The following is a 72089-nucleotide window of genomic DNA, read 5'->3' on the forward strand; positions in this document are numbered from 1 at the left end:
AATTTACAAATGAATAGTAATTTTTATTGATTAAATTGTACGAATTGGTCATGGATAAGTCCAGTTTGATATTTTCCCCTTAAATAGAATTGAAGGAGCTTTCCGTAAAATTTTAGAACACCTCAATATAATTTTTATGGAATTAGTTATGATTTTTCAAAATTGGACTTGAAATCTGAATTTAAACAGTGAATAGTAATCCGAGTAGTTATGTTAAAATTTTAAATCCACAGGCTTATGTCATGACCTACTTGAACCATAATGCTTGCTAATACGCACTTTGAGGGGTTAAAGGTAGGATGTTTCATTCTTAATGCATTGCTAAGTCCAAGTGACATTCTCCTATATGCAAATGTGCCAAAAAGACAGGTGAATGTAGTCTTCTCTTGGTCTTCAAGTGCAATGGGAACCTGAAAATAGCTACTAAAACCATCAATGAAATAATAATGAGATTTACAAGCCAATCTTTCAAGCATTTAGTCTATAAAGGGTAAGGGAAAATGATCATTTCTTGTAGAATCATTAAGTTTCTTATAGTTAATGCAAACACGCCAAGAATTCTATATTTTAGTAAGAATTAACTCATTTTCCTCATTCCTAACCACAGCTATTCCACTTTTCTTAGGAACAACTTGAACTAGACTTGCCTATTCACTATCTGAAATAGGATATATAATACCAGCACTAAGCAGCTTTGTTACTTCCTTTTTAACAACATCAAGTATGAGTGGGTTAAGTCTTCTTTAAGGTTGTCTTATAGGCTTTGCATTTTTATTTAATAAGATCCTATGAGTGCAGATGGAAGCATTAATACTAGGAATATCTGCTAAAGACCACCCAATTGCACTCTTATACCTTTTCAAAATAGCAAGTAATTTAGACTCCTCAAGATTAGTTAAAGAGTTAGAGATTATCACCAAAAGCTTTTCATTTTCGGCTAGAAATGCATATTTCAGTATTGAAGGTAGGGGTTTCAGATCTAATTCAAGGGGTTAGACAACTGAGGGTATCAATATCTTAAGTTCTAAAGTATTGCAATCATTCTCAGGTTGTTTCAAAGCTTCAGCTCCAAAAATTGTAGCCATGTATTCATCCTCATGTGAATAATACTCCCTAATTGGTCCCTGCAATAATGCCTTTAGAAAACTTGTAAATCCATATAACAAACCAAAATTAGATGCAACATAGTCTTAAGGAATTCCAATTTCACAAATAAAGGCAGATTGCAAAAGAGCACTCCCTATTAGAGCTAGTAATATGGGTTGGACCCACGGTTTGAACTCGTCAACTCACCAAAAAAGACAGGCTACCACCTGAAAAATATGAGCCCGCACCACTGAAGCCTAAACCCGTAGCGGGTTAGCCCACAGGTTGGCAAGTTCAACCCCCCTATTTTTTTTTAAATTCTAAAATATTGCAATATGCGAGTATGACTGTGGACTTGGACCAGTGGACCATAGAAAGTATTGAACTATTGAAGATTTGAAGCCCTAATCTCACGGTCTTACTCTCGACTCTCGTCGCCTCTCTACCTCTCGGTCTCTCAGTCCTCAGATTGATAAATTCTCAAACCCAAAGTCCTAAGACTCCCAGCTCAGCATCTCCCAAGTCCCGATTTTGGTGGTTAGCACCATTGCTGCCATTTCCCCCTCACTTGGTCACTCCTTGGGACTCAAAGCTAAGAGCTCAGACCGTCAGACATTCAAAATCAAGATTCAAGAGTGAAGCTGTGAAGACCTCATCGAGTCACCTCACAGAGTCACAGTGCTAGCTAGTCCTCGGCTCCTTACACAATCGCCAGTTGCCACTCGCCTACTCAGTCCTCACTTACCTCATAGAGTCGCGGCCATCGGCCAGTACCTATCCTCAGTCCTCCCTCACCTCCCTGGCTCCTTATGCTGGTGATCGACCCCTGCTTCTCTATTTCTGCCTTTCTGGTTTGGTACTTTGGTAGCTCAATTCTCTTATCTAGTTACCCCATTGATCACTTGTCACACACGGTTCGTCTTCTTGGCTGACCTCCTTTTTTTTTTTATTTAAGTGTGAGCTAATGAGCTAATAGGGCTATAGTTGTGTTGCTTCAGTGCTGGCATTTATTTTTGATATAAGATTCTGAGTAATTGTTGAGTAATTGTGATTTTACTAGTTTGTGAATTTCTTGAATTGTTCAACTTGTTTTTTATAGTTAAATATAATTCTGTTTGTTTGTAATAGAAGTTATAAGATGTCTTCGTCTGGTGTGAATGATAAAGATAAGCATCAAAATGTTAAAACTATTGAAACTAATGTCAATGAAGAAGGAAAAGAGAAAAGGCATGATCCAGAACCTCAATGTTCTGTAGAAGATAATGCAACCAGAAGTAAGAAGGCTAAAAAAAGTTGCACATATGAAGTTTGGAAGTATTTTAATAAATTTGTAGAAGATGGAAAAGAAAAGGCTACATGTAATGGTTATAATAAAATGTATTTGGTTGGTGGTAAGGATTATGGCACTTCTACACTTTGGCATCATGTGGCTTCATGTATATTACTCCCAAGGTATAAGGACGTTGGCACCATGATGTTAGATCAAGTTAGGAAGGTGAGAAGTAGACAGATTGATAATAAGGTGTATCGGGAAATACTTGCTAAGCCTATTGTTGTGCATGATCTTCCCTATTCATTTGTTGACTATGAAGTAATTAGGGAATTACATCAATATTTAAATCCTGATTGGAGGCATCTTACTAGAAACATTGCTGTGGTAGATGTTTAGAATCTTTATTTGAAGGAAAAGGAAATTCTAAAAAAAAAAAGATAGCAAATAGTCCTAGTAGAGTGTGTTTAATTATTGATTATTGGATTGAAATAACATGTGAAGGATATATTTACTTCACTATTCATTTTGTTGATGAGAAATGGAATCTTAATAGCAAGATCCTTGCTTTCACACACTTAGAGCCTCCACACACTAGGACTGAATTGGCTAAGAAGGTGTATGAATTATTGGTAGAATGGGAGATTGAGAATAAAGTGTTTTCTATTACTGTGGACAATGCTTTAGCAAATAATGTTATGCAAAAAAAATATTAAAAGAGAGGTTGAATTTGAATAACACCTTGAAATGAAATGGAGAGCTTTTTCATGTTAGATGTTGTGCTCACATCTTGAATCTCATAGTTCAAGAGGGCTTGAAGGTAGCAAGTGAATTTGTGCACAAAATTAGTGAAAGCATTAGATATGTAAAGGCATCAGAGGCTAGAACAATCAATTTTAAGAGATGTATTGAACAAGTCAGGGGCCTTGATACTTCTAGGGGTGTGATTTTGAAGTTAGATGTTGCAACTAGATTCAATTCCACATTTGAAATGCTTCAAAGTGCGATTAAATATCGTCGTGCATTTGCTAACTTAGCTTTCAATGACACCCATTATCATCGTTGTCTAACAAGTGAAGAGTGGTCTAGAGCTGAGGAGATGTGCAAATTCTTGAGTCCATTTGCAACAATAACGAGCTTAATTTCTGGGTCATCATATCCAACTTCTAACACGTATTTTGTGCAGATCTCAAAAATTGAGTCATTATTAAGAGAACATGTTTTTAATGATGACCTTGTTATTAAAGATATGGCTATAAGGATGGTTTGACAAGTATTGGAATGAATACAATTACAGTGTTATAGTTGCACTTGCAATTATTCTTGATCCCCGAATGAAGTTTAACATTATAAAGTTTACTTATGCACAACTTGATCCCATAAATTATAATGATAAGATTCAAAGCATTAGGATAAAGTTATACTATATTTTCAATGAATATAAAAGTATGGGATAATCATTTTTAGCTTCTACTGGAGGTGGAGGTGAATCAAGTTATAGTAATGTCAATGTCTCGGGACCAACAACTTCTTCTAGCCAATCTACTCATGTTACAGGACTTGCAGATGATAATGATCATTTCTTTCTTGCTTTTGGTGTAAGTTTTAAATATTTGCATTCTTTCAATGTCTTATACATATGTCATTTTGATTAACATTTTATTGATGCTTTATTTAGATTATGTGGGACTATCTTAGTTGCCAGATCAATGATTGTGTAACAATGAAAAAATCTGAGCCTAATTTCTATTTGGAAGAAGCAACACTTAATCCTCGAGTATTTCATAAGTTGAATGTATTGGGGTATTGGAAGACTAACTCAACTCGATTTCCTTGTCTTTCAAAGATGGCGCGTGATATTCTTAGCATACCAATTACTACGGTGGCTAGTGAATCAGTTTAGTGTTGGTTCACGAGTTCTCACAAAGTATTAAAGTTGCCTTCTCCAAGAAAATGTTTAAGCTCTTATCTGCACCTGTAATTGGATTATGGGTTTTCCATCTGGTAATATAATTATATTTATTCATTTATTTGATAGGAATAGTTTGCATTATTTTAATTATTATCATATATTTCTTTCACATTTTTCAATTATTTTTGGTAGATGAACATGAGCAAAAAGAAAGTGCTACTGCTACTACTTTCAACATCAATATTGAACCAGCTTTAAACAATGCTTCAGCTTCAAATATCATCACCATTAGAGACAATTAGATCAAGATGGTCATTTATTGTTGCATGTTGATTTTATTGAAAAAAATCATGTTCAAACTTGTGTTTTATCATGTTTGGAGTTTGGATTTGGACAACCATATATTTTGTTTGTGTTTTGATGTGTTATAATTTTGTTTGAATGTTTATGCTTAGAATACTTTCAATTATTTCTATTGTTTTTTTAATTTTTCATTATTTATAACTAAGTACTAACTGCTAACATATGAAAAAAAAGGAGGATACTCGAAAAAGTGCAGCAACATAATAATTTTGCAAAATCGAGTTTCTTCTAAAGTCAATAAAGCTAGGCCTGAGCATTTGGTTGAGAGGAATTCAGGTAACAAGTCTGAAAAGATTTTTGTTCTATGTTTAGTTTTTTTTTTGGTTGGTAATATAGATATACTTTGAATCTTTGAAATGATGAATTGACTGATCAAGTACTTTAAAATAGACAAAATATGATGCACATCTGTTATGAAGATTTATGAATAAAATTGTATATTCCTTCTCCAAGTATAGAATCATTGATATTCGATACAATATATTTCATATGTTGCCAACAGCCAACCTATATCAAAATTTTAGGGGTCCTTTATTTATTAATGCCATTTCTGAACTAAGGTTTAAAATTTGAGAAGCTTCTTAGGATTCAAATATTGAAATTCGGTGACTTTAATACAATCTGATGTCTGATTAGGGAGAGCCAATTTCTTCAAGGAACTTATGTTTCAACTTCTTGTGCTCAGATACATTCATGGTGGACATAATTCAAGGCAGAGGGCTTGAGTAATTTTGGTCTTCTTGTGTATATTTTGATGTGGGTTTTTCTGTATATGGATACTTTTTTTCTAAGAAACAAAAAAAAGGTAAATTCCAACGAGTTGGTTGGTTAGCCCACCAACCCACCTTGGTGGGTTAGGGTTGGCAGAATACCAACCCCCCAGGAAACGGGCCTTGTGAGCTCACATAGAGCAACCCACGACCCGTTATGGGCCAATACGCAACCTGCAGATTAGCCCGTTTTACTAGCCCTACTCCCTATGCTGCATATTTCAGCAAATTTGATTGGTGTCATAACCAATTTTCTAGAATTATGCTTCGTTGCGCTTTGCATGATTTTCAAGAGCTTTTCAAGTTTTGCACAATTAAAGAAACTAAAATAAAGTGACTTATAAACAAGATTTGAGTATAAGATATGATAAGAATTTGAAGAAAAATCCTCTTGTCCAGAAAGATTAGCCCCTTGCTTCTTGAATTAGAAGCTTGTTAAATGCTTGTTATCATTTTCTTAAGTATGGTTAGATAGTGGTTGCACCGAATATTCAGTCATGAGTGTAGGACTAGTAAGGGTTGTATCATCCATAGCTTTTTCATTCTCCAAATGAGTTGTTCCAGCCTTGCAATCAAAATTTTTGCTCCCTTTACCTTCCTCTTTTTGCACAAAATCTGATTTATTTCCTTGCATTGTTGAAAAATCTACAAGAAACCTCCTTGCAAGTTATTTATCACTTGAAAGTGTGGGATTAACATTAATTAAGGATCTAATGGATGAAACTAAAGATAAATCATCCAAGTAAAAAGCCAGCCACCAATTTTAGAATTAATGCTAGACACATCATCGTGGTGTAAAGAAAAAGAAGACGAAGGAGAATATATAAAGGAGAAAGAAATGAAAGAATCTTTAGTATCATCACTACTATCATGCTCAAAAACAGATTCATACTCATTTTCAAGTGACAAATCAAGCATATTCTGACCCAAAAGAGAATAATCCTCTTGTGGATGTTTCATCATTTTATACGTGTTAAACTGAATTTCTTGACCACCAAATTTTAGTTTTATAATTCCATCTTTCATGCAAATCATGGTATTGGTGGTTCTTAAGAATGGTCTTCCCAAAATAAGTATACTTTCACTTTTGGCCTCATTAATCATGTCTAGAACCAAAAAGTCAGCAAGAAATACAAGGTCTTTTACTTGTACCAAAATGTCTTCTAAGATTCCCTAGGGATTCCTAATAGGCTTATTAGCTAGTTGCACTAAGACACTTGTAGGTTTCATGATTTCAACTTCGAAAGCATAATAAACAGACCTTGGCATCACATTAATAGCAGTAACCAAATCCAACAAAGCTTTAGAGACATGGAACTTATCAATTTGACAAGGAATGGAAAATGCTCCTAGATCTTGGCATTTCACAAGTAATTGAGCCTTAAAAAGAGCTAAAACATTAGGACCAACTTGCACCAATTCATTAGTTTTAAATTTCCTTTCGTTAGTGTAAATGTCTTTTAGGAATTTTGCATAGTTACACCAAATCCACTTGTTTTTGCTTGGAAGCTATTGAAATTATCTGATAGTTGGGTAATAAAGTTAGACAACTTTAAAGCCTTTATTTCCCTTTGTTCAATCCTATTCTCTATAGCAACCATCCTTGCATCAAATGTAGTAGTATGCTTGTCAATTCTATCTATTTTAGATGCCATAGCACTGATATTAGCATTCATGTTGTTCATGCTTTTTAGCAAGAGAGCCATATAATCACTTCTTGAATTACCAGCTTTTTAAGCAATTTAGAGGGAACTATAGGTTGTTCAAAATGTTGATGTTGCTAGAACTTGTTCTGCATAAACCTCTCTTTGTTATTCTCTTCTCCTCCCTATCTAAGATTGGGATGGTCCTTCCATCCCTCATTATAAGTGTTGGAGAAGGTGTTTCTCTATTGATATTGATTTGATCTTTATTGGTATATGACTGCTACTTCTTCAAACTGAGAAGAGCAAGATTTAGTCCAATGCATCATGGAACCACAAAAGTCACAAGAGGGAGCTACCAAGGCTTGTGATGTTCTAGTGGCACCACATTGTTTACTTGACAAGAGCTGCTCTATCCTAGTCATTCTCTTGTCTATTTTTTTTATAAGGCATCAATTTGAGAGTTAAAGTTACTAGAGCTTGACCTTAAGATCTCATTAACAGATTGAGGATCCCTTGTGCTAAATTGTTGGTTATTGTTAGCCATCTTCTCTAATAATTCCCAAGCATTATGAGGAGTCAGATCAAGCAGTAAACTATGAGTTGCAGCATCTATTGTGTTCTTGTGGTGAGATAGCAAGCCCTCATAAAAATACTAGACCTGATTAGACTTGCTGATTTGATAGTTTGGACATTTAGAAAGCATGGCCAGAAATCTAGTCCAATACTCATACAAGGTCTCTTTGCTATCTTGTTAAACTCCATAGATGGCTTTCCTCAATTTAGATGTTCTTGATGTTTTCCAGAAAGGCCTTCTTAAGTTGCTCCCATATAAGTATTGTGAAATATTGAGGGAGACTTTGCAACCATTCTTTAGCATTTCTCTCTAATGTGAAATGAAAGGCTTTTCTTAATACATCCTCTAATTAAGCTCCATGAGGCTTCAAAGAAGAGCAAGCAAAATACATGTTTCGAAAGTGTCTATATGGATCATTATAATATCCCGACTGTTAGGCCTAGAAGTATCAGAAGTAGCCTGAATTGTATAGGTTACTAGACCTCTTTTAGCAGAAGTCCCGAAAATGAGAAAGGAAGTCAAAGCAGTTTCAGGGACTAAACTGCAAAGTAAAAAAGTTGTTAAGGGGCAAATGTGTAAGTAACGTTGAGAATCTAGGAGAGTCTCAAGAGCCTAAAAAGAGAAAAGAGGCTAGATACAGGCCAAAGGTTAAGTTAGAAACCTCAAAGAGATGGTTTTATGAGGATAAGTCCAAGCAGGGACTAAATCGTAAATTCAGAAAGTTACGGCTAATAGGGGTAAAAATGGAAAGTATATAGAAAATTCCAAGAAAACCCCAGAAATAATATTCTAAGACTCTTTTATAAAGAGAAATGACAAAAATACCCCTAAGGCAACTTAAATGGAATTTATAAAATTATGGCTGGGAAAATATACACCGCTTGAGGTAATTATTCAAAATAGCAAGAGATCTAAAAAATATACACAAAAATAAGGTTAAATAGTTAAAAAGTTGTACTAATTTTATAAATTAGTATCGCTCCTAGAAGGCCAGTAGAATGGCTTTAATAAAATATAAGGCCAATTGTGCTGATAAAAGGACATTTTAAAGAATGATTTTTAAGTGGGGCCTATAGAATGAGTCATAGCTTGAGAAAATTCATAGATTTTCTCTAAAGGTAAAAGGAATTTTTAGAGCAAATAGAATAATTTTTAGAGCTCCAGAAAGCTAAAAAAACCCCAAAAAAACAAGAGCCAAGTAAATAAAGAAAATTATCTAAGGAAAAGACAAAAATAACGATGACTCATTAATGCACCATGTGAGGTAATTATTACACATGTGAAGACATTAAAAAGGAGAGAAGAGGTAGTAGAATAAGACAAAAGTGATGTGACAATTATTTCAGTCCTCCAAAAGATTAGAATTAAGAAAATGGACCGATAAAGTGTACTGATAAAGTATAAAAGTACACTTGCTTTTTACTTGGCCTATATTACGCCACTTGTCAAGCTCCCTATGGAGAGGATTTTGACTTTTGATTCTCTTGTATTTTATTAAATTTAGATTTAATTTAGTAAATGAAAAAGGTTTAAGAAAGCATAAGAGCTTGACACCTCATTATTGTTATTTTAGTGAACTTGGAGGGCATTTAGCTATGGCTTGGCTTATAAATAGAACCCCTCCCCACTTTATTTTTGGCCAAGATGAGTTTAAGAGGGGAAACTCTTGTCATTTTGATTCTTGAAGCATAATTAAGAGGAGGACACCTACTTTGATAAACCAAGCTTGGATCCAAGGTTAGTGGGTTGTTCTACCTTGCTCTTTGCTTTGATTTCTTGGTTGAAATAGTTGGAAAATGTTGTCTCCCCTTAGGAGAGGTGCTGGTCAAAATATGTTAGGAATAGGGGAGGATGATTTTGATGTTAGACTTAATTGAAACACAACGATTAAAGGTTGTTTCAAGTGGTATTGTGTTAATATTTGAAAGATTGCATGTTATGGAATCCAAGTGTGCTATTCGTCCAGATCTATTTATGCCTCTTAGGATGTGATTTTGATGATTCTAAGGCTTTTAATAGTTTTAAAATGAAAATTTGTGTAGGGTAAACCCAAAGTACAAGCTTTGGAAGCATTAGAATCAAAGTTGAAATTTTTGGATTTTAAAAGCCCCTATTCGGCCAGCACTGGTTTGTGGGGAAGGAGTTGGATTTTCACAAATCCAAGCTCATATTTGGATTCCTTGGGCAAAATTATGTAGGATTGGCCTAAGGAAACAATGGTTACAAAGCTAGAATATTAATTCAAAAGTTAAGAGAAAAGGTTAAGTTCAAGAGAGTTAGTCTTGAACATTATATAATCTCTTGGTCCTAATGGATTGTATGATTAATATAGTTATGTTTAGGACCTTGAAACATCCAAGAGGGTGTTTGATGATGTTGACTGAAAGCCTTTATGGTTTGGAAGTTAAGGGAGTTAAAGGAAAAGCAGGAGGAAAGCTTAAAGTATAAGGTAGTGAACTTACCTTTTTATGTGCTTGATGTGGTATGCTTATGTGTTGGTTTGTATTTGTTGATTATATGATATTGTGATGTGATGATTGTTACTGAAAATACTGTTTTTAATATGTTCTCATGGCTATGCATTTTTATACTAAGCATAAAGTATAATGGCATGTCACTAGTTAACCTAAGTTTATGGAAAACTACATACCATATATTAGCATCCATCTTGAGCATGTATGTGCTAATGTTTGCTACCAAGATTCTTCTTGAATCTCACCCCTCCCTTAACAAACCATAGTAGGTCAAATGATAAGGAGAGAGCATGCATGAAGAAGGGCAAGACGATGGAAGCAAAGAAAGTGGAGAATTTACATGCATTTCAATGTGAGGATTGAAGTCACTAGTAATGTAATTAATTATAGACATGTCAAGTATGAAATGTGATGTAATGTTTGATTTATGATGTTAATGGCATGTAACTCAAAGTATAAGAATAAATGGAAAACCACAAGGATAGCTGATGCATGCTTGAATTAAAGGAGAATTAAAAGTAAGAGGCTAATGAAAGATAAAACGTAGGTCTTGGAGTAGTAAGATTGTAGGTGTATTTTCACCTAGTAAATGATGGAAGCTGATCACTAAATTTAGTGATCATATAATACACATCCCAAGCTTTAAAATAAGAGGTAAATCACCTCAATTAGATGTGTATACTAAGAGATACGAATTTCCAAAGTTGAGACAAGAAGTCTGGAAGTTCCAAAATTTACCAAATGAATAGTAAAATTCAATGAATGAACTGTACAAATTGGTCAAGTATAAGTCTAGTTTCATATTTTTCTGCTATAGAGAATTGAAAGATCTTCAAGTAGAATATTAGATCACCTCAATATGATTTTTATAGAATTAGTTATGAATTTTTGAAGTTGGACCCTGTGATCTGGAATTTAAATAATGAATAGTGACCCAAATAATTGTGTTGAAATTTTCAATCCATGGGTTTGTTTCATGATTTGCTTGAACCGTAATGCTTATGAATGCGTACTCTGAGGAGTTAAAGGACATTACCATCATCCCCTGTAAGACCAAGAAATCTTACTAAGGTATTAGGGGGTGTTTGGGTAGAAGCAAAACTATGGTTTTAAAAGTCATTTTATAGTATGCAAAGTAAATATATGGAGGAGTTTGCCTTGATTTGTAAAAAAGTGCCTTTGAAAAGCACTTGTAGCATAACCCAAACAGCCCTTTAATCAACGTGTGCTCAAGATCAAAATCAGCTTTAAAATTATAAAAACCACTTAGATCACCATTTACACTTGAATTGTTAATTTCCCTAATACTCTTATTCTCTTCATCTCTGTTCAATTGAGGATTGGCATTATAAAGAACATTCTTAGCTTGTCTTTCATTTTGAGGCCTATTTCTAGCATTACCTCTCTTATTTTGAGTATTGTTATTATTATTCTGATCCATCATAAAATGGTTATCAACAAACCCCCTAAAGTGGATTCAAACTCAGAGGAAGAACAAGATTCAACTTGAGGAAAGGGTTCACTTGATTTAAATTGCTTACTAGAGTCAGTTATTTGTTTGGTTTTCTTGATTTGCTTAAGAGTTCTATTAATCTCCTAATCTAAAGAAAATAGGCTTTTATCTTGGGAATAGGACACAAGAGGAAAAGACTAAAGAAATAAGTGCCAAAAGAAAAGTAATAGTGTCAATTGAAATTCAAAAAGCTAAAAGGGAAGGATGTGAAATCCACTATAGCCCTTTTGTAAATCACCCACAACACCTATTCTAGACAGCACTTTTATGGAGCACTGTGGTGCTTGGTGAAATGTGCTGCAATGCTTGTTATTGAATGCCTTCTGTTAGGGACACTGTGATGCTTTAGGTAATTTGCTGTGGTAGTTGAGGAAATCCACTGCAGTGCTTGTTCCAGAAAAGTGAATTCTTAGCAACTTGAAGCCATTCTCACACCACCAACACTACAATTTGAACCTTTGATACAATGGTATTAGTTTTCCTACTATAAATAGACCCCAAAAGCATAAAAACAATCAAATATCATCAGATTTAATGGAAAACCAATTAATAGAAGAGGTTGCTGCAGCAAGGACCAAGGATTCAAGCAATTCACAATTGACCAGATAATCTCAAATCCTTAACAACCTATCAAAACACACTTCACAGCACAATTCATTTGGAAATTGCAATTTGAGATTAGTGTTGGATTAGTTAGAATAACAACAACAAAAACCTCTGATTTCCTAACACTAAGCTAGATAGATTTCAACACAAATTTAGTAGCAACTTTCCCAATGTAAAGTCTTCAAAGAGACTTAGAACTCAAAGCATTTTAGCACCAAAATCACAGGACTCAGCCACAATAAGCACAAATCAACTTGTAATTTAAAATGCAAATGAAAGTTCAGACAAGAGATGGTAGTTCCCATAGCAATTTATTTTCCCTTCCTTGTTCAACTTGTAATTTGGAGTCTTTTAGAGTCAATTTAAAAGGATAGATTCAACCACTGCTCAAATCTCTCTAATCATAGATCAAGAACAACTAATTCACTAGACTAATTGTTCTATTCTATAGAAAAAGAAAATTAATTGACAAGAACACTTGAGAAGCAAATCTAAATTCTCTAACGATGACTAATAAATCCATATTTTTATATGTATTTTCATGTCAAGTCTTGACAGTTTTATGCATTTCTTTGGCCAAAATCATCATTATTATGCTTAAGTGTGTGTGAAGTTCCTTGTGAAAAATAAGTGCTTAATTGTTGAATAAATGCATAAATTCTTGATTGAATTTACTTCTTTCAATTCCTTATTATTAGATGACAAATATTATCTTTGAGCTATTTTATTTGTCCAGGAATTTTGAAGGAATTTGAAACATCCTTCCTTTAACCCCTTAGAGTATGTACTCGTAAGCGTTATGGTTCAAGCGGATCTTAACACAAGCCCGTGGATTTAAAATTTCAACATAATTACTTGGGTTACTATTCATTTGGTAAAATCGGAAACTTTCAGATTCTGTGCCTCAATTTTGGAAATTTGTATCTCCCTGGGTACACATCCAATTGAGGTGTTCTATCTATCATTTTAAAGCTTGGGATATGCACAACATGTCTGCCAAACTTCATGGTTTAACTAGGTCAAACTGGAGTTGGATGTTGACTGCTCCAACACCTACATTTTATTCATTAAATAATTCTTACTTTAATTCTCCCCTCATTCGAACACACAACAACTAGCCTTATAGATTCCCATTCATTCATATGCCTTTCCATTCATGCCATAAACATTCTAAACAAATACATTACATCATTGGCATTCATATACATAATTTACACAATAGGAGAATTATACATCAACCAATAGCTTCAATCATTAACATGAATAATTCTCCACTTGCTTCTCCTTTCTTCTCATGCTCTCCTTTATGCAATCATTGTCCATCATACTTGACCTAAATGGTGGGATGCCTCAAGGTCCTAATCACAGCCACAAGGGTCACATTACTCATTAGGACCAAGAATTACACAATATGGAAGACTTATGTCCTTAAACTTAATCCCTTTTTCCTTAATTTATAATGTAGTGTTCTAGCTTTGTAAAAATTGTTCTCTTAGGCCAATCCTACACAATTTTACCTACAAAATCCAAATATGAGCTTAGATTCATCAAAATCTAACTCCTTCCCTTGGTTCTAGGCAGAAACCAAAATCTGCCACTTAATTTCCAGTTTTGATTTCAATGCTTCCAACTTCATTCTTTCATCTTATCCCTACACAATTTTTCATTTTAAACACATTGGAAGCATCAAAATCATCAAAATCACATCCTAGGCACAAGAACCAGGTCTGGCTGAAATATTTCCTTAAGTTACACAATCATGAAATTCAACCAATTTAAGCATAAACACACTTGATTCGTGTTTCTTTCAAGCCTTTAAACATTATTCTAACATCAATTTCATCCTCCCTCACACTTAACAATTTCGTGTAGCACCTCCCCTAAGGGTTTCATGTCACACCTTACTTATATAATACCTTAGCATTCATTTAGAACCATTCCAGACCACTTTGGATGGTCTTAAGCTTAAAAATTTCAATTTGGACGTTAATTTTCAGAAAATTACTGTTCACTGTCCAGTTTTTAGATTACATGTCCAACTTTGAAAAATCATAACTAATTCTAGAAAAATCATATGGAGGTGTTCCAAAATTCTACGGAAAGCTCTTTCAATGCTCTTTAAGGGAAAAATATTCAACTGAACTCACCCTCACTGAAAACATACAGTTTATTGGATTAAAATTACTATTCATTTGGTAAAATCTAGACTTTCCAGATTCTGCACCTTGACTTCAAAAATTCATATCTCATTGTATACACACCCAAATGATGTGATTTACCACTCATTTTAAAGCTTGGGATATGTATTATAAGTGTACCAAATTCTGTAGCTTAACTCATTCATATGATAGGTCGAACTAAAGCTTGAAATTAACTGCTTCAGGACCTACGTTTTATCCCTTAATATCTCTTTACTTTAATTCTTTTTATTTCTTTGGCATACCTAACATGGGCTTGCTTTTTCCTATTCATGATCATATACTTTCATTCATGCCATAAACATCCTAAGCACATACATTGAATTGATGGCATTCATAACATAACTTACAACATAGGAGAATTATACATTGAATAATAACATCAATCATTAGCATTAATAATTCTCCACTTCTTCTCCTTGCTTCTCATGCCCTTAGTGCCCATCATTGATTTGACCTAAATGGTTGGTTAGGGAGGGGGTGAGATTCGGGGGAATCTCAGTAGCAAACACTACCACATACATGCACAAGATGGATGCTAGTGTATGGTATGTAGTTTTTCATAAATTTAAGTTAACTAGTGACATGCCATCATGCTTTATGCTTGGTATAAAAATGCATGGCCATGGGAACATATTAAAAGCATCATTTCCAGAAACAATCATCATGTCACAACATCATTCAAACAACAAATACAAACCAACACATAAGCATACCATGTCAAGCACATAAAGGGTAAGTTCACTACCTTGCACCTCAAGCTTTCCTCTTACTTTTCCTTTGACTCCCTTGACTTTCCAACCATGTGGGCATTCGGTCAACATCACTAAACATCCTCTTGGATGTTTCAAAGGTCCTAAACATAACCATAATGATGACACAATCCATTAGGACCATTAGATTACATAAAGTTCAAGATTAGCTTTCTTGAACCTCAACCCCTTTCTCTTAGTCTTAGGGTTTTCTTTCTAACTTTTCTAATATAAATCTTATCATTTTACATCCTTATGATCTATTTCCTATCAATTAGGACCACTTTAGATGGCTTTAGATTCAAGAATATCAAATCTGGAAATTTTGGTTCGCGGGTACTGTTCATGCAGAATCTCCAGAATTTTTGCTCAACTTTAAAAATTCATAAGTAAATCTAGAAAACTCCAAATTGAGTGCTTCCAAGTCTCACTGAAATCTAATTAAGTTAAATTTAAAGGAAAAATAGTTTCAGAAACCAATTCTACTCAGAACAGTACCAAAATTGTACAGAACTCGACAATCTCCCAAAAGTTCAACACTGTTTCCAGATTTCAAACCCTAACTTTGAAAAATCACCATAAATCGTACACATATCCAAATAAAGTGTTCTACCCATGGATTTAAAGCTCATAGAGTGTACTTTAAGCATGCCAAATTTCAGAACCAGATATGAACAGTAACTAATTCGAAAAAGCTATCAAATCAGCACGTAATTCTTCCAATTTTCACATAGATCCACTTGGATCTACCATACTTTGAGGTGTTCTAGCAAGATCTAACAACCAAACTCCCTTCCCTACTCATCAACCATTTTGACCAGCCATCAAAAGGGAGAGAAGACAGATTTTTCAACCTTAAAAGAGAAGGAAAACAAGACAAGAACACATCTAGAACCAAGATCTCACCTTGAATCCTTGATTGATGACCAAAGTTGATAGCTTTTCTTTGGTTCTCCTTCAAAACCCTCTCTTTTCCCTCTTCCTCTCACTTGGATGAAATTCCATCAGCAATTAGGGGGAGAAGAAGCTCATTAATGTGTACAAAATATCCCACCAACCATCATTAATGTTATGCCAAGTGTCATTAGCCTACTTAATCTTAATCATCTCTCTTAATTAACTTAAATCATAATGTAATTAAATTCCAAAGTCAATATCCTCTCCATTAGTAGCTTGACACTTGGAAAGCTTTAATTACCATCCATTAAAGGCTTGACAAGTGGCGACTTGTGGCCCAAGTAAAGTGCAAGACTCTGATTAATACTTTATCGGTGCACTTTTACTCCGGGTTTAACTTCTTTTCTATAATTACAGTGCTCTGGCCTCTGTAATTATTTTCTGTTAGATCCATAAATTCTCTTTAATTCTAGAGAGTATCTATGAATTTTCTTAGCCCATAACACTTCCTTTAAACCTTGCATAAAAATTCATTTACCAAAATGCCCTTTTATCGGCAAAACCGGCTCTTTAATTTCTTAAAGCCACTCTACTGGCCTTTTGGTTGTGGGACTAATTTTATAAATTAGTACAACCTTTCAACCATTTAACCTCATTTTTGTATACATTTTTCAGGTCTCTTGCTATTTTAAATAATTACCTCAAACGGTATACTTTTTACCGGTCACAACCTCATAAATTCCATTTAAGCTGCCTCAGGGGTATTTTCATCTTTTCTCTTCATAGAAGAGTCTTAGAATATTATTTCCCATTTTCTAGGATTTTCTTGGAATTTTCTGTACACTCTTCCATTTTTGCCCTTGCTGGTCATAACTTTTTGAATTTACGGTTTTACCCCTGCTTAAGCCTAACCTCATAGAACCATCTCTTTGAGGCTTCTAACTTATCCATTGGCCTGTATCTAGCCTCTTTTCTCTTTTTGGGCCTTCGAGACTTTACTGGATCCTCTAACCTTAATTATACTGAAGCCCCTAAAAAACTTTTATTTTGCAGTTTAGTCCCTGAAACTGCTTTAACTTCCTTTTTCATCTTCAGGACTTCTGCTCACAGGGGTCTGGTAACCTATTTAATTTAGGCTATTTTTGGAACTTCTAGGCCTAAAAGTCTGGATGTTACATTTCAAGCTCCCAAAAATCATTAAAATCCATAACCTAGCTCAATAACAACAAGAATAGTGAAAACTACATCAAAAACCAAGAACATACTTTGCTTTAGAGCTTGATCTTGCATGAGACCACTTGGCCTTTCTTTCTCCCTCTTCTTTCTCTCTCTAGAAACCATTTTTCCAGAGTTTCTCCAGGGTTTCCATGAGCTTGGACGAAATCAAAGGGAGGGGAGGGGGTATTTATAGAAAATAAGACTAAATCTGGGCCGTTGATCTTAAAAATGTGTGGCTTGATCTGGACCGTCCATTTTCTCTTGTACACATGTCTTGCATCCGACCGTACACGTGTCTTGCATTCAGCCGTACACGTAATACCTTATTTTCCCATCAAACCGTACACTTGTCTCTTCCATTTTCCTTCATCATGAAGACATTAAAATAGGGAGAAAATTAATATAAATTCCTGCAAAATACAACCCTTAGGTATTCTTCTACCTATCTTGCCATTCTGCACCGTATAGGGTACTTTTTCGGGTCCTGACTTACCTGGGACCACTGGGACATGTTCTGGTACCATTTTGTCTCCTCAAATAAATTCACATGGCATTATATAACATGCCCAAAGATAGAGTGATGCTCTTTCCTTGTTCTTCCATTAAAATAATTAAAATAATTAATAATATTTATTTTGAAGTGATCTTGATCAAATTCTTTCTACCGGTCCACAACTCCGAGAATCTATCGCCAGGTACCAATACTATTTATTCATCAGAGAGAATTCCTCTAATTTTTCTTAAGTCAAAAGTCAACCTCTAGACATTTGACTTTGACTTTCCTCGGATAGTATGTAAATAGGCTTTAAATTCCATTAAAGCCAATCTCTTCACTTTCTGGGGACGGAATTATTTTTAAAACATGTGATAATTCCTCAAGTATTTCCCCCCCATTTTCTTCCAATTATCTGAGGTCTCCCTATACTTTAAATAATTCATTTTCAATAATATTGAAAATCAGTCAAAACCTGAGAATTCCACAAATTCCTTCTAGGAGTATTTTCATCATTTTTAGCCTCATACAGGCCTTTGAATTTTATTCTTATTTTTGTGGAATTTTTCTGAAGTATTCGGGCCTTAGCCTATCATTTCCCATTTTCTGGGATTTTTCTAAGATTTTCAGGCATAATTTCCATTTTTGCTCTTATTAGCCCAAAACTTTGTGAAATTACAGTTTTGCCCTTGGGTGGCTTAACCTCAAAATTCACCTAATTGAGGCCTTCAGCATAACTATTGGCCTACATTCATCTCTATTTCTTATTCTTTGGCCTCGAGACTTCTTCTGAATCTCTAACTTTCTCTTTTCTCAGTCCCAGAAAGCTTTCTCTTTGCAATTTAGTCCTTAGGAATCCTTTTTTCCTTCTAGGGAATCTCTGGGACTCCTGCCATGAGGAGTTTAGTAGCCTCCCAATTCAGCCTAATTTCAGTACTTCTAGGCCCAAAATCCAAGATGTGATAGAATTAATCATCAAAAGTCAGAAAAAGAATGAAAAGAAAAGTATTTATGTTCAGGGGTTGAGAGTTGGAAGAGTGATGCAAAAACGTACAGCTATGGTGCTGGAATTTTGAGGGCCAAAAGACAGAGTTTAAGGGCTAGAATGTAGCCCAAAAAACACACAGCTTTTGTGTGTTGGAAGGGATTAATGAAACACTAAGTTTTAGGCTGAAAAAGAGCCCAAAAAACGCATAGAATATGGACAATTGAAGCTTTCGTTATGCTGTGCGTTTTTGGGAGCTGAAATATGCTGAAAGTTGGAGCCAAAACCAATTTGAATTTGACGTTCTTCTTCCTCATATTCTGCACGTCTTTAGAACTCCAATTCTGCACTTTGGGAGCTTCATCCAGCTGGCATTTCACCTTGGAAAATCCGTTCAAACACCCCCAGATTAGAGGGGATTTAAGTCCAGAACCATTCTACACTTAAAAACACTTCTTCTCCTTCATTTTTCCCTCTCTCACGTTCATTCTCTCTCCTCCATTTTTATGGTGCGTTTTTTGTACGTTTTTCACATTTCCTCCACCATTTTCGCATCTTCTCTTGAATCTGCCATGGAAGGACATCCATTAAAGCTTGAAGTGAAGATTTCGTCCATGTGTGGCTAGATTTCTCATTCTTCTCTCACAGTGGCAATGGCTAGAGCTTGGAGCAACCCAGGGGAGTTTTCAATCAATTAAATGTCTTCTTCATTGCTTAGTAATTCTTAGGTCTCAAGAATGCTATTTGATGTTTAGATGGATTGTTTTGGATTATATTTGTGTTAGAGGTTTAATTGTGTATCTTTGGAATTTCAAGATTTGTGTTTGGCACATTGAGCTTCATATCTTCAATTCTTTGTAATTGACTTGGTATAGCTTTTGCTTTGGAATTATTGAGACTATCTAATGGCAATTTAAGGTGGCTTAATTGTTAGATTCCTTCTATGTGTCTAATGTAATTCTTGATTCCAATTTGCTAGTTATGCTTAATCAACTTAATTATGGTTAATTCATATTCAAGGTGGCTAGGTATGTGTTAATTCATGTAGGCCTAGGCTAAGAGGTAGCTCTTATTGTTTTAATTACTAGCTAACTCCCAAATCATTTGAAGTGAGGAAAGCCTAAGTCATTGTGAGAGAAGAACATTCATATCATTGTTAAATTCTTGTGTTTCATTTCTGTCATTCAGTTAAATCAACCATTTCATTTTATTCTAAAAGATAAAATTCACAAACAAGTCATTTAAATTCATTTAGAATTAGATAAAACAAAACCCCCTAAATTTTTTAACTTTACATATAGTTTACTTAGGTAATCATTGCATTTTGGCTCCCTAAAGTGATACGACCCGGATTGTGCCACTTTATTGCATATTCTATTGATAAAAAACTGATTCCAGATTTTAGATCCTAACTTTCTAAAAATCATATAATTCATGAACATATCCAAATTAAATGTTCCACCTATAGATTTAAGTCTTAGAGTATGTACTTTAATCATGCTAAATTTCAGAAGCAGATATGAATAGAAACTTAATCAAAATATAGTTCCAATGTCATAGCTTTTTAGGGTCTACAACATCCATGCCCATATTAATTACATTTTCAAAAGCTAAAGAAGTTTCACAAATATGTATCATTCTTTCATCATTTTCTTCTTTCTCCCTGATGATTCGGCCCCTAGGAAATGCTTTTGATTTGGAAGGAGTGAGATTTCATTCAAATCCCAATAGCAAGATAATCAATAATAACATCAAGCATGCATTATCATCAAGCATTTCAACATTTGCTATTATGGGAGAACCAATTCTACCACATATGCGAAGCAACTCTAACATGAAATAGCCAAGACATTTTAAAGCAAGGAGTAGCCATGTGTTCAACATAATCAGTCATCATAGTTCAACTACATAATAACAAGCCACAAGGCATAACAATCAATGCAATATTAATATTAAAGTTAATTAAATCTTACTACCTTGATCTAAGTCCACCTTTGCTCTTTGGTCTTGATCCTTTCCACCACCAATGCCAAACCATAACATCACATTACAAAGGGGTAGCCACATTATAACTCAAACTACAACAAGACTTTTTGACAATTCTCAAGTAAACCCTTAACCCTTAATTCTTGAATTTTGGAGCTTTGTTTCCATTAACCTAAAAATTATCCTTTTGGATCAATTCTATATAAATTTTTATGTAGAATCCAAATATGAGCTTGGATTAATGAAAATAAAATTCCTTCCCTTCCAAACAAATTTTGCTGAGAGTAGGATTTAAAAATCCTGCTTTTTTAACTTTAATTCTAATGCTTCCAAAGCTTGTTCCTTAGCAAAATTTTCCATTTTAAACCTAATGGAAGCATCAAAACTCACAAAATCACATCCTATGGTGCATTTCCAGATCTAGCCAAATAGTACCTTCAATTTCCATAAGATGCAATTTTTCCAATTTTAATGTAACACCACTAAAATCAAGCTACAATCAATGACTTTAACCTAGGTTTAACATCAAAATCATCCTTCTTATACCTTACTTTTAGAACAACTTAGAGTTCAATTAGAACCATTTTAGACCAAATTGGATGGTCTTGAGTTCAAAAATCTCATTTAGGATGTTACTTTTTAGAAATTTACTGTTCATATGGTAAGTTCTAGATTTCTAGTCCAAATTCAAAAAATCATAACTTAATCTACAAAAATTGAAATGGAGTAGTTCAAAATTTTGTGGAAAGCTCTTTAAAATCTGTTTCAAGAAAAAATGATATTGTGTACCAATTCCTTTTGAGAGAGTACTAGATTGTTGAGAAAGTTACTATTGTTACTTTGGTAAAAATCTTTTTTTCAGATTTTGAATCTTAACTTTGAAAATTCACCAAAAATCGCACAGTTGTCCATTTTTAACGTGCTACATATCAAACTAAAGCTCAGATGTGATCTTTAAGTATAGCATCTCAAAGTATATCCCAAATTTCATGGTAAAATTCATTCAGGAATTTAATCAAAATGCAGCTCAAAGTCAACGTCCTACTTAGGGTTATAGCATCACAACATTCATAATTTACATAATCAAAAGTCAAATGATTTTTATGGTTTAACGCCATAATCACTCTTGAATCTGTAGCTTCCTTTTAAATGATTCAGCTCCTAAAATGTTAGATTATTTTGGGAGGGTGAGATTTCAATGAAATCCTAGTAGCAAGAATAATCAACCATAACATCAACATGCATCATCATTAAAGCATTACAAACCTTAGCTACCATAGGAGAACTAATCATCTTATAAATAGGCAACCTCAACATGCAAGGCCATAGCAACAAATGCAAGGAACAACCACATCACAATCATCATAGTTGAACCATATGATAGCAAGCATTCATGCCATAATAAACAATGCAAGGTTAATATTAGTAGTTAATTAAATCCCACTACCTTACTCCAATAGCTCTTTGGTTCTTTGATCTTCTTCCTCTCCTCCACATATATCAAATCCTAATATCACAATCCTAACAATATTGCAAACCAAACCATATAAAATCAATAGCAAAACTCAAGTAACCCCTTAGCCCTTAAAGCTTTAATCTTTGTTCTTTAATTTTTGAGCTTTTTTTTCCCTAAACCCTAAAAATTATTTCTTGGCTCATTCCTACATGATTTTTTATATAGATTCCAAATATGTACTTGGATTTAAGAAAAGAAATCTCCTTCCTCAAGATCCAAACTAACCAAACACTTAGGGTTCCTTGTCCAAAAATCACAACTTTGATTTTAATGCTTCCAACACTTGTTCTTTAGGTTTATCCTACACCGTTTTCCATTTTAAACATAATGGAAATATCAAAACTTTGAAAATCTCATCCTAGGTTACAGCTTTCATCTAGCCCGAACAGTCCCTCTTGAAAACCAACCAAAAAATCTTTCAAAAACAACACCAAACCCCTTGAAACTACCATGATTTAAAGTATTCTAACTATGTTTAACAACAAAACTCCATTTCCTAACCATTAACTAATTCAGCCAGCACACTTAAGGGGGAAAACTAGAATTTTAAACCATTAAACTCAAGAGAATCAAGATACAAACATCATAGTATCATCCACTAACCTTAACTCTAAGCTTACTTGATCAAAGATGATTGCTTTCTCCTTGCTTGAACTCAAGAATATGGATGACAAGAACACTTCTTCACTTTGGCTGAAATGCAATCTGAATGTAGGGGAGGAAGAGTTCTCTTTAATGCTCAAAATATCCCAACCACCATATTTAATAGTATGTCATGTGTCACCTCCCTAATTAGTCTTGAATCTCTCTCTTAATTAACTTAATGCCAAATGAAATTAATTTTCAAAAGTCAAAATTCTCTCCATTTAAGACTTGACACTTGGCAACTTTAATTACTATCTATTAGGGGTTTTACAAGTGGCAAATTGTGGGCCAAGTAATATGCAAGATTCTACTTCTTGCTTTATCGGTGCACTTTTACTCCGAGTTTAATTTCTTTTCTATAATTACAGTACTTTGGCCTCTGTAATTATTTTCTGTCAGATTCATAATTTATTTTTCTCATTTTTCTCTTCCCAAAATGTCATCTTGGGCTTAAACTCGAATTCCCATTAATTATATAAAAAAGAAAACTATTATCCTTCTCACTATTGATTTTTCCACTCCTCAAAAGAATCAGAAAAAACCTTGGATATTTGTGCGTCTCTTTTTAATCCCATAATCTCTTATAATTTTTTAAAATATCATAGGAATTTTATTCTCCTTAAAAATATTAATGTGAAATTTCCAAATAAAAGACCTTAAATTAGCCTAAATCACCCTTAATTTCCTTTGTAATTTTTCTAAGGGTAATTTGGTCATAAAACCAATTATATAACCTCATACAATTCTCAAGGAATATTATCCTTATTTTTTTCTTAATTTTCTGAGGCTTGAAAATATTTTTTCATAATTATTTTTTACCAATTTTCCTTAATTAGTCAAACTTTCATAATTAACTTGGAAAATCATAATAATTATTTTCCACTAAAAATCTTGTATTTCTCCTTATTGTTTTTGGCCCTCAATTGTTTAGGAATATCCTTATTCCTAATTGCCATATTACTGGATGTGACAATCCTCCCTCAAGCAAGACTAAATTCGGCCAGCACCTCCCATTAGAGAAACCAACATCTTTCAACCATAAAACTCAAGAAAACATAGCACAAGACAAGATAGAACCTTAAAATAACCTTGTCTCCAAGCTTATGTAACCAAAATAGGTAGTTTCTTCTTGCTTGATCTTCAAGAAAATATTTTGCAAGAGTTTCCTCTTGTTGGACGAAAATGTGTGTTTGTGTGTGGGAGTGAGATGACTATTTATAAGCCAAGTCTTAATTACTTCCACCAAGTTCACACTAATTACATGCTTATGTGTCAAAACCTTATGCCATCTTACCTTAATTATCATGATTTATTTAATTCCAAACTAAATTGAATTTACAAAGTCAAAATCCTCTCCACTCCTAGCTTGACAAGTGGCATATTGCTAGCCAAGTAAAAGACAATAGTGTACTTTATGCTTTAACAGTACACTTTACACTAAAATAAATTCCTATCCCATCATTACAGTATCCTAGGCACCTTAATTATTTTTTGTCAGATCCATAATACATTCTTATTATTTTTCTCTTCCAAAAATGCTCTCTTGTTTTACCATCACAATTTTTTTATTAATTGTAAAGAAAAAACTAATTTATTTACCATAATAATTTCTCTATTCAAGAAGACATTTCTGGAGTTTTGAACTCTTGAAAGGCTTCTTTCTACTTTATAATCTCTTATTAATTCTAGAGAAATCTTGTGAATTTTTTTGGGATTTAATTATCCTAAAAAGTATTTATTTGGAATTTTCCAACCCCAATTAGCATAATTGGCCCTTAAATTCTTGTATAATTTTACTAGGGGTAGTTTTGATATAAAACCACTTCTATAATGTCATATAATTCCCAAGTCACATTAACACTATTTTTCTTTAATTTTTTGAGGCTCTGAAATATTTTTAATAATTAATTTTTGACCAATTTTCCTTAATTAGTCAATCCTCCATAATTACTGAAAATTCAATAATAATTATTTTCTATCATATTTATAACTTTTGAATCTAGTATACTGTCCATAGAGCTTTACTCTTTTTCATAATTATCTAATAATTTTTGAGAATTTTCAATATATTTTCCTAAATTACATAAACTTGCCCGTAACTTTTGAAAGTCACACTTTTACCCCAACACTAACCTAACTTTAAGAATTGTGTCATCCCATTTCTTCCTACTATTATAGCCCTTAAGTACCTGGAAAACATCCCTACTCTTATTTACCAAATTACTAGATGTGACAGAGAGTGATTTGGGACGAGTGCACGATTCTTGTATTAAATATGGAAATTTCATTGTTTGCCATGGCGCTTTCGCATATCCACCTTAGTGCATAGCTAAAACAGTGTCATTTAAATTAGTAATGTTATGCTCCTTATTAAACTAAATCTATCGTGGCACTTCTGAATATTCTCCGCTGTGCCTAGTACCGAGAGTCATGTTGTGGAAACGCCGCAGCGCTTTAGGAAATGTGTTATGGCTCCTAAGACAAAATGGCCCAAAATGCTAGTAAAGCTTCCTATGATTTATACCAAACAAAAAATCAAAAGTACACACATATAGAATCACACAAAATATGCAAAAACACATATAAAACCTCACAATTCCATTCACCAACTCTCATGCACAATATAAATGACAAAAGCCTTGTTAGAGTCTCTAAGCTCTTGATATTTGGCATTAAAGTTTTGCTTAATCTCATCTATCAATTTCTTTAGGCATTTAGTGAGTTTAAAGATCTGGGATTGAAGGGTTTGATAGTTTTGATCCATTTGGGATTCAATATGACAAATTCGAGGTTTAAAGGAATTGGGTTCTAGCTCAAAGGCTGTGTCTATCTAGGATTTCACAAATGGTCATGCAAAGGACAAGCAACAAAATAAGAAGAAGTAATAAACAATCAAACAAGGGAACCTACAATTGAATTAAAAGGAAACACAATAATATTTTTTTCTCTTTCTTTCTTTTTCTTTCTTTTTTCCTCTTTTTTTCCTTGTTTTCCTCTTTTTTTAGCTATAAATTAAAAGCTAACAAATAAAAGCTAGCAAATAATTACCCTGATAAATTGCAGCAAACAGTAAAACAACAACAACAATAATTAACAATAATAAAGCAGCAGCAACAATTATGAGTGGTAACCTCCACAATATGCTAGACGTATCTTAAAGAGGCCAATAAAGAAAATTTACCCCACTAGTGCTCTTATGATTCTCCTCAGTTTCCAGAAAGCCTAAGTTGAAGAATGGGTTATTATAGGGTTGAAAGTGTAATTTTTGTAGAGAGATTGGGTATTTGACTGTAATATTCTCTAAAAGTATGGTCCAAATGTGTAATTTTTGTGAAAACTCATTATGCATAGTACAGCCACGTTGGCACATGATCTTATGCATAAAAACTTTTGTTAGCAGCAGTATCATCCAAGAGGGGGTGAATTGGGTGAGTTATAAAAAATTTAACAAAATTGAAGCAGTGAAATTAATAAAAACAGAGAGCTTTAAGTTAGAAAGATTTCACTACAGATCAAAGACACCAGATTTATACTAGTTCAGTCTTAACCACTTGACTTATGTCCAGTCCTCAGAACATCTCTGAGATTTCCATTATGATCCAAGATTAAACAGGCTCTTGGCTCCTCAGTATAGCAATTGATTTTCTCAATTACTCCCCCTTACTACCCGTAAGGTTACAATTGCTACTACAATAAAGACTTTTTACTTCTGTTTTGCATGACTTTTTACGTCTGTTTTGCAGGGGACATGAAAAGAAGGGACATAAAAAGTACCCCCTTTTTACTTCTGTTATGAACAGACGTTAATTCACGTCTGTTAGAAAAAACAGACGTGAATTCACGTCTGTTTTTTCAAACAGAAGTAAAAAATCGATTTTTTACTTCTGTTTCGCTGAACAGACGTGAATGTCCTCTGTTTTTTTTAAAAAAAAGATTCAATTCGTATATACTACTTTCCCTACAGCCACACAATAGCCATAATAGCCACTTTCCAGCAAGTTGAAATAGTATGAACTAGTCAATATTTTCAGCCAAGATATATCAACATCATAACTTCATCTATATAGAGACATTAATTAACTAACTAGTCAAAAAAGAAGAACAAATTACAAAAGTCAATATTGATCCTATTGTCTCTAAACATAAACTTGATCAATCCCTGGACCACAATTCTTGAAGCAGTTGCTGTGCCAAAAGGTCTCGGATGAAGTTAATGTTATCAATAGTATATGAACAATCATTATCAAAAATCTGTAAATTGACAAATGAACAAATTTAAACATAGGAAGAAAATAAAATAAGTAACAATTCAATTTAAAAATTCAACTATTACAAAACTAAAATTATATTTACTTACCTCATCAAATTTTGTGATACATCCGCTCTCAATAATCTCAAACATATAACGGATAATGTAGTATCCGCACTCTGTTGGCTCTTGTTGCTTAGCACACTGCAAATCACAAGGAAATGATAATCCAAATTCATATATAAAATAACTGTCATCAATGAAAGAACTTCAATTTAAAGTACTCACACTAGGATATACCCAAGTTGTTGAGCCATTTTTGCTGGAACGCTTCCCACCAGTTATATAATAAGTCTTTAAAGCCCTATAAGCAAATGAAAGCACAAGTTAAATAATTTATATTGAAAACAAAATTATTGATCTACATTAAGGTACTTACGTGTTGAAAATGCCCCTCATCTCACTGCTTGGACGACGACCCAAGGGATCAAACCAGTAGATGACATTGTCAATGGGACAAGAAACACACAAACTCCAATGACAACTGCATCATAGAGTAAGACTTATACATTACTGGATATCACAATAATTCTTAACAAATTAAGTATGTATAAATAAATATAATTAAGCTACTTGCCCTTCAATAATTGGTGCCAAATAACAAGGTAATTTAGTGTCTCCAATCGTATTGCCCACATATCTGATTCTCCTATCTAGTGGGCTGTACTTCTTCTGGACACTTGCAGGGCATAAATATCCATACAAATTTCTCTTCTCCATTGATGACATGCATTTGTTATGGAAGAAGCTATCATTGAATTGAAATAAGATAATTATTAGTATGTGAAAGTAAGAAATGAGAAATTTAAGTTAGAAATGAACAAGTAAACTTACATGATTGCTAATTAAACCCATGCTATGTCCAACTCCTTCAAGGATAAGAAATCCCTGATGTCTTTGTTGTCAAGTCCAAAGAAATATGATTTTTCTTCACCCACAATCCCTACAGGCATCTTTATGTCGACCTTGTTAATTGTTTTATATTCCTCATATAATTGTGCCAAGCAGGGATATCTATTAACATCTTCCTGGTCCTAATGAAATATCAAATAAACATAATAAGTATTAGAAGTATTATGTTAAAAAAATGCACACAATATAGAATAACATTTTCTTACCATCACAGGTATTATCTCCTCATCAACAAGGTATCTAGGCCAAAGAATGAAAGTTCCAATTGCCTGACCTAACTTCACAACTTCAGCAGTCGGGAATGGCACATCCGCACCTGTCTCTCCCTCTCGAACAGTGGTAACTGTAACCCTCACTTGGTCCTCTTGAATATGTTGGTGATGGATAGTGCTCCCTTGATTGTAGAGGAGAGCGTCAGCAACAACATGCATCCTTGGGACCTCTAAACGAAGACAACAAGGTTGTCCAAAGTCCGGCATGGGACTACTAGGATCATGCTCTCCCAATGCCCCCGGTGGATTACAACTGTCTTTAGTGCTAGGAAAGACGGGGGAATCCTAAATGAGAGAAATGCAATTATTAAATTAAATAAAAAACGTTGGTAAAACTCAACATCAATTTAAGTGAAATTGATTACAAACCTGGGTGTGCATTGTTGTTGAACTATCCCAATTTGCATGCTAGAGACCATAGATTTCATCTCATCACGAAGCTCAGCCATAAGCTCTTTTCGAAATGACTGGCGTAACTGGGCCTCAATCTTGACCTCTAGCTCAGATTGGAGCTCATCACGAACTTGGTCTCGAAGTTTAGCTATCATCTCATCAGTGGGCTGACTTCGTAGAGAAGCTTGTGAAGTTTGTCCAAAATATTGGGTAAGACCAACTGTCCTCCCTTCTCCTCTAACGCGTCCGGGGTGATCAGGCTTCCCAATCGCTGTCGCTAAAATATCCATCCTTCCACTCGGACTAAATGAACCTTCACTGCTTTGCTCTTCAAGTACCTCCTATAACATTTTAAGTATGATAAAAAATTAATGACAGTATAAATGAAAATTAATGATAAAATATAAGGAATATTACCATAAGTTAAAGTTATTTGAATTATACAACTTACAATTTTTTTAGCAATCTCAGCAACTGCTGGATTAATATATTGACCCTTCTTTATCCTTGCTTCCTTCCATTTTCTATGACGTGGAGGAGGAGGTGGGGTCTGAACAACGATACTAGGATCAGATTTTGCAGCTTCCTACATCGCCTTAAAGTCATTCTGCATGATCCTCTCCTCAAGCATCTTGTAACCTCCACGGGATAAATAGTGCGGATATAAATTTTTAGCTTGCCTTTCTTTATTCATCGCACTTAATTCCTGTGGAAAAGAAAACAAAGTAAATTGAGTAAGTGAAGTAAATTAAATCAAAATTAAATGTTTTATAAGGCAATGTACCTGAAATTTAGGATCATGTCGTGATGCCACAAACCTCCTCCAATCATCTGGATCAAGGAAGGAGTATTTTTCTCACGGATCATCATCTTTCTTAGGCCCTCGCATATACTGGCTCGTGAGTGTGTGCTTAAAATCTTTCCAGCGCTGACGAACTTACTGCAACAAATGCTTTTTCATTTGCTCAGTACGAGGGATGTCATACGTTTGCTGCAAAGAAAAATATATATGTTTGAGTTAAAGATCTTAGTTATAACTATATTTACAATAAAACAAATGAAATAAAATTAGAAAGTGACATACCAAAATATATTCCCAAATCCTATCCCTCGTCTCCTTAGAAATTGACTTCCAATTAGGCCATAGAATATTAACTTTGCTTCGGGCAACGGAGCCTATATAGCTAATGAATCTGTCCTTCTCATATTGGCATCAAAATCCACATGCCTCTTCTGAATACGACCATGACGTACTGCTAACTTTGGTAGCCTTGTACTACCTCTAACCTTCCTTCCTTCCTGCTGATTGACATCATCGATGTCATAATCCTCCTCCATATCTCTCTCACAACCCTCCTCCATATTGGCATCAAAATCCTCCTCCATGTGCCTGTTGAAAAACCAAAATTAGATAAATAAGTAAATTATAGTGAATTGTATTAATATATAAATAATATCAAGTACATTGCTATGAAATAAATGAAAGAAAATAACACAAGGTACGTTGCAAAATTACATTACTTAATCTGACTTTATGCATTGTCCCATATCCCTTCACAATGATCATCTCTTGCAGCATATTCATCATTATCTACCAATTCTACTTCATTTGGTCTAGGCGAATTTGAAGCAAAAGGTGGTGTCTCATCAAGATTCATGGTAGGATCACTGTCCTTCTGCTTTTTACTTTGAAGGACAATAGACAATTTTTTATTTGCTGGATCAGTAACATAAAATACTTGTTTTGCCTGGCTTGCTAAAATGAAGGGCTCATCTGCATAACCAACCCTGCCAAGATCAACTAATGTAAATCCAAATTGTTGATCTATTTCAATACTATTGTTGTTGACCCATTTACATTTGAAGATAGGAATCTTAAAATTGGTGTAGTTTACCTCCCATATCTCTTCAATAACTCCATAATAAGCCATAGATGCCAATTTGGGGTTTTTATCTTTCGAACTCGAAAAATGCATCGTTTCAGCAACCACTATTACCCTACTATTTTGCACAGTACTTTTGTCATCTTGAGCTTTTGTGTAGAAGGAATATCCATTTATGTCGTATCCACTCCAAGTGATAACTTCAAAACAAGGACCCCAAGCTAACCATTTTATTGTATCAGATACATTGGCCTCTCTCAAAACTTTTTCACTGAACCATGTTATAAATGTTTTGTTATGCTCATTAGCTATCTGCATATCACTTTTCCTTGGATACTTTTCTTTTAAACTTTTTTTGTGATCATCTAAATACGACTGCACTTCTTCCATATTATTCAATATGTATAAGTGCGCTTGTAACACTTCTTCATGACCCATACTCTTTACCTTCAGCCCCCTGATTCCTTTACTTGTACCGTTTTCATGCCGAGATGGTGTCTTAGCGATAGATAGATATGTTTTGCAAAATTCCATAGCCTCTTCCGCTACATACCTTTCAACAATTGATGCTTCAGGTTGATAATGATTTTTAGAATAATCCTTTAAGACTTTCATGTACCTCTCAAATGGATACATCTATCTTAGAAAAATAGGACCGTAAAGCCTTATCTCCCTCACTAAATGAATGATCAAATGCACCATGATATAAAAAAATGCTGGGGGAAAGTGCATTTCTAGTTGAGACAAGATAACATAACCCTCTTTTTCCAATTCGTCCAATTTCTCTATGTCAATGACTTTGCTACAAATAGCATTGAAGAAGATACATAATCTAGTTATAGTGCTCCTCACATCATCTCTCATTGTGCCTCGAATAGCTACGGGTAATAGTTGTTGCATCAGTACATGATAATCATGAGACTTCATTCCCACTAACTTCAAATCGTGCATTGAGACAAGCCTTTTCACATTAGAAGAATACCCCTGGGGCACCCTGATGTCATGCAAACACCGACACAAGCTTGTTTTTTTTGACTTTAGACAATGTGTGGGCCGCAGGTTCCATATAAGCCCGCTTACCACCCTCTCTCAATTATGGATGTAAGCGCTCTTGAATGCCCATTTCAGCCAGATCAAGTCCTGCATTAATTCTGTCTTTAGTTTTTCCAGGTATGTGCAGAAGAGTACTGATAAGACTATCACACACATTTTTTCCCACATGCATCACATCGATACTGTGTCTTACATCAAGACTGCGCCAATATGGAAGATCAAAGAAAATAGACCTCTTCTTCCATATGTTTTTCTCACTTGCAGCTTTTTGAGCCTTACCGAAAATGACATTGATTCTTTCAACTCGCTGGTAAACTTCCTCTCCAGTTAATGCCTTTGGAGCTATGCCATGCTCTGGTGAGCCATTAAAAACCTTTTTCAATCTCCGGTATGGGTGGAACCGATCAAGAAACCTCCTGTGACCGAGGTAAACTGTCTTCCTTCCGTGCTTAAGTTGGTGGAAGTATGTGTCTGCTTCACATATAGGACATGCTTTATGCCCCTTCACACTATATCCTGATAGATTTCCATATGCAGGAAAGTCATTTATCGTTGTAAAGATCATGGCACGCAACTTAAAGGACTCCTGCTTGTATGCATCAAACACATCCATGCCTTCTTCCCACAACATCTTCAAATCTTCAATTAAAGGTGCCAAGTAGATATTGATATTGTTTCCTGGTTGTTTCGGTCCTGAAATCATCATAGAAAGCATCATGTACTTGCGCTTCATACATAACCAGGGAGGTAGGTTGTAAATCACCAACAGTACTGGCCATGCACTATGTGTGCTATTAAGAGTACCGTAAGGGTTGATTCCATCTGTACAAAGCCCAAGGCAAAGATTTCTTGGTTCAAGACCAAATTCTGGAAACATTTCATCTATTTTCTGCCATTGAGGAGAATCAGCAGGGTGCCAAAGATATCTTCCATCTGATATTCTCTCATCAAAATGCCATCTTAACTTCTTCGCTTCTGTTGCATTAGCAAATAAGCGCTTAAATCGTGGTATTATCGGAAGATACCATAACACCTTCAAAGGTTGCCCTTTACTTGTCTCATCACCATCATAGTTACCAGCACAGTCCATGTTCTTTTTCACCTTGTATCGTGAAGTTTTACATTTTGGGCACTCACGTAGACCAGCATACTCTTTTCTGTATAATACACAGTCATTAGGACAAGTGTGTATCTTTTCATAGCCCATACCCATCCGAGACAAGATTTTCTTTGCCTCATACACACGATTTGGAAGTACGTTATCAATTGGAAGCATATCACTAATCAATTGAAGCAACTCTGTGAAACTTTTGTCAATCCACCCATTATTTGCTTTTAAACTGAACAATTTCAATACAGCTGTCAATCATGTATACTTAGAACACCCAGGGTACAAAGGCATCTCTGCATCACTCTTCAAGTTATCATTTGCATGTGATCGCACAAAGAACTCTACTCCTACATCACGAATCATATCGCTCATTCTATCATTTACATCATCCATAACTTCCTCTTCTTCGAGTATTGAACTTGTTCCTACTTCACCATGCCATATCCATCTTGTATATCAAAGATTTATACCATCACAAAGCAGGTGATCTCTAATATCATTAACACTTAGTCGCCTCTCATTTAAACACTTGACACAGGGACAAAAATACATTCCGTTACTGCTAGGAGCATTCTGTTTAGCAAATTCAATAAATCGTTCTACTCCGTTCTCATATTTATCACTTGTTCTCAAAGCATTCATCCAACTATGATCCATTCCATTACTACCTAAGGAATTATAAACAATTTAATTCCATTCAGCACAGTCCCAATAAACATTAACCAAATTCAAAACTAATTATATCAATTGAATCCGATTCATTCCAATTACAACATAAATCATGCCAATTCCAAGCAAATGATTTCGAACTTCAAATCTATTACCCAATCAATATAAACAAATTTTAACTTATCTAAATGCAATTTTTTCATTAATCATTTAATGTATACCCAATCCTTAATCTAAATTCAATACATATAGCAAACTATCTAATGCAGTCCCTCTTAGGCATTTTGACAAACACCTTGTATGCATTATTTTTCTAGCAAGATTAACAAGGTTTGAAATCTTTAAAATTTCTACCCAAATCAATATATACAAATTTAAAACTATCTAAACACAATTCTTCAGTAAAAATTTAAATAGCAACCTCAGAAACCAATTCAAAACTCCTCAAGCTACTCAAACCCACGCACAACACACTAAACCCACAATGCAACGGTTGAATAAACTTACCTTCACTGTTCGGGCGTGCCTTCGAATCAACGGACTACAGTGCGTGTCAGCTTCACGGCTTCAATGGCGAGATAGCTGCGAGCTGGAGGTTCTTCGCAGTACACGCAGATCTTCACGGCTTCAACGGCGAGCTGCTGCAACACGGCTACTACAGAATGCGTGACGCAATGGAGGGAGGGCTACGGCCTTGAAGAGCTGAAGAGGAGAGACCAAAATACTGAGTAGCTCACGGCTACTTCACGGACAAGAGGAAAATAAGAGGGAGAGATCGAAAATGAAACTTGGGCGCGAGAAAGCTGCGAGCTGGAGGTTCTTCGCGCGCGGTACATGCAGATTTGATAGTACTGATGCGAGCATAGGATGCAGCTGGGCAAATTTTTTTTAAAAATAAAGCCCCTTCACGTCTATTTACAAAAACCAGACGTGAAGTAACGTCTGTTATGGAGAAACAGACGTGAATTCATGTCTGTTCACACAAACAGACGTGAATTCACGTTTGGTTTTTGTAAACAGACGTGAGTTCACGTCTGTTTTGTTTAAAACAGACATGAAGTCTCTTCTGGTTTTGAAAACAGACATAAATGAGGGAGGTAAATGACACATTTTGCTGTAGTGAATCCCTCTTAAGAGTCTACACTCTTGAGTTATTCTTAGAAAGTGAGTAAAAGAAGGTGTATCAGTCTCTCTCAAAGAGTAAATGACTATGAAACACTGAAGCTCGGTAAAGAACAGAGTATTAAATGCAATAGTAAATATTTCAGCAGAGGGTAGCTCACGTATTCAATTCCTCATTCAATGCTTCTTCACACCTTTTATAGTTGGACAAGTTTAATAACTGTTAGACCAAAGAGCTTCTAATCATTAGAAGTTTAGTTGCGTGTTTTCCCTGTTACAACGGCATTCGCCATTAATGCTTCTGACACGGTAGGTTAAGAGCTACTAGATATCCGTTAAGTATCTGTTGAGCTTCGTATTCTGTAACAATACTTGAAACTAATAAGCTTTTCCTTTAGAATGAAACTCATGAAGAAAACTAGTCAAGTGATAATAATATACATTCATGTGGCAGTTAGAAAGGGAATCAATTAATCAACAGATACTTTAAACATAAACTGAACATCCTTAATCGAAGTCATGATCGATAACTGGTTGATCAATTAAGTTATCAATTAATTAAAGTGAAAGATTTTGAGACAAATAAGTATATTTATCAATCAAGTTATGGATTAACTAATGATCTATCAAGTGATTGATAAATGAAAAGACTAACTTCAGAAAGATTATGTAGAGAAAAGGTTCAAGGTCACCTGTGATTTTGAATCCCTTAAAATAGAAAATTAAGATAAACAGGAAGGCTGAGAAAAGCTTGAAGAGAAATATTCAGAAGTTTTTAAATCTCACCATAGCTTTTTGTTATTGAAAGAATTGCATCATTGATCGAATAAGTGATCAAAAAATGTTTGATTGATCAAGTTATCGATAAAGCTAAGCAGAACAGAAGTTGATTTTCAAAGGGCACAAAACATATGATGATTGAGTAAGTGATCGATTAAGGATTGATCGATCAAGTGATTGATAAAAATATAGTCGAGACACTTAGTTCTAAAAAGCTAGGAAAATGTTTGATCGATCATGTTATGTGAAAACAGAATATTCAGAAGATTGGATGATTGATCATTTCATCGATAAATCAATGATCGATCAAGTAATCGTAGAAAACTTAAAACAATTTAATCCGATGTAAAGGTGATGATCGATCATTTGATCAATAAACCACTGATCAATCAAGTGCTCGATAAAGAACTTGTCGAAACACTTAAACATTAAAAAAGATATCGATAAACAGGTAAGTTATTATGTAATGACAGAACAAGTTATTGATAAAGCTCTGATTGATAAAGTGATCAATAAATGGTGATTAAAACAAAATACAACGTGAGTAGGAAGCTTTACTATTTATCTGTCTTCTCATCGATGTCTTATTTATCAATCATGTGATCGATAAAAAATTACCAAAATTGTGTCCCATTATCTGTCAGTTGTTCGATCATTAGATTATCAATCAATTGATCGATAATTTTCTGCATAGTTGTATATTAAATAGTGTTAATGATGATTGATCAACACATACAATTTGAATTATCTATCAAGTTATCAATTAACATTTCTACTAAGTTACTTGTTTACACAAGAATTTATCTGTCATGTAATCGATAAACCCTTGATCGATTAGGTGATTGGTCAACTTACTAAAACACATATTACTCAATTTGTTATCATCAAAACCTTAAATCTAACATTCTCCCACTTTTTGATTATGACAAAACATAGGTGTAAGATTGATCATATTGCATCAGATAAAAATGTAAAATAGATCAGGAATTCAACAGAAGCTCACAATAGATAACAGTATTCATCAATAAATGTCAAAAAATTAGTAGAAATACACAACTATATCATTTAAGAACTGTCAGAATTCAAATTGTGTAAGTGTAACAGAATTACATGAAACCATAACAGAAATATCAAAAACCAAACAGAAAACATGATAAAGCACAGAAAAACTAAACAGATTCCTTCTTCCCTTTTTTGTCAGTATCAGAAGGTGGGGAAGAAGTTGAGACAGGAGGCAAGGCAATGGAAATAGGAAGAGGGGGAAGCTGAGAGAGTAGAGAAACAACTTGAGAGATGGGTGGAAGAGTCAAAGAAGGAAGAGACTGAGGAACTGTGATAATGGCTAAGGTAGCGAGAGGAGGAGTGGGAGAGGTAGAAGGAACAGAGGGTAAAGGAGCAGTAGGAGAGGTGGAGATAGGAGAAGATGGTGGTTCAGGATAAGGGTAAGGAGGAGAGGGTGGATGTGACAGAAGATCCTCAAAGCTGAAGGAGGTGCTTGGTACAAAGAAATTATTACAGAGAGAGGCTACCATTCCCTTCAATTCTCTGATTTCCTTTTCAATAAGGTCAAACCTCTGAAAAACCTCTTTTTCCAAGACAGCCATTGCTTGACGATGAAGATCCAGGATTGTGTAGAGGCCCTCAAACTTCTTATCAGATATCTACCCATATTCCTTCGCAGTGGTATACAACCTTTGCTCAAACTCTTGTAATTCAGCTTGGAACAAATTTTTGATGGCGTTCCCATAGAATGTTGGAGCAAAGGTATGAGATGGTTCTATAGATGACTCAGTCTCATCTTGGGGTCTAGAGGTGCTAGTTGCTTCTCTTTATCTTTCTAAGCTAGCTTTTGTAAAGGTCTAAGGGGCACAGAGATTTTCATCTTATTCAGTTGATTTATTCCAAAAGAGGGTACCTTCACTTTGATCTCTTCAGGCTCCATAGGTGCAATATTGTTCACTTGAAGTAGATAGGTAGCTAGCTGAGGATAGGGGATAGGAGTTGACTTAGACTTGTTGAGTACAAAGTCCTTCATCTCATTATAGATCAAGGCTCCTATATTTATCTTCTCTCCACTGATTATTCTTGCTAGCAGAAGGTAGTCATCTTGATTGAGGTGAGAGAAGCTTCCGGATTTATTGATCATGCTTCTTGAATAGATGTAGTGAATTATTTTGTAATAATCACACATCTATTTAGGGGGAAAATTGAGCTCACCAAGAAAATTGTCACTCTATATTAGAATCTTGTAAGCCTTGATATTATTCATTTCTCCTCCCCCTCACATGATCTTTTGTCCCCAATAACTCATTTAGCTTAGCAGGAGTAAAAGTAATAGTTCTGCCCCTGAGGTGTGTTTAGAGATAATTACTCTCGAGATTATCCTGCTCATCATATTCCTCACAGGATTCCATATTGCAATAGAATAACTTGACTACTTCAAGGCAATATTCTCTCCCAATACTTAACCAGTTTGAGTAATATTTCAAAGGATCATCCAAATTTAGTCTAATCTTTTCGTTGGTTTTTAGACTTTTGAAGTTCACAAATACTACGAGACAAAATTTTCTAGTTGTAAAGTCAGCCTTAATTTTGCCTGGTTGACATCTCTATCGAGGTTTCCCACCAAAAGCTTAGATTCAAAAGTGATACCTTGAGTAGATTGAGATACCCCTTCAATGGTTCTCCATTTCTTATGCCTTGATTGCTGAGGTACTGGAATGTTTAAGGCCACATCCACAGCTTTCTGAACTGAGACCTCCTTATCAGATTCGGTCTCTGATTCCTCTATCACCACTAGCAACTTTAACTTGGATCGTGGAGACCTCCTTTGTGGTTGTTCAATGCTTCCGACTTGACTTTCTTTAATCTTGAGCACTCCTTTCTTTTTTGAGGAATCATCTCAAACCTTGGGTCTGTATCATTTCTTTGTAGCTGTCTGACCCTTTTCTTTCGACTGTACAGGCCTCTCGGAGCTTTCTTCTTGGTTATTACCCACCTATTTAACTCTTACTATTTTGCATTTTGCAGAAGAAATTTGAGTAAATGTTTAGTGATTTGAGAGTTTGAGTGGTTAGGCAAAGGTTGAAAGGGCCTAGGGAGTGATTTCGAGTGGAAAGGAACAAGTAATTTAATGGAACAGTGAATTTTGGACCGTTGCGTAAAAATAAGGGAAAAGTTTTATTGAGCTAGGGTTTTGAAAACTAAGAGGGTTTTTCAAAATCTAAACATTATAAACACTAAATTTATCGATCAAGTTATCAATCAATGGGTGATCGATCACGTGTTTGATAAATAAGAAGAACACACAAGAACACTAAAGATAATTATCGATCAAGTTATCGAACAATGAATTATTGATCACGCTATTGATAAATGTTAATTAAAAAGTCTACCTGATCTAGTTTATCGATCATTTGATCGATAAATCAACCTTTCCTTATAGCATGATTATCGATGTCTTCATCGATCATTCCATACTCTGTTTGTCTCTGTTTTTGTATGAAAAAATAGAGCTTCCTGCAAAACAAATTTCTATACACTCCCATGCTTATGTTAGTCTTTTAATCATCAAAACTTTAAATCTAAATACTCAAATTAGAGAGATAATGTGAGATTTCTTACAGCTCATTGGGATTTACCATTCCTAATTCTCTTCTAAAGTAATTGAACTTCTGTTGATCAAGAGGCTTCGTGAAAATGTCTGCTATTTGATATTCAGTGGGGATGAATTCTACTTGTACATCTTTTTTTTGAACATGGGCCTGAATGAAGTGATACCAAACATCAATATACTTAGTTCGAGCATGAAGAACTAGATTCTTGGACAGACTAATTGTGCTCATGTTGTCACATAGAATTAGAATTTCCTTCAAGTTGATTCCTAAATCTTGTAGTTGCTACTTTAAACATAGAATATGGGCACAACAGCTGGCAGTGACAATATATTCTGATTCTGTGGAGGATATTGCCATAGTATTATGTTTTTTGCTTGACTATGAGACAAGACATCCTCCCAAGAATTGACATTATCCACTAGTACTCTTTCTGTCTGTCTTATAACCTCTATGATCAGCATCTGAGTATCCCATTAGATATTTTTCTCCTTTCTTTGGATACCAGATTCCTAAATTTTGTGTTCTGACAAGATATCTGAGAATTCTCTTAACGACTTCTTCATGTGATTCCTTGGGGGCTGATTAGTATCTTGCACACATTCCCACACTGAATTGAATATCTGGTTTGCTTGCTGTTAGGTAGAGTAATGACCCTATCATTCCTCTATACTTGGTTAGATTCATGTCCTTGCCCTTCTCATCTGTGTCAAGTAAGATGGTTGAGCTCATATGAGTCTTCACACTTTTAGCATTTTCTAATCCATATTTCTTTAGTAACTCCTTGAGATACTTTATCTGGGATATGAATATGCCATTTCTCTTCTGCTTGATTTGCAATCCCAGAAAGAAGTTCAATTCTCCTATCATTGATATCTCAAACTCACCCTGTATTAACTTGGCAAACTCTTGACGGAGATCCTCATTAGTAGCTCTAAATATAATATCATCCATGTAAATTTGAACAATTAAAAGTTCTTTTCTACTTCTTTTGATGAAAAGCGTAACGTCCTCTTTGTCTCTTTCAAAACCTTTTTCTATCAAGAAATTACTAAGTCGTTCGTACCAAGCTCTAGGAGCTTTTTTTAAACCATATAAAGTCTTTTTCAGTTTGTAAACATGATCAGGGAAATTGGAATCTTCAAAACCAGGAGGCTACTCGATAAAAACTTCTTCCAAAATATAACTGTTTAAAAGTGCACTTTTAACATCTATTTGATATAATTTGAAATCTTTTATGCAAGCAAAGGCTAAAAGTACTCAGATGGCTTCCAATCTAGCTGCTAGAGCATATGTTTCCTTATAATCAATACCTTCCTCCTGATTATAGCCTTTAGCTACTCGTCTGGCTTTATTCCTGACTATTTGTGCAGATTCATCGAGCTTATTTTTGAATACTCATTTGGTGCCTATGACTGGATGGTCATTAGGTCTGGGTACCAACTCCCAAACTTGATTTCTTTCAAATTGGTTTAGCTCTTCCTACATTGCTACTATCCAAAATTCATTGAATAGAGCCTCGTCAACATTGGTTGGTTCAATATATGAAATAAATATAGAGAAACGTACTTTATTGAACACTTGTCTTCAGGTTTTAACCCCTTCATTGACTTCACCAACAACTTGTTCCAAAGGATGATTTCTATTATGTCTCAATGCTTTAGGCTGTTCTAAATTTTCTTGAGAAAGAGATTCATTTGAATCATCCTTATTTTTTAAAGATCTTCTGAAAGTACTTTGTTTGAAGATTTATTCAAATTAAATTTTTCAAAATTTTGAATGGTCTCAGTAACATCATCTAGAGGTTTTGAAATCGACTTATTTTCAGTAAACACAACATGTATTGACTCTTCAATAGTGAATGTACATTTGTTAAAAACTCTATAAGCTTTACTATGATTAGAGCAATCGAGAAATAAACCTTCATCAGCTTTAAGATCGAATTTACCAAGATTTTCTTTGTTGTTGTTGTGAATGTAGCACTTACTCTCAAAGATCTTTAGATGAGCCAGGTTAGGCTTTCTTCTTTTGTATAGTTTTTATGGAGTTTTCTCGAGCAATGTTCTGATGTAAGCTCTATTAGAAATATAGCAATCCGTGCTCATTGCTTCAGCCCAAAACACTTGTGAAATCCCTTTCTCATTTAGTATTGCTCTTGCCATTTTTGTGAGCACTTTGTTCTTTCTTTCCACAAATCCATTTTGTTGAGGAGTTCTCGGTGCTAAGAAGTTGTGATCAATTCCATACTCATCATAATAGTCTGTGAATTTGTTATTCTCGAATTCTCCTCTATGGTCAGACCTGATTGACACAATAGAAATACTTTTCTCATTTTGGACCTCTTTAGCAAAAATAATGAATGCATTAAATGTCTCATCTTTAGAGGAAAGAAACAAAGTCCAAGTGAATGTCGAATAGTCATCAACTATTACAAGAGTATACAGGTCTCCATCAAAACTTTTGACTCTTGACGGACTAACTAAATCCATATGAAGCATTTGGAGTGGCCTTTCAGTTGAGACTGTCTTCTTTGACTTAAATGAGGACTTTGTTTGTTTACCCTTTTGACAAGCATCACAAATAATATCATGTTCATATTGAATTTTAGGTAAGCTAATAACCAAGTCCCTTTTTGTTAATTTTGAAACTTGATTCATGTTAACATGTGCAAGATGTTTATGCCAAAGCCAACTTTCCTCCTTTTTGCTAATAAAATAGTTTTCAGAAAGTTTTGAATCAATTTGAATAGTATGACAGTTACCGTCCATTGGAGCTCTTAGCTTTACGTTCAATTCTTCCTTCTTTAGTGGTAAGTCATCTTTGCTAATCACTAGGCATTCCTCTTAATTGAAGATCACCCAGTTGTTTTTGTGAGTACTTTGACTAACACTGAGCAGATTTTGACACAAGCTTTCTACATAGTACACATCTTCAACCTTCATCCCTTTGTCACTTCCTATTTCTTTGATTCCAGTAATTCTTCCAGATTGATTAATTGCCACCGAAGCCCACTTTGTCTCCTTCTCTTGGTTTGAGTGATGTGAACTTCTCGGTATCACCTGTCATATGTCTGGAGCATCCACTGTCGATGTACCATTTGTTTGTTCTGGATGCTTTGAAACATACTCGCAACAGCATAATCATGTTTTAGGTACCCATACCTTCTTGGGTCTTTTTTGGTTAGTATGGATTGTCCTAGGAACATAAATACCTTTGGGCACCCATTTTAATGTCTTATAGGTTTCTTTCTTCTTGTGGTAGCAAGAAGAAGTTATGTGACCTTTACGGTTGCAATAGGAACATAATGCAAAAGGATTAGAGGAATGAACAACATTTCTAAAAAAGGTAAAATATGACCGACCACCACTCTTCTTCTTTCCTTTCATCTTATCTTGAATAGGATCATATCCTATTCTGGTTTTATCCATTGAGCACCATTGGGCTCCCAGAATTACTTTGAGCATTTCACTGTCCTTGGTGATTTTTTTTAATGTTTTTGTGAGCTCCTCGACTTTCTGCTTGTTCTACTTACATTTTATGCATATTTGAGGTGTGGTGTCTGTTTGCTTTACTTGCTGTTCCTCTAAAAGCTTTATCTTTTTCTTGGAGCTTATCAACTCCTTTGCAATTCTTACTAATTTTGAATGTAATGCATTGTATTCAGATTGTAATTCATCATAAGAGGGTTCAGGAGTGATTACCTCATCTGTCTCTGAGTCTTTCTCTTCTTGAGCCACGAGACAAATGTTCATTGTTTCTTCATCATCGCTCTCTTCTTCCTTTGAGGAACTATCTCCCCAGATTGATATCACAAAGGCCTTCTTCTTTCTGAACTTTTCTTTTTTCTTGTCCTTATCTTTCATCTTGGACAATTGTGGACACTCTGCTTTGATATGTCTCGGCTTTGTACATTCAAAGCAAATGATTGGATCCTTGGGCTCATTTTGAGATGTAGAGGCTTTATATTTTGATTGAAACATCCTTCCTACTTTGTTCCTATAGAATTTCTTGAACCTTCTGACTATAAGGCCTATTTCATCATCTTCTAAGTCCTCTTCGTCATCATTCTCACTTTCTTGAGTTCTGAGAGTGATGCCTTTGCGATTTTTCTTGTTCGTCTCCTTTTTATGTTTCTACTTGCTCTCATACTCTGCTAGACTTCTGAATAGTGCTACAACAGAGCCAATTGATTCTCCCTTCATTTCCTCAATGGCTGTTACTTTTGGCTCCTATTCCTTTGTGAGACTGCTTAAGATTTTCCTCACTTGATCTTCCTGACTATACTTCTTTCTGAGTGCAATGAGGTGATTTATGAGATGCGAGAATCTAACTTCTATGTCTCAGATGCTCTCTCCATCTTTTATTATGAACGGTTTGAATTCTGTGGTGAGAGCGTTGATTTTGCTCTGTTTTACGCTGGTTGTTCCCTCGTGAACAATCTCCAGTGCCTCCCACATTTCATTTGCAGTTTCCAAACTAGAAACTCAGAAATACTCTTTTTGGCTAAGTGCACAGGTCAATATGTTGATAGCTATATCATTCAATGTCAATAACCTCTTGTCTTCTTCATCGAACTCCCTTGAACTCTTACGAACTTGTTGACCATCTTTGGTTTTCATTGGAATATAGTTGTCGTGTTCGATCACATCCCATAAACCATACTCAGTAGTGTTAGATTTAAGGTTTTGATGATAACAAATTGAGTAATATGTGTTTTAGTACGTTGATCGATCAAGGGTTTATCGATCACATGATAGATAAAATTCTTGTGTAAACAAATAACTTAACAAAAATATTAATCGATAACTTGATAGATAAATCAATTTGTATGTGTTGATCGATCATTGTTAACACTGTTTTGTATAGAAATCTGCAGAAAATTATCGATCAATTGATCGATAATTTAATGATCGAACAACTGACAGATAATGGGACACAATTTATGGTAAGTGTTTATCGATCACATGATTGATAAATAAGTCATCAATGAGAAGATAGGTAAATGATAAAGCTTCCTACTCTCATTGTATTTTGTTTTAATCACCATTTATCGATCATTACCTTTTCACTAATTAAAATATTTTAAGTTTTCTTTGATCACTTGATTGATCATTGATTTATTGATGAAATGATCGATCATTCAATCTTTTGAATATACTGTTTTTTAGATAACGTGATCGATCAAACATTTTCCTGGCATTTCAAAACTAAGTTTCTCAACTATATTTTTATCAATTACTTGATCAATCAATCCTTAATCGATCACTTACTCGATCATAATAGGCTTTGTGGCCTTTGTGAAAATCTTTGTTAAACCTCTTTATCGATCAAATTTTCTATCATCCATTTGTCTATAAAATGTTCAATCAATGCTCTTTGAAACTAACTTCTAACTTGATTAGCTTTATCGATGACTTGATCGATCAAACATTTTTTGATCAATTATCCAATTAATGATCTAGTTCTTTCAATAACAAGAAGCTACGATGACATTTAAGAAACTTCTAAATATTTCTCTTTAAGATTTTCTCAGGCTTACTGTTTATCTTAATTCTCTATTTAAGGGATTTAAAATCATAGGTGACCCTGAGCCTTTCTCTAGATGATCTTTCTCAAGTCACTCTTTTCATTTATTGATCACTTGATAGATCATGAGTTAATCCATAGCTTGATTGATAAATATAGTTATCTGTTTCAAAATCTTTCATCTTAATTAATCGATAATGTAATCGATAAACCAGTTATCAATCATGACTTCAATCAAGGATGTTCAATTTATAGTTATTAGATCTTATGTTTGATTGATTCCCTTCTCATCTACCATATGAATATTATTATCATTTGATCAGTTATCTTCTTGAATTTCATTCTGAAAGAAAAACTTATTAGATTGAAGTATTGATACAGAATACAAAGCAAACTCAATGGTTATTTAAGTAGCCTGTAACATACCGTGTCAGAAGCATTAATGGCAAATACTGTTGCAACTGGGAAAACACACAACCAAACTCTCAATGGCTAGAAGCTCTTCCGTCTAACAGTTATTAAACTTCTCCAATTATAAAAGGTGTGAAGAAGCATTGAATGTGGGATATTGAATACGTGAACTACCTTTTGCAAATAATCTTATTGTTGCATTCAATACTCTGTTTTCTCTTTTACCAAGCTTTAGTGTTTCATAGTCATTTACTCTATGAGAGAGACTAATACACCATCTTTAATCACTTTCTGAGTGTAACTCAAGAGTGGGATTGTAACCTTACAGGTAGTAAAGGGGAGTGATTGAGAAAATCAATTGCTGTACTGAGGCGCCAAGAGCCCCATTAATCTTAGATCATAGTGGAAATCTCAGAGGTGTTCTGTGTACTGGATGTAGGTTAAGTGGTTAAGACTGAACTAGTATAAATCCTGTGTCTACACTCTATAGTGAAATCTTTCTAACCCAATACTTTCTGTTTTTATTTATTTATTTCACTATTTCAATATACTTAAATTTTTATAACTCACCCAATTTACTCCCCTCTTAGGTGAGACTACCACTAACGAGTAGCTTTGATGAAAATCTTGATCCTCATCTTCCAGAAGGTGTAGTTTTCTTCCTTAAAGCCAAGTGGCTTTGATGTTGAACATCCTTCAGGTAGCACACTGTCTCTAAAACCTGCCATAGATCTCTCTTTGGACTATTAAGTCTTTACTGAAGAGGCCTACTCTGATACAAAATGTTAGTGGCAGCCTCACCTAAGAGGGGGGTGAATTGGGTGAGTTATAAAAAAATTTAACCAAATTGAAATAGTAAAATTATTAAAAATAGAGAGCTTTGAGTTAGAAAGATTTCACCGTAGATCAAAGATACCGGATTTATACTTCAGTCTTAACCACTTGACCTATATCCAGTCCTCAGAATACCTCTGAGATTTCTACTATGATCCAAGATTAAACGGGCTCTTGGAGTGTCAGTATAGCAATTGATTTTCTCAATCACTCTGTCACATCCAGCATTATGATAATTAGAAACAAGAAATGTTCTCAAATTATTGAGGATTAAAAATAATTACAGTAGTTTTCAAGCCAATCATAGGAATTTGACTAAATAAGGAAAAATTGGTCAAAATTTAAATAAGGAAAAATATTTCCAAGCCTTGGAAAATTAAGGAAAAATGAGGATGATATCCTTTGAGAGTTATATGAAATTATAAAGTTGGTTTTATGACCAAATTACCCTTAGAGAAATTATAAGAGAATTTAAGGGTTATTTAGGCTAATTAAGGGATTTTATTTGGAAAATTCCAAATAAATGTTTTTAAGGGGAATAAAATTTTGAGAAAATTCCTATGAGATTCCAAAGAATTATAAGGAATTATGAAATTAAATGGAGACCCTCAAGTATCCAAGATTTTTCCAAATAATGATGAAAAGTGGAAAAATCCCTAAAGAGAAGGAAATTAATTTTCCTCTTTATTTAAATATTAGGAAATTAATTTTGAGACAAAGAGGGCGATTAGGGAAGATAAAAATGAGGAGACTAAATTAAGGATCTGATAGAAAATAATTACAGAGGCTAGGTTACTGTAATTATAGAAAAGAAGTTAAACTCAGAGCCTAAAGTATACTGATAAAGCAAGATTGGTGTGGTGTCTTGCAAATCCAAGGGATCATATTGAGCCATGTGTCAAGCTCTTGAAGGAGAAGATTTGAATTTGCCAAGTGTCATTCCTCAAATGGAGAGGATCTTGACTTTAGTAATTAATTTCATTTGGAATTTTGTTAATTATGAAAGAGGAATCAAGATTTAGTAGGGTAATGACACTTAGACTATCATTAAAAAAGGTGGTTGGGATATTTTGAAGCATTAATCAAGCTCTTCTCTCCCCTAATTTCAGATGGTAGTTCGGCCAAGGGAGGAATTAAGAGGAAAAGAGAGAGCTTGAGAGAAAAACAAGAAGAAGCAAGCACCTTTGATCATCTAAGCAAGGTTTCAAGGTTAGATCTTGGTCCTAGAAGTGTTCTTGCTTTGGTTTCTTTCTCTTTTATGGTTAAAAATCTGTCTCCTCCCTCTCTTGATGTTGATCGAACTAATTAACAAAAAGGGGAAATGAGTTTGGTTCATCATACTTGTTAAAATACAACAAAACAAGTTAGATCCTAGTGCTTGCAAGAAACTATAGGTTGTTTTAAAGCATTTTTCATGGTTGTTTTCTTGAGTGATCATTTCGGCCAAGTGAAGAACTGAACCCTAGGATGAGCTTTTCAATGTTTTAAGGCTTTCATGATGCTTAAAATGAGGAATGGTGTAGGGTAAACTAAAAGGAACAAGTGTTAGAAGCTTAAAAGCAAAGTTGTGATTTTTGGTTCATGATTCCTTGTGGTTTGGTCAGGTTGTGGCTGGAAGAAGTAATTTTATTTTCATAAATCTAAGCCCATTTTTGGAATCTACATGAAAATCCATGTAGGAACAAGTCAAGAAGTGATTTTTAGGGTTAAAGAGAACCAAGTTCAAAAATAGTGAACAAAGGAGGGAGCTTTATGGTTCAAGAATAATTTTGATTTATGTTCTTGCTTTTTCAACGTTGAATAATGATTCTTGCTGCCCTTTTTGATGGATTGCATTGTTAGAGTTTGATATTTGTAAAGGAAAATAGGAGAAGGAAGAAAAGCTAAAGCTTTTGGAGCAAGGTAGTGAGTTAAACCTAGCTACTACCACTAACTAGCATTATTGATTATTGTATGGTTAATTGCTATCATTGTGGTTGAGCTTTCTTGATTGTTATGTGGCTACTCTTTATAGTATCTTGCTTTGGCCTTTGTATGTTTGAGTTTGCCAAATGATAAGAATACTAGTTCACCAATAGTAGCTAATGTGATCATGTATAATAATGATGCTTGCTTGGTGCTATAGTTGGTTAATTTGCTACTGGGCTTTTCAAAAATCTTATCCCCCAAAAATAATGTAACATTTTAGGGCTTGAATCCTCCAAGGGAAAGCTGCAGATTGAAGGCTAATTTGTGGGGTTTAGCCACAAAAATTCGTGAACTCATTTTGGTTATGTATATACTATACTAACAGTGCTGGAAGCACACTGACACTGACTGGTTCACGCAACTTTTTGATTATTCTCCCAAACGTGTTTAATCATGAAATTTTTTTATGCTGAAAGATAATGTCCTGAGCTTCAATTTGATAGCTAATACATTAAAAATGGCCCAGTATACGATTTATAATGATTTTTCAAAGTTAATGGTCAGAATCTGGGAATCAGGGTTTTTGGCAAATGGACAGTGTTGCTTTTTCTCAAAAACCTGACGCTTTCTCATAAGGAATTGGACAATGAGATTATTTTTCCTTGAAAGAGGACTAAAATAGCTTTAATTATAATTTTGAATCACCCCAATTAGATTTTTGTAGAATAAGTTATGAATTTTTTAAGTTGGGCCAGAAAAACTGGATTTTTACTCGATGAACAGTAAAAATCCTAAATTTAGCGTTTTTATGGTAAAAAGTGAGCTCAAGACCATCCAATGTGGTCTAAAATGATTTTGAAAGGAACCTAAGTCAATATAATAGTAAGGTGTGACACACTCCCCCTTACTACCCGTAAGGTTACAATCCCTCTCAAGAGTCCACACTCTTGAGTTACTCTCAAAAAGTGGTAAAGAAGGTGTATCAGTCTTTCTCATATAGTAAATGAATATGAAACACCAAAACTTGGTAAAAAGCAGAGTATTGAATGCAACAATAAATATTTCAATAAAAGGTAGCTCACGCATTCAATTCCTCATTTAATGCTTCTTCTTGCCTTTTATAGTTGAAGAAGTTTAATAACTGTTAGACCAAAGAGCTTCTAGCCGTTAAAAGTTCAGTTTTGTGTTTTCCTAGTTGCAACAGTATTTGCCATTAATGCTTCTAACACGGTAGGTTAAGGGCTACTAGATATCCGTTGAGTATCCGTTGAGCTTTGTATTCTGAACAATACTTGAAACTAATAAGTTTTTCCTTCATAATGAAACTTATGAAGATAATTGGTCAAGTGATAATAATATATATTCACGTGGCAGCTGGAAAAGGAATCAATTAATCACCAGATATTTTAAACATAAATTGAACATCCTTGATCGAAGTCATGATCGATAACCGGTTGATCAACTAAGTTATCGCTTAATTAAAGTGAAAGATTTTGAGACAAATAAGTATATTTATCGATCAAGTTATGGATTGACTAATGAGTTTTTCAATGTTTTGATGCTTCCTTTGTGTTTAAAATGGGAAATGGTGTAGGATAAACCTAAAGAACAAATGTTGGAAGCATTAAAGCCAAAGTTGTAATCCATAAAAAATGAACCCTATGGTTCGGCCAAGCTAAAACTAGAAGAGGGAGTTTTATTTTCTTAAATCTAAGTAGATATTTGGAATCTAAATGAAAAATCATGTAGGTATGAGCCAAGAGGGAATTTTTAGGGTTTATGGAAAACAAACTCTAAAATTTAAAGAACAAAGGTGGAGGCTTTAAGGGATAAGGGTTATCCTTAAGTTGTGTTTTTGTTTTTCCATGGTTTGGTTAGTGATTCTTGCTGTCCTTTTTGTGAATTGCCATGGCAGGGTTTGGTATTTGTGGAGGCAAGAAAGAAGAATAAGAAAATCAAAGAGCATTGGATCAAGGTAGTGGGATTTAATTAGCTATTAATGTTAACTTTGCATTGTTATTTATGGCATGAATGCTTGCTATTATATGGTTAAACTATGATGTTTGTGATATGGTTGCTCCTTGCATTTGTTGCCACGGCTTTAAATGTTGAGGTTGCCTATTTATAAGAAAATTAGTTCTTCTATGATAGCTAATGTTGAAATGCTTTATAATGATGCATGTTGATGTTTTGGTTGATTGATCTTGCTACTAGGATTTCATTGAAATCTCATTCCCTAAATACAATCTAACATTTTAGGACCTGAAACTTCTAAGGGCAAGTTGCATATTAAAGGTTAAATTATGGTGTCAAACCATAAAGATTCATGGACTTTTGGTTATGTAAATATTTAGCTTGGGTAGTGCTGTAAACCTATTGACACCACCAACTTTAAGCAATGTTTTGATTAAGTTCCTGAACGCTTTTAACCACAAAATTTGGCATGATTATAGATCACATTCTGGGCTTCATTTTGATAGCTAACATGTTAAAAATGGCCAACTATATGATTTTTATTGAGTTTTCAAAATTAAGGTCCAGAATCTGGAAAAAGAGTTTTTACTAAAAGAACAGAGGTGACTTTCACAACAACCTGACACTTTTTCAAATGGAATTGGTTCAAAGATTATTTTTCCTTGAAAGACCATTCAAAGAGCTTTTTATATAATTTTGAGCCACTCCATTTTGATTTTTCAAGATTAAGTTATGAATTTTTAAAATTAGGCCAAAAAACTAGATTTTTACCTGATGAACAGTAAATATCCAAAAATCAATGTTTTTTATGATAAAAGTGAGCCTAAGACCATCTAATGTGGTCTAAAATAGTTTTAATTGAACCCTCAGTTGATACACTAGTAAGGTGTAACAGATATATTCATCGTGCAAAAATGCAAAAACTAGAATCTGGCTTTAAGTTTCAGATTTTGATTCTAGGGAAAGACACCACGAGCCAACCGTAATGCTCCGTCCAGAACACCCCCATTTTTCGTCTCTTAGGGTTCTTCAAGGGTTCTTGAGGTCCTTCCACTGATTCCTACTGATTTTCATTCCATTTTCACCCCATTCCATCACTTTACTGCATTATCCATCATTCATCTTTATCTTCTGTGGCTGGTGCTGCGATTTCAGAGGCTGGAGGAGCTGTTTATGAAGCTATGAGCGGCTAGAAAGTGTTTACCTAAGGAGTTTTGATGGATGCCTGAGATTGGGACTTAATTTGGGGAGTTTATTTATCCTTTTCCATTAGTCTAACTCGCATTTCAGTGTTTCTTAGTTAAAATCTTTGTTTTGTTTGTTAGCTCCAAATCTCATAGCTATAATCTTGTCATTTTGGATTGGATTTTGAGAGAGTTTATGCTTTGGTATTTGTGTTGTAATGAGGATGCTACATTTAGTCATGTGAATATTGGATGATATTCAATCTAATGTTGGTTTTAATTAAATGTAGTCCCTTGCTAGCATAATTGGTTATTATATTCAAGTTGTCAATACCATTGTATTAACTTCATCAAGTAAGCATTCATGAGGGTGGTTAGTTTTGTTATGAGTCTTTAGGTCAAAGATTTCATTAACACACTAATTTACTTAAATTTAGAAGGTTTTTTAAGCTAGCTAAGATTGGTTTTCAATTAAACTCCCACTATATTTTGAAGTGATGAAGATTTTAATCAATTCTCCAAGGGGCACCTTTATTAACTGAGTTCACAAACTATCCATTTTCTTGCTTTCTTCCATTACTTTCTCAATTCACTAAAAAAGGACTAAAAAGACTTTACTTCTTTCACATTTTGATTTTATTGCAACTTAATTTCAGTCTTACCAAACCCCCCAATTTTACTTTTCAATATGATTTTGTCACTTAAATTACATAAGATCAAATCAAGCTCATCGCAGTAAACTCGACTCGGATTGCACCACTATAGTGCGTTCCTATATGGAATTAAATTGCTTTTGACACCCTGGCAATGAGGGTGATCACTAGCCAACAGATAAATGATGCAACTTTTGAACTGAAACCAAATTACGGACTAGAATGTCATTTTCAAAATACCCTATCAATATTAAACAAAGAAAATTATGAAAAATAAAATAAAGGATAAAAAATAATATTGAAGGCCTAAAAGATTAAAATAGTGTGAAAATAATTTATTTTGAAATTTTCTATATTTTCTTGGACTAATTAAGGAAAAATTGGTCAATTTAAATTATTTAAAATACTAGGGGCCTCAATAGTTTACCAAAAAATTAGAAAAATTATTTGAGAGGTTATTATGAATTTTAAAATTATTCCTAACCTCTAGAGATGCATAGGTTAGCTTTAAATTATTTAAAGCTGGAATTATATTGTTAAAATGCTGATTTCGGAAAAATTTAATTAAAGAAGTTATAGAGTAAATTAAAATCTGAAAAAGTTATGGGAACTTATCCTCATCAAAAAGAAGCTATTGGCACAAGGAAATAAATTTTTGGAGATAGTGAATTTAACAAGATCCAAGAAAAATTCAATCGATATCATGAAATTATATAGTAGAATTACCATAAGCTTGGCAGGGTTAAATTTTTTTCCCATTCTTCTAACCTAAATGACACCATTTGAGAAGGGTGAGGACCTAGATGGAATAATACAATTTATTGAAGGGTAGAATTGGAAGATTAGAATTATGAATAAAATATGTAGATTTTTTACACATGGGAGCTTATGTGTCCTATGAGGTGGCTTCTTTATTTAATTAACAGGACACCTAAGAGGACACGTGGCGCATGGAAAGGAAAAAAGAGAAGAGATGAGGCCATGTGTCCTAGGGTGAAAATCAAGGGTTAAACAAGTTATCACATAGTAAGTTTAAGACAAGTTCTATATATACTATCTCCTCTCCTCTTGGGTCATTTTTTTCTAGCCAATTTGAGAGCTTGGGAAGCAGAAGGTTTCGGGCAAGAAGGAGAAGAGAAAGAACAAGGCAAAAACAAGATGATTCAGGCGTTTAATCAAGGTGAAAGCATGACTATCCCATCCAGAGCTTGATTTTCTATGGATTGATGGTTTTAGACTTGGTTTTTGCTGGAGTTTGATGGTTGAAAACCCTAAGTGTTGGTACTACACAAAATGCTTCTTGATGGTTTATGATTGATATTAAGTTGATAGATGGATTAAAGGATAGGAAATAGTTGTTTGATGATAATTAAACCTTATTGTTTGAAAGATATCAATTTGTGCACTCTTGGGTTACTATTTGGCCAAGGGAAATATGTTGTCCTAGGGTTTGATTTTTGTTGTTTTGACACTTCCAATGAGTTTAGAAGGTGGATTTGTGTATAGATATGTGGAGAACATTTGTTTAGAAGCATTAAAATTGAAAATGGAATTTTGGAACCTAAGGGAACTTCTCGGCCAAACTGAATAAGAAGGGAAGGAATTGGATTTTGATAAATCTAAGTTCAAATATGGATTCTACACCAAAAATTATGTAAAAAAAAAACCTGTGGAATTATGTTAAAAAGGATGATGCTTAAACCCTAAATTAAAGGTTAAAGAGTTAGGGTTTTAGAAAGAATTATGTAACGGAATGGTGTTATTGATTTGGAATGCCATTATTCTTGTCGTTTGATAGGCATTCTTGTTGAACAAGTGGGAGCTAAAAAACAAGGACAAGATGTCATGTAATTCAAGTAGTCAAGAGGTGTAACATCCCAACTTTAGGGCCTAGAAGTACTAAAATTAGCCTAAATTGAATAGGCTACTAGACTCCTTTTAGCAGAAGTCCCAAAATATAAGAAAGGAAGTCAAAGCAGTTTCACTGACTAAACTGCAAAGTAAGAAAGTTGTTAAAAGGCAAACGTGTAAGTAACATTGAGATTCTATGAGAGTCTCAAGGGCCTAGAAAGAGAAAAGAGACTAAATATAGGCCAAAGGTTAAGTTAGAGGCCTCAAATAGGTGTTTTATGATGTTAAGTCTAGGTAAGGACTAAACCGTAAATTTAGAAAGTTACGGCCAATAGGGGTAAAAATGAAAAGTATATAGAAAATTTTTAGGAAAATCCTAGAAATTGGTAAATAATATCCTAAGATTCTTTTATGAAGAGAATTGACAAAAATACCCCTGAGGCAGCTTAAATGGAATTTATAAGATTATGGCAGGTATAATTAATTAAAATAGTAAGAGACCACAAAAATGTATGTAAAAATGAGGTAAATAGTTAAAAGGTTGTACTAATTTATAAAATTAATCTCACTCCTAGAAGGCCAGTGGAATGGCTTGAATAAAATATAAAGCCGATTATGCCAATAAAAGGACATTTTAAAGAATGATTTTTAAGTGGGGCCTACAGGATGAGTAATGGCTTGAGAAAATTCATAGATTATCTCCAAAGGTAGAAGGAATTTTTGGAGCAGATAGAATAATTTTTAGAGCTCCAGAAAGCTAGGAAGAAATTCTAACAAATAAGAGCTTAGTAAATAAAGGAAAATATCTAAGAAAAAAACAAAAGCCATTATGGCTCATTAATGCACCATGTGAGGTAACTATGACACATGTGAAGGCATTAAAGAGGAGAGAACAGGTAGTAGAATGAGACAAAAGTGATGTGATAAATATTTCAATCCTTTAGGAGTTCGGATTGAGAAAAGGGACAGGTAAAGTATACACTTGTGCCACTTGTCAAGCCAAAAATAGAGAGGATTTTGACTTTGAAATTCAATTTCATTTGGATTTATTTTAAGGATGAAAATTAGTTTAAGAAGGCATAAAATGTTGACACTTAAGCATTGTAAATAGTAGGAACTTGGAGGGCATAATGGTCTATTCAAGGCATAAGCTTTGGCTATAAATACCCTACCTTGGAAGAGCATTTGTAGAGGGAAAAGTCTGTCAAAAATTAGAGAAAAATATAGGGGGTGAAGGCCAAGAAGAAGGAACAAGATAGATTTAAGTTTCAAGATCAAGGTATGTGGTGATTCTAGCACTTGTCTTGATGCCTATTTCAATTAAGTTACTGTTTGTATCTGATTCTAAAATTTGGCATGATTAAAGTACACTCTCTAAGCTTTAAATCCATAGGTAGAAAAAATTCATTTGGATATGTGTATGATTTATGGTGATTTTTTAAAATTAGGGTTTAAAATCTGAAAACAATTTTGATCATTGGAGTAGTAGGAAAGTTCCATACCATTCTTGTACTATTTCAAATAGAATTGGTTCCTAAAACTATTTTTCATTTAAAGATAACTTAAGGAGCTTTCAGTAGGACTTGAAACTACTCAATTTTGATTTTTTTGGAATTAATTACGAATTTTCAAAGTTGAGTAAAAATTCTATAATTTCTGTGTGAACAGTACCTGCGAAGCAAGAAATTCCAGATTTGATCTTCTTGAATCTAAGGCTATCTAAAGTGGTCCTAATTTACAAGAAATGGACCTTAAGGATGGTAAATGATGAGATTTATGTTGGAAAAGCTAGGAAAAAAACCCTAAAATCAAGAAAAAGGACTGAGGTTTAAGTGATTTCTTGGTCATAATGAGTTATGTGAACCTTATGGCTCTGTTTAGAACTTTAGAACATCCAAGAGGATATTTTGATGATGTTGACCAAAATCTTTCATGGTTGGAAAGTCAAGGGAGTCAAAGGAAAAGTAAAAGGAAAGCTTATGGTATAAGGTAGTGAACTTACTTATTGTGATTGCTTGATGTTGTATGCTTGTGTATTACCATGTTGATCGGACTAGAGCAAGTCTAGACACTTAGAAGCATAGAAATCAATCTTGAACTGAAGAAGAAATGAGGTCACAATTAGTAGAAGTCTGGTTGCGACTCGAGTGAACCAAAAGTAACACTAAACACCAGGAGACTGAGGTCGTGATAAGACACAAGTCAAGTCGTGAGTTGAAGAAGTGAGATCGCAACTTGAGAAACTGAGGTTGCGACTTCAAGTCACAAAGAGCTGTTTTCACAAAATCTTTGAAAAAATCACTAAGTTTTCCAACAAATGCTATGCAAACTATTCACAAAATTCAAAACCTTCAGGCAAGTGGCTAAACACTCAGGATCAAGTTTAAATGAATGCAAAATGCTATGCAAGAGTACAAATGCAAAAGTATAGTAAAACAAGATATTTGTTTCTATTTCTCAATAATTTCTATGCTATGAAATGCAAAGTTAAAGTTCAAAAACTAAAACTTAATGAGAATCAACCCAAATCATAATGGTATTGAAAACCAATTACTAGGGAACCAATTTCTTGGCTCCTTAGTAATGGCGCTATTGATCAGACCGGATTGTCGCCTTCCGGGTCGTCAAGAAAGTGATTGCACCATAAAAATACAATATAGGATGCAACCAGTCATTCTTCTTGAGGAGCTCATTATCGAAAATCCTAGTCTAGATTGGTTATCAAAAACATTGTTAATTTGTGTAAAGAAAGAGGGGTTTTGAAAGAGAAGTGTAAAATGGATAAAATGTAAAACAGTAAATCTTTTTGTTCTTTTAACTAAATGAAGGAATGATTTGGATTAAGTGGCAAAGTATAATGAAATAGACTCTTGATGATGAAGATTTAGCTATCACTGCTCTTAAATTGATTGGGACTTTTGAAATCTCTAAGTTTGAAAGAAATCCCAAGTAATCACTTGGGTCTAATATTTTAATTACTGAAAACTCACTTTAATCAAAGTCAATTAACACCTTTTAAAACATTGTTGAAGCCACTTAGAGTGTAAATGAATGGATGATAAAAATGCTCTCATATTGCTAATCAACAATCACAGAATACCAAGTAAACAAATTAATTATCATATATCACTAATCGAGGCCGGAATGTCGCCTTCTGAGTTGTCAAAAATTGTGATTGCACCAAATAATGTAGTATAAAGCACAACCAATCATTCTTCTTGAGGAGCGCTTCATTGGAAAACAACCTAGTCTAAATTGGTAATAAAAAAACATGATGACTTGGGTGAAGCAAAAGAGGGATTTTCAACTATTTAAAGTGGTGCAATAAATGAAAGGTGCAGAGAATTAAATGTTTTTAGTATTTTAATTGAATGAAGAAATGTTTTGGATTAAAAGGAAATTATAGTGAAATAGTCTCTTTAAAATGATTTGAGATTTTTAGAAAATCTCTAAGTCTGCAGAAAACCCCAAGTAATCACTTGGGTCTAATGTCTTAATTAATGAAAACTCACTTTAATCAAAGTTAATTAACATCTCTCAAAACATTCCTAGAAACCACTTAGAGTGCAGATAAACGGATAATGCAAATGTCCTCAGAAAGTCAATCGACAATCATTGAATACCAAGCATACAGATTAATCACCAATGATCATTGATAATTAAATGAACACAGGGATTTAAACTGATATATATATAAATCAACATTAACAACATTCAATCCAAAAACATTCAATAGTCTAAACAAAAGATTTACAATCATAAATCAAGTCTGAAACAGATGCAGAAATCCCTAAATCTAGAAATCTCTAACATAGAATCAAACACAAGTTTAGATAGATAACTCCCTATTAGGTCCTTGAGCTCAAGCTTCGTCCTCTCTCACCAAGAGGCTAAGGGTTTAGCCTCTCATGCCTTCAAACCGATTGTAATTGCTCTAGGAATGAATAGCCATGGTTGATGCTAAAAATGGGGTTAGAAAAATAGAGAAAAAGGAGGTTGAAATGGTTTAATCGATTTAGAAATGCAGAAAATGATGAAGAGATAAAGAAAAATGGAGGTTTTGAGTATAGGATAAATGGAGGCTTGAGAGAGAATGGAGGAGGCTACTATTCTTGCAAATCTGCAAAATGGAGGACTTTCTTTTCGTGGTGGCTGCCCCCTTAGGTATAGAAGCTTAGAAACCTGTCCAAAACACACAGCTTCACTTAATGAACTCAGGTCACAACCTCAGGGGTGTCAGGTTGTGACTTAGGGGGCTCAGGTCGCAACCTTAGGACTTTCGTATCACAACCTGAGAAGACAGAGAGCTTTCATCTTGACTCAGGTCCAAAACACATAGTTTCATTAAAAGGGCATCCAGGTCACAACCTCAGCAGTCCATGTTGTGACCTGGGGAGGCAGAACACTCTAAACTCTTGTGTTTTGGTCCTCGCAACCTTGTGGCTCCATCAACGCTCCATCTTCGGCCTTGGATTCTTCTCTAATTGCCTGAAAATCACGACAAAGAGCTTTGGAAAGACTAATTGATTACAAATCAAGGCAATTACAATTAAGGAGAGAAAAATTGACCCTTTTTACCCCTTAAACAGCAGAATGCAATGCATGCCTCAATGCAATCAAATGGATATAAATGCATGCATAATGAGGGTAAAAGTGTTACAAAACATTAGAAAACACTTGAGAAAACCATATAAAGATTGGGTTCTAACAATCACTAACAATCAAATGACCACAAGGATTTAAAACTGATATATTCATATAGATAATTCAAAATCTAAATAGCATCCAATCCAAATTCATCGCAATAGTCTAAACACACGATTTACAAATCATAAATTAATTCTTATATAAGTGCAGAAATCTCTAAATCTAGAAATATTCAACACAAATTTAAGCACAGGTTTAGACTAAGAAACTCCCCTATTAGGTCTTTGAGCTCAAGTGTTGTCTCCCATCACCAAAAGGCTAATGGTTTAGCCTCTCATGTCCTTAAATATATCACAATCACTCCAGGTATGATCAACCATGAGTAATGCTAAAAAAAGGTTGGAAAAATGGAGAAGAAGGTGGTGAGAGTGGTTTAATCGGTTCAGAATTGCAGAAAACAGTAAAGAAGTGAGAAAAAATGAAGGTTTTAGATATGGGATCAATAAAGACTTGAGAGAAAATAGTAGAGGCTTCTATCCTTACAAATCTGCAGGATGGAGACCCTTTGGTTCAGGGTGGCTGCTTCCCTTAACTCTGATTGCAAAATAATCTACTCCAAAATGCACAGCTCTACTAAACACATTCAGGCCATGACTTTAGAAATTGATGTCATGACCTCAGAAAGTCAGGTCGCGACCTCATGAAGTCAGGTCGTAACCTAAGAACACAGAGGCATAATCAATCTTGACTTGGCTCCAAAACATGCAACTTCACTTAAAAAGCATCCAGGTCACAACCTCAGTAGTCCAAGTCATGACCTAAAGTCACAAAAACACCCCAGTCTTGCATTTTAACTCTTATGAATTTGTGGCTCCATCAATACTTCATCCTGGGTCTTAAATCCTCCTTTAAATGCCTGAAAACAACAGTAACAAGCTTTATAAAGATTAAACTGATCAAAGATAAAGACAGTTTTAGTTTGGATGAGATAGACGACCCTTTTTACCCTTAAATAGCACAATGCAATACATGAATAGATAAAATCAAAAGGATATAAATGCATGCATAATGAAGGGAAAACTATTGCAAAACATCAGGAAAACACTTAAGAAAACCATGTAAATATTGGGTTTTATCATATGTACATGATGTTTAAATGTTGTTATGACATGTTTTGGCTACTGTTATTGCTATTTATGATGAGTAGATTATGTAGCCATGCATCAAGAAGGTAGCTCTAAGCATCCTAATATGTCACTAACTAATAAGAGAATAAGTAAGTTGCATATAATGCATAGCATCCATCTAGCAGGATTAATGTCACACTCTAAGTTTTTGGCCTAAGAATACATGGATTAGCCTAAGATAGGTAGGCTACTAAATCCCTATGAGCAGGAGTCCTAGAAATGTAAAAAGAATGTTGAAGGGTTTCAGGGACTAAACTATAAATAGAGAAAGTTCTAGGGACTAAAATGTAAAGCAAGTTAGATGCTCCAGTGAAGTCTCAAGGCCCAGAAATGAGAAAAGAGGTTAGTTCAGACCAAAGGTTATGATAGAGGCCGTAATAGGGTGATTTATGAGGTTTATTTGACCAAGGGCAAAACCGTAATTTTGGAAAGTTTCGGGTCAGAATGGGTAAAAATGGAAGTAATACCCAAAAATTCTAGAAAATTCCAAATATTAGAAAATGACATTTTAAGACTTGTATATGAGAAAAAATGATGAAAATGCCCTTGAGTTGACTTAAAAGGAATTTATAAGTTTATGGCTCAGTTTGAGATGTAGAGGTAGATTTAATTGTTTGAGTCATAAGAAAACCTTAGAAAATTATAGTAAAATGGGGATGTATGATCTAAGAGGTTATAGAATTTATAAAATTAGTCTCAATCCTAGAAGGCCAGCAGAATGGCTTTAACATTTTTTTAAGGCCAAAACTGCAGTTTATGGGTTTGTTATGGGAAATTTAAAAAGAAATACTTATGGTCTGAGTTATGATCTGAGAAAATTTATAGATTTTCTATAGAATTAAACAAATTTTATGGTATAAATAGATGAATTTTTGGAGTTCAGGATTGGATAAAATGCTCCAGTCAAATGTTAAATAATTAATGTCTCTTAATTAGGAGACAAAGTTAGAAAATATCTCAGTTATTTTGAGGAAGACAAGTTCAACTTGAATTCTCTTCTTCTTTCCCATGTGCTTCATTTATGAGGGTGATGAGTCATCATATGAGTCACCAGAAGATATTTGATGGGCAGTAGAAAAATTAGAATGCAATACAAGTAAGTGTTTGACAATTCCCTATCTACCCAGTAAAGCAAAATTTCTACTGTGACTCAATAAGGTTGACTAATTAGTCAATAGTGTTGACTATTTTTTTCCCTCTGCTCCTCTAAGGTGGCGCCATATATGTGCCTTTTATTGGCCAATATCAATTATTAAAAAATACCTAGAGATCTTAAAAAATTATGAAAAATTAAAGGAAATTCATTTAGGAATTATGGAGATTTATAAAATTATTTCCAACTGTAAATGATGAGGAGGTTAGCCTTAATTAAATTTAAAGCTAAATTAATATCGGTAGATTGTCTGTTTTTACAAACACGACAATTTAAAGAGTTATATGGGGAGAAAAATTATGAAATTAATCACGGAAGTTCCCTTTACTGAGATATAATTAATAGTGATCTGATATAAGAATTCTGAGATACTAAATAAACCAATATTATATTATGATTCAGTAGACTGTCACGACAACCGGGGTGGTAAAATTTCTGACAGAATGTCAAGGACACATGTCATGTCCAAATTGGCCAAGAAAGGGAAAAAGAAAATAAAAAGAAAAAGGAAAAGAAAATACTAAATCAAGTTAGATTAAAATTTAATTATGGATAAGTAAAATGATTATGGTTAAGTCATCTTCCGTAGGATCCTGACACGTGGCAAACATGGTTCATTGGATGGCTAGGATTTAACCATCTATCTTTAAAAAGTCAAAAGTTTCTAGAAGGGTAATTAGCCAAGTTAATCAAGGAATTAGGAGAGTTAACCTTGATTAAAGGCTAATTAATCTTAATGGATAAGAAAGATGACATAAGCCCTAATGACTCACCATCCAAGTGTCAACATATTAAACCGCATAGCCTAAGATTTGTACATGTAGAAAGAGGTAAAAATTAGAGGGTTAAGATTAAGTCTTATGCAAGAAGGGCAAATGTGAAATTAATGAAAAAGGAAGCCTATAAATACCCCCTCCCATATGTTCATTTTGTGTGAAGCCTTTTAAGTAGGAAACCTCTTGCAAATTTTCATTTAGAGAGCGAAAGAGAAAATTTCTAGTGAGAGAAAGTCATTTGGAAGCAAGGTAAGCTTTTACAACTCTCCTATTTCAAGTATAATAATGATATGTGGGTTTTGTGCTATTTTAATGATGATAGAAAGTCATTTTCCTAAGGGGAAGTGCTGCCTAAATTTTAACAAAATAATAGGGAATGGTTTAGATGAAGTATGGTTAAGATTAAGCATGGTTAAAGGTTAAGGATTAAGTGATTACATGATTAGTTTTGTTGAGAATCCTTTTCCCTATAATGATATATATAGTTCGGCCAAATTGAGAAATGTAGGAGGGAATATGTTTCAATTCAATTTGATGCTTCCAATGAGTTTAAATGATGATTTAGTGTAGGTATATACCAAGAAAGGGATGTTGGAAGCATTAAAAATTGAAATGAAAATTTTGAACCTATTTATCCCTATGGTTCGGCCAAGTCAAGTTCAATGGGAAGGGATTGGATTTTCATAAAACTAACATGATAAATGGATTCTACATGAAAAATTATGTAGGAAAGGCCCAAGAAAGTTCAAGAATCAAGGCTAGAAAAATAAACCCTAAAAGTCAAGAAAAAAGGGGTTTAAGGGGTTATGTTAAGTTATGGAGTTGAAGTAATGCTTAATATTATGTCATTGGTTGCCTAATAGGCTATACACAACAAAGGGGCAAAGATCTAGTCAAGAGAAAAGAGTTCAAGAGGAAGGAAAGCCAACAAGGTAGCTTTTGCATTCTATTACTTGTTAGAGTTACTATACATTGTATGTTCATTGCTACGTGTTATGATATTATGCCATGATGCCTCCATGCATGTATACCTTGGTTTATGCAAGGTTGAGATGATATGTTATGTTATGATGTTATGTTTTTCCATGGCAAGTACATAATACTCAAGTATGTATGTATGCATGTAGCTTGAATTACATTGTGATGTGTAACCATAGTAATGTATGCAATGTGCTACTAAGATTCCCCAAGAATCTTACCCCCGTACTTAACAAACCCTAGGGCCTTCAACCTCCAAGAGCAAAGGAAAAGAAGTAGTTATTAGGGGTGTTCAAGGCTGGCCCATCCCGGTCGGCCTGTTCTGGTCTTGGTCTTATTGGGACGAGACAGGATGGGACACGGGACGGGATCGTCCCGTCTCGGTCCCTTTTTTTTTTAATTTTTTATCCTATTTATATAATATCATTTTTTCATATTTTTTTAAGATTTGAGACTATTGTATGGAACTATGGATATATTTATTTAGAGTTTTTATATTTGTTAATGATTTGAGATTATTGATGATTAGAATTTTTAGCAAGTTTTTATTGTGTTAAAGCTTTTGTTTAGAGTTTTTAATGATTATTATATGTAATATTTTGAGCTTTTGTTTAAGAGTGTCAAACAAATAAAAAAGAAAATAAAAAGATGTTTTCATAAGGTTTAAGCCCAAAAAAACATAATTAAAAAAATCAGATTTTATTAAAAAAAATTTTAAAATTTTAAAATATTAAAAAATTAAAAGAAAATTAAAAAAAAAAGTTTGGGATGTCCCGGTCCCATCCCGGATCCATCCCGTCCCGACCGGGATCGGGACAACCCTAGGACGGGCCGGGACACGGGACACAAAATCTGTCCCGTTACTATTTATCGGGACGGGCCTGTCCCGGTCCCAATTTGTCCCGTGAACAACCCTAGTAGCTATAGTGGAGAGCTAAGTTTGCCTCAAGAAGAAGAAGAATGAAGAAAAACCTTATGTTGGATGAATGTAATTAAGAGTATGCTTTAAGATTTTAAGTTATGGATATATGCTAGCTTATGTGTTAATATGTGAAAGCATGCTAGTGTTGTCCAAAATGCATGATTATATGGTAGGAGAATCAGTATGCAAGTAATTGGTCAAGTAAGACAATTTATCCTTCCAAGGGGGATAAAAGTCAACATTATGGACCTAAACTTTGACCAAAGTCAAATTAAGCAATTCGGTGAGTATAGCAATGAGATTCAGTAAGCAAATAGATGGGATTTTTCTCTTTAAGATAAGAGTTGGTTCACTTGAATCTGATAACCACACAAGAAGTTATGCCCTTCCAAAGTTGGGCTAAAATAAGTGGAAAATAGAAAAATGACCATATGAACAGTAACTTTTTCAAGAAAAACTGGGCTCGAATTTTAAGGCAATCAGTCCAGAAACTATTTTCTCTCAAAATTTTATCCAAAGAGCTTTCCATAGGACTTGGAATTACTCGATTTTGATTTTTCTACAATTAGTTATGAATTTTCAAAGTTTGCCACATTTTTGGGTTACAATGAATAGTAATCCGCAAAAGAAAATTTTCAAACCTGATTTTTCATAACTTGTAGTCTTCAAAAGTGATTCCAAATGCTTCCGCAAGGCAAGTTAATTGGTATAAACATAAGGTGTTACAATTAATGTGGTATTGTTTGCTACAGAGATTCTCTCGAATCTTACCCTTTCCTAACCAACCATTTAGGTCAATCAATGATGGGCAATGATGGCATGAGAAGGAAGGAGAAGAAAGTGGAGAATTATTGATGTTAATGAATGATTAAGGATTAATGTATAATTCTCCTATTACGTAAATTATATTTATGGATGCCAATGAGGTATTGTGATTTATTAGAATGTCTATGGTATGAATGGAAATATATGATAATGTATAGGAAAGAGTAAGCCCAAGTGATGCATGCCAAAGCAATAAAAAGAATTAAAGCAAGAATTGTTTAAGGGATAAAGCATAGGTCTTGGAGCAATCAGCCTGTAGCTCTAGTTTGACCTATCAAATGAATGAATTAAGCCACAAAATTTGACCAGCTTATAGTGCACATCCCAAGCTTTAAAATGAGAGTTAAATCACCTCAATTAGATGTGTATATTAAGAGATACAAATTTCAAAAATTAAGACAAGAAATCTAGATGTTATAGAATTTACCAAATAAACAGTAAAGTTTAATGAATAAACTATATGAATCGGTCAACTATATGTCTAGTTTCATATTTTTTTCCTATAGATAATTGAATGAGCTTCGAGTAGAATTTTGGAGCACCTCAATATAATTTTTATAGAATTAGTTATGAATTTTTGAAGTTGGACCTGTAATCTAGAATTTAAACAGTGATTAGTAACCCGAGTATCTATGTTGAAATTTTTAATTCACGGGCTTATTTCATGATCAACCTAAACCATAATGCTTATAAATGTGTACTATGAGGAGTTAAAGTAAGGATGTTACAAGAGGTAGCTTCAAACTTTCAATTTGATATTATCTTGATTGGTTGTTACTATGTGTAATTCGCTAATTTAAATGCCATGTTTGGATGAGTTTGACAGATGATAATATGTTTGATTTAGTGCCTTATATGCCTTGGCTATATGCATTATTGAATTGATTTTTTGGCGTGGTTTAATGCTCTCTTTCATGGCATGAAAATTGATCATTGACTTGTGAGGTTACATATAACATTCCTTGCTTAATTGATATTATAATTGTGGTTCTTTGCTACTGAGATTTCATTGAAATCTCACTCTTCTCCATGTCCAAATAACACTAATAGGGGCTACAAGTGGTCATGGAAAAGGCAAGGAGGTAATCACATCTTAAGAGATATTTTTATGATACTTTATGAATTTTATGTTATAGTGTTGTAATAATTATGGAATTGATAAATTGTTATCTATTTGGGCTTGTAATGTAACATCCAAACTTTTGGGTCTAGAAGTATCAGAAATAGCCTGAATTGGATAGGCTACTAGACCCCTTTTGAGCAGAAGTCCCAAAGATGAAAAAGGAAGTCAAAGCAGTTTTAGGGACTCTAGTAAAGTCTCGAAGGTCCAGAGAGAGAAAAGAGGCTAGATATAGGCCAAAGGTTAAGTTAGAAACCTCAAAGAGAGGATTGTATGAAGTTAAGTCCAAGCAGGGACAAAACCGTAAATTCTAAAAGTTATGACCAACAGGGGTAAAAATGGAAGAGTACACGGAGAATTATAAGAAAATTTCAAAATAATGGGAAATAATATTCTAAGGCTCTTCTGTGAAAAGAAAAGACGAAAATACCCTTGAGGTAGCTTAAATGGAATTTATAAGGTTATGGTCGGTAAAAAGTACATGGTTTGAGGCAATTATTTAAAATAGCAAGAGACCTCAAAAATATACACAAAAATGAGGTTAAATGGTTGGAAGATTGTACTAATTTATAAAATTAGTATTGTAACCAAAAGGCCAGTGGAATGGCTTTAATAAATTAAAAAGCCGGTTGTATCGATAAAAGGGTATTTTAGTAAATGAATTTTTACGCAAGGCTTAAAAGAAGTGTTATGGCCTAAGAAAATTCATAGATACTCTAAAGAATTAAAGGGAATTTATGGAGCCAATAGAAGAATTTTCTAAGTTTCGAAAGGCCATAAAGAAAGTCGGAGAAATGTAGGCCAAGTAAATTAAGAGGAAACTTAGGGAACAAGTTTGATCCAATAGCTAGGATCTAATCTCCCTTCTCTTCCACCACATTTGTGACATTTGGCATCTTCTAGAAGGATGAGGTAAGGATGATGCAAGAAGATGATGCAATGATGATGTAAAAGTCAACTTGAAGTTCCAAAATTGCCCTTACCCTTTCTATTGGCCACCAAGGGCATTTTAGTCCATTCAAGCCAAATTTTTGGCTATAAATAGAGCCTCTCCCCCTTCATATTTTCAGCCAACATGAGTTTAAGAGGGAAAAATATGCCAAAATTTAGAGAGAAAAATGTAGGGGTTAAGGCCAAGAAGAAGGAACAAGATTCAAGCTTCAAGATCAAGATATGTGATGGTTGTAGCATCTAATTTGATGCCTATTTCAAATAAGTTACCCTTTGTATCTAATTTTGACATTTGGTATGATTAAATTACACTCTATAATCTTTAAATCCATGGGTAGAACACTTCATTTGGATATGTTTATGATTTATGGTGATTTTCAAAGTTAGGGTTTGAAATCTGGAAACAGTGTTTAACCTTTGAAAGAGTGTCGAGTTTCGTATAGTTTCGGTACTATTCAACATAGAATTAGTTTCTAAAACTATTTTTCCTTTAAAGCTAACTTAAGGAGCTTTCAGTAAGACTTGGAACCACTCAGTTTTGATGTTTCTAGAATTAATTATGAATTTTCAAAATTGAGCAAAAATTCTGAAATTTCTACATGAACAGTACCCGCGAAGCACAATTTTTAGATTTGATCTTCTTGAATCTAACGCCATCTAAAGGGGTCCTAATTGACAAGAAATGGATCTTAAAGATGGGAAATGATAAGATTTATGTTAGAAAAGCTAGAATGAAAACCCTAAAACCAAGAGAAAGGGTTGAGGTTTAAGAAAGCTAGTCTTGAACATTATGTAATCTAGTGGTTCTAATGGATTGTATGATCATTATGACTATGTTTAGGACCTTGGAACATCTAAGAGGATGTTTGGTGATGTTTACCGAATGCCCACATGGTTGGAAAGTTAAGGGAGTCAAAGGAAAAGTAAGAGGAAAGCTTGAGATGCAAGGTAATTAACTTACCTATTGTCATTGCTTGATATTGTATGCTTGTGTGCTGCTGTGTACATGTTATTTGAATGTTAATGTGACATCTTTTAGCTGCTATAATTGCTATTCATGATGAGTAGATTATGTCTCCATGGCCATGCATCAACAAGTTAGCTTTGAGCATGCTAATATGTCACTAATTAACAAGAGAGTAAACAAGTTACGTGTAGTGCATTAGCATCTGTCTAGCATGATTAATATGGTATTGTTTGCTACTGAAATTCCCCCAAATCTCACCCCCTCCCTAACCAACCATCTAGGTCAATCATAAATGGGTAATAATGGCATGAGAAGCAAGGAGAAGAAAGTGGAGAATTGTTCATGTTAATGAATGATATTATTATTCAATGTGTAATTCTCCTATTATGTAATTTATGTTATGGATGCCTATGATGCCATGTAATTAATTATAATATTTATGGCATGAATGAAAGTGTATGAGCATGAATAGGAAAGAGTAAGCCCATGTTATGTATGCCAAAAAAATAAAAAGAATTAAAGTAAAGAGATGTTAAGAGATAAAACATAGGTCCTGGAGCAGTGAGTTTGTAACTCTAGTTTGACCTATCAAACAAATGAGTTAAGTCACAAGATTTTGCAGACTTATAGTACACATCTCAAGCTTTAAAATGAAAGGTAGATCACCTCAATCGGAAGTGTACACAAGGAGATACGAATTTCTAAAGTTGAGGCATAGAACCTAGAAGTTCCAGATTTTACGAAATGAACAGTAATATTTATTGATTAAACTGTACGAATTGGGCAAGGATAAGTCCAATTGGATATTTTTCCCTTAAAGAGCCTCGAAATAGCTTTTCATAGAATTTTAGAACACCTATATATAATTTTTATGAAATTAGTTATGAATTTTTGGATGTGGATCTGTAATCCGCAAATTAAACAGTAAATAGTAACCCGAGTAATTATGTTGAAATTTCAAATCCGCGGGCTTGTGTCATGATCTGCTTGAACCATAATGCTTACGAATGCGTGCTCTGAGAGGTTAAAAGTAGGACATTTCATTTTGGTATCAGAGCAAAGGCTCTGGCAAGTATGTAAACAAAGCAGAGGTTCTGGCAAGCATGTAAACAGAACAAAGATTCTGGCAAGTGTTGAGACAGAACAGAAGTTCTGGTAAAGGTTCTGACTAAGGTATAAGTAGAGTATTGGTTCAAGCAAAGCTCAGTATGAGAGAAAACCTAAATTAGAAAAGTAACGAGTTACTAGGATTGGTCTAACTGAGGTTAAGATATTGAAGTGTTTTCTCTAAGGGAAATAAATATAGAAGAGAAGTAAGGAATGATAGAGAGTAACCTGAGAGATAGGTAGTCACTGCTAAGAGACTCCCCCTCAGGAGAGGAATGGTTGAGTTGAGAGAGCTTGAACAAGGAATGAGTCAAAGTTGAAAGACGTCTCCAAAGGGTAATGGCTAAGAGTATGGTAAGCTAGTAAGGGATAAGAGTCTAGACCTTAATAGGGAAGCAAGGTGACAACCTAAGCCTCAGGTGATTGGTTGAAGGTGCTTGACTGGAATGTCACATAGTGGAAATGTTTTAATGATCAATACCTACTATGTAATAATGGTCACTTTATGATTAGTATATGACCATAGAAATGATTGGCTAAGGGTACAGTAAGCCAGTCAGAGGTATAAGTCAATGACCTAGTAAGGGAACTGAATGTCAACCTATACCGTAAGTAATCAATGTGACCCCGATAGAGGTAAGGTAATAGGATGAGATGTTTGAGGTTTGTTCAAATCCCTGAATAGAGGTAGAAATCCCTAAGAGATAGTGAACTAAGAGGGACAAAGACTAGATGATAATGAATGAAGGGTCAATGATGACCTAAGTGCCTGACCTAGATACCACACAGCAAGGTGATTAAACGTTCGCTATGTGATGTGATGAGGGTATTGTGATGAATACCTGATCATAAGAATAATTGGTCAAGAGGTAAAGAAAGTCAGAGAGAGTAAAGTGAGGCAAGATCCATGGAAAACGCTGATTTTCAGATTTTTACTGTTCATCAGGTAAAAATCCAGTTTTCTGTCCTAACTTCAAAAATTCATAACTTAATCTAGAAAAATAAAAATGGAGTGGTTCAAAATTCTATAAAAATATATTTGAATCCTCTCTCAAGGAAAAATAGTCTTATGAACCAATTCCATTGGAAAAAGCGTCAGGTTTTTGTGAACTTCACCTCTGTCCATTTGGCAAAAATCCTTTTCCTAGATTCTAAACCTTAATTTTGAAAAATCATTAAAAATTGTGTAGTTGGCCATTTTTAACATTCTACCTATCAATTTGAAGCTCAGGACGTGAACTTTAGGTATACCAAATTTCATGCAGGAATTCGCTCGGTAACTAAATAAAACGTGGCTCTAAACTGACATCCTGCTTAGGAATTACAGCACCAACCATTGATATTTATACATAACCAAATGTCCATGAATTTTTATGGTGTGACACCATAATTTAGTCTCCAATCTGCAGCTTGCTCTTGGTAGTTTTAGGCCCTAAAATATTAGATTATATTTGGGGGATGAGATGTTAAGAAATCCTAGTAGCAAGATCAATCAACCAAAACATTAACATGCATCAATTACAAGCATTTCAACCTTTTGCTATTAATAGGGAACTATTTTACCTCATACATGTAGCACTCTAACATGCAATAGCCAAGGCACACAAAGCAAGGAGTATAGCTACACAATCATCATTATCATCATCATTTAGTTCAACCACATAATAGCACATGAAATTGCATAGCAATCAATGCAACATTCAACACTAAGGTTAATTAAATCTTATTACCTTAATCCAATGCTCTTTGATTTTCTTGTTCTCCTTTCTTGTTTCCACAAATGCCAAACCCTAACATGGCAATCCACAAAAATGGCAGCAAGAATCATCAACCATTCCTCATAAAAATCAATAACATAACTCAAGTAACTCCTAAATCCCCTTCAAGCTTCCATCTTTGTTTTTGAATTTTTAGAGTTTATTTCCTTTAACCCTAAAAATTCTCTCTTGACTCATTCCTACATGATTTTTCATGTAGATTCCAAATATCTACTTGGATTTAACAAAATAAATTTCCTTCTTTCAGTTTCAGCTTGACCGAACCATTAAGGCTCCTTATCCTAAAATTTCAACTTTGATTCTATGGCTTCCAACACTTGTTCTTTAGGTTTACCCTACACTATTTTCCATTTTGAACACAATGGAAGCCTCAAAACTTTGAAAAACTCATCCTAGGGTTCAGATCTTGCCTTGGCCGAAATGGGTCTCAAGCAACACAAGCAAGGAAACACTCCAAAATCAACTTACAAACTCTTGTAACCACTAGGATCTACCATACTTTGAAGTGTTTTAGCAAGATCTAACAACCAAACTCCCTCCCCTACATAAGAAGCATTTTTGCCAGCACCCAAAGAGAAGAGAACCAGAAATTTCAACCATACAACTCAAGCAAACAAGACAAGGAACAACTTAAAACCAAAAACTTACCTTGGATCTCACTTGTATGCTTAAAGTTGATGCCTTTCTCCTTGGTTCTCCCTTGAACTCTCTCTTTTCCCTTTTCTTCTTGCTTGGCCGAAACATTGATCAGATTTAGGGGGAAGGATGAGCTCATTCAATGCACACAAAATATCCCACCAACCATCATTAATGTTATGCCATGTGTCAAAAGCCTACTTAGTCTTAATCCTCTCTCTTAATTAACTTAAATCATAATGTAATTAAATTCCAAAGTCAAGATCCTCTCCATTGGTAACTTGACACTTGGAAAGCTTTAATACCATCCATTAAAGGCTTGACAACTGGCAACTTGTGGGCCAAGTAAAGTGCAAGACTCTGCTTCTTGCTTTATCGGTGCACTTTTACTTCGGGTTTAACTTCCTTTCTATAATTACAGTACTCTGGCCTTTGTAATTATTTTCTATCAGATCCATAAATTATTCTCCTTAGTTTTATCTACCTAAATTTCCCTCTTTGTCTCAAATTTAATTTCCCAATAAATAAATAAAAAGGAAAACTATTTTTCTTCTCTTTACTGATTTTTCCTCTTTTCAAAGGAATTGGGAAAAATCTTGGATACTTGAGGGTCTTATTTTAATTTCATAATCTCTTATAATTCCTTGGGATATCATAGAAATTTTCTTGGGATTTTATCCTCCTTAAGAATATTTATTTGGAATTTTCCAAATAGAAGACCTTAAACTAGCTTTAATCGCCCTTAAATTCCTTTGTAATTTCTCTAAGGGCAATTTGGTCATAAAACTAATTTTATAATCCCATATAATTCTCAAGGAATATTGTCCTTATTTTTCCTTAATTTTCTGAGGCTTGAAAATATTTTTCCATAATTATTCTTGACCAATTTTCCTTAATTAGTCAAACTTTTCATAATTGGCCTGGAAAACTATAATAATTATTTTCCACCAAAACTCTTCTATTTCTCCTTGTTATTTTTTACCCTTAAATATTTAGGAATATCCCTATTCCTAAATGTCATATTATTGGATATGAAAGAAAACCATAAAACCAAGAGATGGGGTTGAGGTTCAAGAAAGCTAGTCTTGAACATTATGTAATCTAGTGGTTCTAATGGATTGTATGATCATTCTAACTATGTTCAGGACCTTGGAACATCTAAGAGGATGTTTGGTGATGTTTACCGAATGCCCACATGGTTGGAAAGTCAAGGGAGTCAAAGGAAAAGTAAGAGAAAAGCTTGAGGTGCAAGGTAGTTAACTTACCTATTGTCATTGCTTGATGTTGTATGCTTGTGTGTTGCTGTGTACATGTTATTTGAATGTTAATGGGACATCTTTTAGCTGATGTAATTTCTATTCATGATGAGTAGATTATGTCTCCATGGCCATGAATCAACAAGTTAGCTTTGAGCATGCTAATATGTCACTAATTAACAAGAGAATAAACAAGTTACGTGTAGTGCATTAGCATCCGTCTAGCATGATTAATATGGTATTGTTTGCTACTAAAATTCCCCCAAATCTCACCCCGTCCCTAACCAACCATCTAGGTCAATTATCAATGGGTAATAATGGCATGAGAAGCAAGGAGAAGAAAGTGGAGAATTGTTCATGTTAATGAATGATATTATTATTCAATGTGTAATTCTCCTATTATGTAATTTATGTTATGAATGC

General features: G+C 34.2%; 1 protein-coding gene and 1 long non-coding RNA gene across 2 annotated transcripts; both read right to left on the reverse strand.

Moving 5' to 3' along the window:
• Nucleotides 1–27364: 27364 nt before the first annotated feature.
• LOC114756514 (uncharacterized) lies at nt 27365–28053 on the reverse strand. The gene is made up of 4 exons (XM_028945459.1): nt 28048–28053; nt 27791–27961; nt 27593–27697; nt 27365–27517 (listed from the first exon to the last, which is right to left on the reverse strand). Exons 2-4 carry the CDS (start codon nt 27940–27942, stop codon nt 27424–27426), a joined length of 351 nt encoding a protein of 116 aa, XP_028801292.1. The 5' UTR covers nt 27943–27961; nt 28048–28053; the 3' UTR covers nt 27365–27423.
• Nucleotides 28054–29075: 1022 nt separating this feature from the next.
• LOC114756526 (uncharacterized) lies at nt 29076–29645 on the reverse strand. The gene is made up of 3 exons (XR_003741465.1): nt 29609–29645; nt 29242–29496; nt 29076–29131 (listed from the first exon to the last, which is right to left on the reverse strand). It is a non-coding gene; the product is annotated as an uncharacterized LOC114756526 (long non-coding RNA).
• Nucleotides 29646–72089: the final 42444 nt, after the last annotated feature.

This window comes from Neltuma alba, unplaced genomic scaffold, assembly GCF_004799145.2.
Source record: "Neltuma alba isolate B1F8T4 unplaced genomic scaffold, ASM479914v2 tig00010421_pilon, whole genome shotgun sequence".
NCBI lineage: Eukaryota > Viridiplantae > Streptophyta > Magnoliopsida > Fabales > Fabaceae > Neltuma > Neltuma alba.

Coding starts and splice junctions, on each gene's coding strand:
- LOC114756514 (XM_028945459.1), bottom strand. CDS start 27,942: ATGTCATCAATGGAGAAGAGAAATTTGTATGGATATTTATGCCCTGCA. Junction 27,698..27,790: donor TTGGCACCAATTATTGAAGG/GCAAGTAGCTTA, acceptor TCTATGATGCAG/TTGTCATTGGAGTTTGTGTG. Junction 27,518..27,592: donor ATGAGGGGCATTTTCAACAC/GTAAGTACCTTA, acceptor ATTTGCTTATAG/GGCTTTAAAGACTTATTATA.